This window comes from Diplotaxodon limnothrissa, linkage group LG7 (assembly GCF_057381915.1).
Source record: "Diplotaxodon limnothrissa isolate DT_005_m linkage group LG7, D_limnothrissa_male_GT1.1, whole genome shotgun sequence".
Lineage (NCBI taxonomy): Eukaryota > Metazoa > Chordata > Actinopteri > Cichliformes > Cichlidae > Diplotaxodon > Diplotaxodon limnothrissa.
The window spans coordinates 12,231,969-12,304,057 of record NC_140602.1 but is presented as its reverse complement, the minus strand read 5'-3'; the positions used below and the strand labels follow the sequence as shown (position 1 = coordinate 12,304,057).

General features: G+C 39.7%; 2 protein-coding genes across 2 annotated transcripts; one reads left to right on the top strand and one right to left on the bottom strand.

Moving 5' to 3' along the window:
• Positions 1-6,432: 6,432 nt before the first annotated feature.
• Positions 6,433-7,655, bottom strand: LOC146627851 (ras-related and estrogen-regulated growth inhibitor-like protein A). Its single transcript, XM_085357401.1, has 4 exons — positions 7,607-7,655; positions 7,461-7,514; positions 7,292-7,368; positions 6,433-6,858 (listed from the first exon to the last, which is right to left on the bottom strand). The coding sequence occupies exons 1-4, from the start codon at positions 7,653-7,655 to the stop codon at positions 6,433-6,435; spliced, it is 606 nt and encodes a 201-aa protein (XP_085213527.1).
• Positions 7,656-23,240: 15,585 nt separating this feature from the next.
• On the top strand, positions 23,241-63,368 carry slco3a1a (solute carrier organic anion transporter family member 3A1a). Its single transcript, XM_085359210.1, has 12 exons — positions 23,241-23,288; positions 23,950-24,058; positions 26,955-27,138; positions 33,653-34,109; positions 53,913-54,011; positions 54,103-54,375; positions 55,758-55,922; positions 56,025-56,223; positions 60,460-60,622; positions 61,062-61,234; positions 61,329-61,393; positions 61,784-63,368. The coding sequence occupies exons 3-12, from the start codon at positions 26,980-26,982 to the stop codon at positions 62,134-62,136; spliced, it is 2,106 nt and encodes a 701-aa protein (XP_085215336.1). The 5' UTR covers positions 23,241-23,288; positions 23,950-24,058; positions 26,955-26,979; the 3' UTR covers positions 62,137-63,368.
• The last annotated feature ends 8,721 nt before the right edge of the window (positions 63,369-72,089 follow it).

The following is a 72,089-nucleotide window of genomic DNA, read 5'->3' as shown; positions in this document are numbered from 1 at the left end:
CTGCTTTCACTGCTCTCTCTGCTTTCACTGCTGGGGGTAAATTATGGTTGGTGTGTGTAAACTTCCAGGCCTTATTTGGAAAGGTGCCGAGCAGCGCAGCACTGCAGGAGGTCCTTAAACCTTTGTGGGAGAGCTTGGCAAATCCAAAAGGGCACAAGTAAAGGGATAGCTGGCATTTTTTGAACAGTTAACACTTAAAAAAAAAAATTAATATTTAACAACAACAAAAAAAAAAAGCTCATTGAGCACTTCAGTCTTACAGTCCATACATGCCAGACCCCCCGGAGCAAACATTTTATTAGGAATTTAAAAGTTATTCTCACATTTACAAAGCCTTTAACACCACAAGAGTCCAGGTGAAACCCTTTCTAAGCTAAACGGGGGGCGTTAAGCTTGTGGTGCTTTATATGCTTTATTTTCCTCATAGATAGATAGATAGATAGATAGATAGATAGATAGATAGATAGATAGATAGATAGATAGATAGATAGATAGATAGATAGATAGATAGATAAAATGGCCAAGAATTGTCTCATTTCATACACTTGCCTATACTGGTATACACTTTTTTAGGTACTATGAGAGGAGAATTAATCCTGGGCTAGCATTAGCTGAATTAATAAGTTTCAGTTCACATAAATAGAGTAGCGGCTCAATCAGATTATAAAGGAAACTTCTGCTATAAAACTAACCGTTTACTTCTGCTTCTCGTGGCTCCAGCCACCTTTAAATCAGGCTTTTAAATTGCTGCCTATTTTTTCCCATCTCCATTTCAATATGAATATTGCTAGAATAAACCGATATAAATACCAAGCCCTCCAAGCACTGTAGACTAAACGTGATCAAAATGCAGTTTAAGCCTCTCTAAACCCTTCTCTGTCTCTGTGAAAGCAGTCAGCCAGATACTGTTTGCTCCTTTCCAATGAATCCAAATGGTTCCATGCATTACTGTCTCACAGAATTCATGTGTGGGTTTGTAACATTTACAACTGGGTCCACCTTCTCCTTACATTTTATTTCTTTGTTTACCAGATCATTGAACTTGCTGGCCTCCTAGTCCATGTCGATTTCCCAGTAATGAAATAAGACCTGCTTGCCTTTAATAAGGCAAAAGAAAATTACATTGTGTTACTGCATTGATCAGGTATGTCTCTTCAAAATGTGCCTCCAGCTAACCTGGAAAAAAAATAAAAACACTTGTTGGATTTCTGAGGGTGACTAGGAGTTAAAAATAAAAATGTATGGATTAGATGCTCAATTTATTTATTTTATTTTGTTGTTTCTTTTTCTTTGTTGTCACAGTGACAGAGACACACTGATTATCTGCGAACACAGCTAATCCTGTCCACTTAATTTTATTTTGTGGGGGGTCTGCAATTTTTGCAAAGGAATTTTAAACCATGCTCTACATACTTTTGAGGTATGCTCACTTCCAGAGGTAGCTGTGTGACTTTGACTTCAAGCAGTCAGTCAGGGTTCAGTGCTTTAGCTACTATTTGACCAAATGCTAGAAGGCAGGAGTCCAAGCAGTTTTTGAGATTTCTGAGACCATTAGCTGCCAAACTTATGGGCAGCTGGACAAACCTTTTTCTACAATAATATAAAGAATCACAGCTGGAGTCTTCTAGATAAAAATATGATTAACATATGTGATTTGTGCAATCCACGTTTATATAAGTAGACACGACACCGGTACGCAGTCATCAGCTCAGCATCACTGATGTGTAGAAAAAGTACATCCCAGAGTACATCTCCTCAAACTCTAAAGTAGTTTCTCCACAGTAGCTTGATCTCCAGCAGTGATCACTGAACCTGAAAGACAGAGGGGTAAACACGAGCCTCCTTATGAGGTGAATCACAATTTCTAATACAACATGGCGAAGGCGGTCGTATCAGTTCAAGGTCAGTGGCTGGTTTTGGGTTCCAGAGCCTGTTTTTAATGCAGGCTGTAAACACTGCTTTAGACCACCTTCTATTTTAACAGTAAATAAAGGAGGGTAATGAAGGATTCAGTTTTAGGAACATTAAACATTAAATATTAAATATTGAATTAAGGGCAGTCATTTAACTAAACCTGCAGCATCTGTCACAAACTACTCCACCCCTATTCTCCAAGCTGAAACCTTCTTGTGATCTAATGCATCCCTCTGAACACTATGGGGGGATTGTGTTTTTCAAACCTTGGCACCAAAGTTTTGGAACAATTTACCGCTCACTCTTTGTGCCCTTGACTCTGTGGCATCCTTAAAAAATAGCTTCAAACTCATCTATTCAGACAGTCTCTGCACAGAAATATTTACAAAACGCAATTCAGCATAAGTGAAATAGCATATAATCAGGCTACTTATGTTCAGAAAATGGCCTGCATTTGTATAGCGCTTTACTCAGTCACTTCACACTACATTCAGTCATTCACACACACATTCACACACTGGTGATGGCAAGCTACATCGTAGCCACAGCTGCCCTGGGGCGCACTGACAGAGGCGAGGCTGCCGGACACTGGCGCCACCGGGCCCTCTGACCACCACCAGTAGGCAAACATGGGGTTAGTATCTTGCCCAAGGATATTTGGCATGCAGCTAGGAGGCAACCACCGACCTTCTGATTAGTAGCTGACCTGCTCTGCCACCTGAGCTACAGCCACCGCCAATGGTCACAATAGTCAAAAGTATAATAGCATAATCTTTAATAAGTCAAAAATAAACTATATATACTGGATAAAATGCTAAAACCCCACAGGTGAACATGTGCATTCAGTTAGCAAAATGAGTTACTAGAAGTATGGTGTACTTTTTTCTATATTTATATATCTGCTAAAGAACACAAATTTTGGACATATATTAACGTGGACAATTGCATTGTAAATGCACACACAGTGCACTGGTAGCCTCATGTTGTCCTGTTGCATGGGCTCAGATAATATTAGTGTTTTCTGCAGCTGATGTGATAGCATCAAGTGAAGCTGTGAAACACTTTCAGCACCTTCACATGTTTGTGCCTTGAAGTTTTCGGGTTGATGTAAAGGCAGAAAAAGATCTGATGAGCAGCTGCAAAATATCTAACATCTAAAGACTACAACGACCCTGAACAACAACAAAAAATCACTTTATTCATAAGAACAGTTTATGATTTTACTGTTGTTGAAACTCTACTGCTTCAAGTGGCATGAGCTGCATGCTGGTCGAATTTTAATCCAAAAACATGTAAGACATTATAGGTAGCACTTAGTAAGAATCCGATACCCAAAGTGCATATTCATGATGTATGGTCAGCTCTTTGTAATGTGCATGAAATGCACTAAAAGGCTCTTCAAAACCCCTTTGGTGGCTTTTTTGGAACAAAAAACACTTGGATGCAAAATGTTTGCCACATATCCAAAGAACTTGTTGCTGTTTAAACATTCCAAAGCTGTTTCCTCAGTCAATGGCATGACAAGTGGTTACACAGTGCATGCTTTTTAGCTACACTTTTCTCCTTTTTGTAAAAGTTTCACTTCCCTCTAAGTGTCATTGCTCAAGAGACACATCATTTCAGCCCGAGTAAAGCTGCAAGCTGCTCTCACAGGTGAAACATTTTGTCAGGCTTCTGTTCTGTCTAAGCCCTGCTGTAAAGACCTTGAGGGGTCAGAGACTGTGACAAGGTCCTGCAGGGCCTAGACTGCTCCAGTCTTGGTTTGTTAACCTCTGCCTTGTTTCTGTCAAATTCTTCATACACAAGAACAGAAAGTAGGGAGAGCAGCACCAGCTATCTGCCATTTGCCCTCCTCTGCTGCTCCCTTAATAGCCTCAAAGATGGACATCTTCCCAGCACCTGACAGATGAGGCTAAAGGCGAGCGCAGGAGAATGCATATGTCTGCTACCTAATCTCTAGGGTCAGACCAAGTTCACTGGAGCAGGCTAGAAACAAATTAGAGTATTTCTTCAGGGGAAGTGGTCTGCTGGTTGCAGAGTGGAATCTGCAGATTATCATGGAAAAAACGAATGGGTGTGAATTGAAGAAGGGTGTTTCTACAACAACATAATCTGAGTAGATTAGATCTGCACACTTTTCACGATACTCTATTAAACACCCGGTTAAGAAATGCGCCTAAAGAAATGCACCTGATGGACATTTTAATCTGATTGAAGCCAAGAGTTTTCTTCTCTGTGTCAGAGACAAAGAATCCACATACTTGCACAAATGAGGATGTTATTCTGGACAAGCTTTTGTCAGACACGTTGCCGGGTGTGTGATAGCCCCCAGGCTTTCTCACTTACTTCCTGATTATTTTTGTGTCTGCTTCGATCGGGGCAGTGGTTCAGTGAGTAAACAACTGGCTGAACTTAGTTGAAGGTGCGCACGCTTGTTTCCAGGCAAACTGATTTAATAGAACATGGTGTTGATATAGGTGATGCTGAGCCTATCACGCTGGGTTTCTGTAGGGAGTCTCCATAGAAGTGCAAAGTACTAGACGCAGACAGGGTATTAGTATAAATTCTTCATCTATTTGGGCTTCTCCCTGCTTTTTATGAAGTAAGAAATATTCCTTTTCTCTCCCAATGATGACAGACTCTGTGGGGCCAGCTGAACGTATCTGTAAGCTCGATCTTCTTAAGGGTTACTGGCAGGTTCCTTGTTCTAAGAGTCAGAGAAGCATGTGATTTGTAACATCAGGGCTATTTTCAAAGGATTTTTCACATCATGTAATATTTTCAAAGACCTATCTTGAGAAGACATCTGTAAAGATTGTGGCTTATAGGAATGGGTCAAAGTAAAACTTGAATGTGTTTTATAAGCTCGAAGTTAATGGCATTGGATGTACTGTGTCCTAAATAGATTTGCAAAGGATGTTTTGCCAGTATTCTTTCAAGGGGACATGAAATGAGTCAGCTATGTTTAAGTTAAATAATAGAGGTGAATCATTTCTAGGCTTCAACCCTGTCACTGCTGGTGATTTTACTTGCACTACATCACAGACTTTAATATACAACAAAAGGTTTTGAAAAGTATATGCATCCATTCATTGCACGAATTGTCCAGCTATCATACTTTTGTGCCTGTATTGGCATAAAGCATCAAGATATCCACAGTCTATTTCTTAAGACATGGATAGGAAACCCATGCCCTCTTTCTCACCCTGTCTGGGATGAATCCAGGCTTCCAGGATGATATTATTAAGTTCAAGTTGTAGTATTTCCCATTAGTGTTTGCATTATATTGCTTTCACAAATTTGTCAATTTAATACATTTGCAAATAAATACAAATATTTTTGGATAACAGTCCATTTCATATATGAGAGACCTCAGAAATTATGAAAAACCTTCTTTTCCTTTGTTCTACTTGTAGCAGTGGTTTAAGTGGTCTAATAATGGTCCAAGAATAAATATATCAAGCAGCCTATATCTTCTTAGGCCATCATTAGACCATAATTTTGACTGTGATTGTGACTCGTTGAGCCTATGCTTTGATACACACTTTTGGCCAATTATTTGGTATAGCTAGTGCAGTGTGAGAAAAGTGAACTGGTGGGATTAAGCAAAAATTAAAAGTCGATGTGTTCATGTGGATGTGGAAGCTGTACAAAAAACTGCAAATCTATTCTTGAATAACTGCAACAATCCAGGTCTCAAACAATCATAACACGAAGTGTGATGTGCTGTTAAGTTGTGAGACAGTTTTGAGACATGGGTGTGAATGTTTTAGCCGAGTATCCACCAGAATAGACTTTGCTGATCTCAAGTACACACAGGATCCTCACTCATTTTGGGGTGAGCAGGAATCAATAACTGTAAAACAAACAAGCGCAATAGAAAATCTTTCTGCACATGGTTTATTTAAAATTCTTATAACTTCATACAAACAGTATATTTCAGGGACTGACTTACAGTCAAACAACCAAACATAAAGATATAAAACACTTTGACAAAAAACCACTTTATTCAGTTGTTCGTTTACAGTGTTTAGACTTGAATAAATAGAAATATTACGCGTCACTTCCAAGAATTAATTAACGGATTTAGCACTTTTCAGCCACTTTTTTCAGGAGAAGAAACTTTCACTCTAATCATGAGAAATGATCTTTGGCATATACATAATAAGTAAAGGCACATTTAGTTTGTGCATAGAATTTCTTTGGATCTGAAGCCACATCTGAAAAAATCTTGTAAAACACACATACACTGCAAACACAATTCATACATCGCTGCACACTTTTGGATTTTAAATGGCAAGAGGCTGGATGAAGAATGACACTATGTTAACTTAAGTGCAGTTAAAGTGCAGAAAGCATCTGTAACCTCTGTGAAATTGTTTTGTGCCCATGTTCTCTGAAGCATAACAGCTTTTACCTTTTTATAGAGTTTTTTTTTAACACACATGCGACACGCGGTAATGTTTCACTGACAGATATCCACCTGATGGAGTCTCCTCTTCTTTTGTCACATTTCCACTAAAACGACTCAGTCCGTCTCCTGGCAAACACTGCAGACATGCTTTTCACTATGCCCTTCAACCTTAGAGGCTTCTTCGTGGTTAGCTTGGCATCCTTCAATCTGTCCACCAGGCCGTGAAAGACCATGAGGACACTGTGGTAGTTCTCGGCGGCTGACACCTCATAGAACTGGCAGTCTGTGTTGAGAGCCAGCAGCCGGCCCTCTTCGCTCGTCACTGTCCGTCTGTGGTGCAGGTCCCTTTTGTTACCCACAATCACTATGGGTACTTTGTCTGCACTCAGGCAGTCCTTGGTGGATTTGATAGTCTGAATGAGCCTGCTAACTGTGTTGAAACTGGCCCTGTCGCAGATGCTGTAGACCAGAACAAAGCCATCGGCCCATCGCACCTTCTTCTCAAAGAGTGACGAGTCTGCAGAGAAATCCTGCAAAACCACACACTGAAGTTCATATTAAGCAACAGTTGGAGGCAGAAAGCAACAAAGTACATTTGTCCTAGCATTTTATATTTTTGTACAAAAACAAGACAGTCAGTCATTTTAAATTTTTATTTTGTGATACTCCATTTCTAGGACTTACAGACACGAGCTTATAGATATTTAGTTTTTTATTTATTGCTATCATGACCAGCTCACACATTCAAAATGTTCTTCGAACTTTAAGATAATTTTAAAAATAATATTAGAATAAAAGGAACAGCCTACTTTTACTTTTAATATATTTACCTTATACCAGCACTAATACCTTTGCTTTTACTTAGACTGGGATTTCTTTTAAATTTTTAAACACTATATATCAAGAAACGGGAGTTTTTAAATAGAAAAATTAGAATTAGTAACAACATATTGAAGTTCTTACCTGAGAATAATGTGAATCCCAAATATTGAGAGTGACCGCCCTCCCATCTACTATGAAGCTGTGGCTGTAGATTGATTCTGCAAGACACAAAAGATAGTTTAGGAGATGTTTAAGGCATCAATGCATCAAAGTTAGCAATAAATAAATAAAATAAAGAGTGGGCACTTACCAATATCTCCATACTCTCCAATGAATCTCCGAGTTAACAGGCGGACAGTCAGCGCTAAAAAGACACAAACTTTAGTTCACTGTGTGGAAAAGAGACGTAAGTGTAACCTCTCATCTCCACTGAAAATGTGTTTGTTTGTTTTTTACCTGATTTCCCAACGCTCTCCATCCCCATAACAACAATGTTGGCATCCATATTCAATGAAACAGCTGTATTGTGCCTCTCTGAGGAGGCTGCTGCTGTGCCACTGCTGCCGTCTGACAGCAGTTATTATACGGCAGACAGGTGGGCGGGGTAAACAAACCCCAACCACTTCCACCCCCCACACCACCACCATCAACAACAACAGCAGTAACTTAATGATGTCTCCCTCACGTGGTTCCTCGCTTGCGTCTCTCCTGTGGAGTGCGCTGAAGCAGAGGGAGTAAAGTCCAAAATGGTTCTGTCATTACGTCAGATAACCTCATTTCCACTGTATGCCACATGAGCTTAATTCTATTATATCATCTGAGAGGAAACTAAGCTTTAAACAGGCAAATACAGCTTTTCCTAAATAATCTACACAACTGCTGCAGTTTTAAAAGCTATGAAGGATAGAAAAAATAATTCTGTAATCTATTAATTAGTAAAGTTTTAATGCTGGATTTTTGTTTATGATTGAAGATTGATGTGGACAACACTCTAATACTCTAAAATATAGATCACAATAATTATTTTAACCTCAGAAAGGGTTTACTTGAGTTCATTGAGCTACAACTAATGCATCGTAATGAAGTATAATAAATCCTGAGAACCTGAGAAACTAAACAACGTGGTATAAGCAGGATCTGTTGCGTGTCCACTCTTTAAGAAGAAGAACATCTTTGTTTTTGGGGGGATATTTAAAACAGCCACAAGGTGGAACAAGAGTTCATGTTTTCTTCTGCTGCACACAATTTTGCTTCCTGAAACCAGAAAAAACAGAGCGGATGCTGCTGCTGATCACCGATTGGTTGACCAGAAAAAGACTCTCAGATAATTGGCTGTTTGCACAGACACGCTGTAACGCATGCCTTCTTGTGTGTGTGAGGTGGGATGTGTACTTGTATAGCTGCGTTTGTGAGGACCAGCCTGAGTTTTAAATCTTGGGAGTGAGTACATATATGAGGTCACTGCACTTTGAAGTGTTGATCAGGGGGTTAATAGTTGGTCTTAGGCATGTCCCACCGGGAGGAGGCCCCGGGGCAGACCCAGGACACGCTGGAGAGATTATATCTCTCGGCTGGCCTGGGAACGCCTTGGTATTCCCCCGGATAAGCTGGAGGAGGTGGCTGGGGAGAGGGAGGTCTGGGCCTCTTTGCTTAGGCTGCTGCCCCCGCGACCCGGCCCCGGACAAAGCGGATGAAGATGGATGGATGGATGGATGGATGGTTTATTTTGAAAGAAATGCATTGCCTTACAGTGCTTAGAGGACCTCTAGATTAATATTATCATACATTGCTGACCTTAATTGCCTGTTAAATTGTACATAACCAACAAAACATTAAATACGTGTAAGTAAAAGTAAGTCAAAGTCAAAACTAATGTGTTGTGCTTTTGTTTGCTGTAATAGGCGCAACAACACAAAAATCTTTAGCTTTATAGCTAATCTATAGCTAATTGTTAAACTACAAACTTTTTTTTTTTTGTTGCCTGTCCCGTTTGGATCTTTAGCCATCAGAGTTGTTGTCTTAAGGTCAAGAAAGATGCCAAGCGGATTTACTTTACCAACTGGATCATCATGGCCTTGCCATATTGGTCCATTTGATTGACCTTTATTATAATTATGTATTTATTTGATTTAATTTTTGGTTGTTACAGATGGGACAGACATGACTGGGGGATAGGACAGGGAGAAAGAATGAACGAAAGAGAGGGAGAGAAAGAAAAATAGAGGGGAGAAGAGATGGTGAGAAAGGGGGGAAGAAAAAAAACAACTACAAACCTTTGTGATAGAAAATTTATTTCAGCCACTGTACAGACTAAATCATAAACAAATGTGTCTCTGTGCTAATGTGCTAAGAGTTTATTCACACATCTTTCATGGTGTGCAAGTGACAGCAACACAGACTCAGCTTTAATTTCATCAATGTGCCAGACTGACGCGCATGTTTCACTCTTTCTCATGTGACGCATATTGCTAAATGTTCGTGCAGTTAACCATGCAGCCGTCCACAACTAAGAAAGGAGGTTTTTAAGGACTTACTGACGCTAGACATTGTTTTAATCTTATGTGTGCACATTGCTCAGAGTTTTAATGCCCAAGATGAAATAAAAGATATAGAAGTTATTTAGGATAATGCTAAAAATTGTACTAATAACATTGAAAAGATGCTGTAAATAAAATAAATTGTATTAAAATATGGAATAATATGGACCTCTGCAACATTCATTGGATAGTTATGTAATATAACCTCAACAACGTCCTCTCATCAAAGGCTGTTTCACAGGAACCTGCTTCATATCTGTATGTGCTTAAGCAAATAAATCTTCTTCCTGACTTAACTCACACTCGCTTTATGTGTGTGATAATTCTACCTTTCCTTCTTCTGCGGATATGATAAGGAAATGTGGTTAAAAATATATATATATATCCTCACAATGAATGGAAAACCAATGGAAACACTGGAAAGCATTCATATATATATATATATATATATATATATATATATATATATATATATATATATATATATAGATCTGGTCACCAGATCTAAATCCAATAGAGCCCCTTAGGGATGTGTTGGAACAGGAGATTTGCATCACTGAATAAAATGTTAACATGTCAGTATGGAAGTGCTTGGAATACCTTGTTGACTGAGTGCTGTGAAGAATTAAGACAGTTGTGATGACCAACCAAGTACTAGCAAGGTGCTACCAATAGAGTGGCCAGTGAGGAAGGCATGCAGATGTAACACAATCAGTCAAAGCGTATAGAGCCCGAGTATATGAAATGTCATCATATTGTAATAGCTGGAATTTCCCAGCTTTTAGTGCATGCATTTGTAGATGTGTGCTCAGGGTCGGCACAGATTTTTGTTTTTAATCTCTGTCTTACTGGTTTATATCTTTCCATGTAGCTTACAGTTACAGTTGCTGCTGTGAAGAAGTCATGTTGCACCATCTTCACCTCCCTAAGAAGGAAAACATTACTGTGGTGACTACCTATTTACATATTCAGGGGAATCATTCTGTGACGCAAGTGCAATGTTCAGCCTCCTTTTAGCATTTGGTTTACAGCAATCCCAAGAGAGAACTATCCAGCTATTTAGCTGTAAATTATTTTGGTACTGGGCAATGGAAGTAAAGTGAATTGCCATTCTTATTCAAGCTTTATTACATACTGATTGAGCAGATGAGAATAATAAAAAAAGAAAATAAAAACTTCAGAACTATAGAGTTGTTAACCATAACAATATATCACTCCAACTATAGCTAATGTCATCTGTGCCCTTCCTAACTCGACATTAACAGTTGCTGAAATATAGGTTCAACCAATGTACCGCTCCATTCATTTAGCTTAAACTGTCAATTGATCGGCTTTGAATACATGTATTACGGTAACAGCAGAAATTTGCAAATCATGAAAAGATGCCTAACAGAACTCATTATCTGGATGTCTGAAGACAAAGACAGATGGATCTTTTCAGGCCAAAGCAAAGGGATAATTTCACCAGGACTACTGAAGCCAGTTGCTTGCAGCTGATAAAACTGAAAGCATCCATCATTAGCAGGCACTTATAGGCTGATGCTCTCATCAGACAGCTGTGATACAGGACTATAGAAGAGGGAAGAGCAGGCCATTAGCATATCATTTCCCATACAGGAAAGAAGCTTTCAGACTTGCACCATTAGAATTACTGAGACAATTAATCCACCTCTATCCTTTCCAGTATTGGCAGGAAAAGACAACCAGAGTGCCTGCTCAAAACAAAGTCCAGCAAAAATGGAGAGTGGCTAGTAAACAACTACAATGCTTTACAGAGTCCTCATTTAAATCCTGTTTTTAGCTTGCATCTGATTTGAAATATAACTTGTTTAAGTTCCCCTATTTGACATATACAAATGTGATTTAACTGCACATCGCTTGACTCGACTTTACCTAAAAGCATATCTTCGAGGCTGCTGTCCCACTGCAAAGCGACCATATGTTCACATGTTGCATTTAGTTTGGTTGCATTTGACTTTCAAGAATGGTTATGTGCTTGCTGGGAAAAGTGCTGCTTGAATATTTCATAGTATAAATATGGTAAGTGGTTTGTAATGGCCCCTGAGAGCTCGTCAGAATTTTACATAAAGTCCTCTCCTATCATTTCCATGTTTGGTCTTAGCTTGTGACACAGGATATTTTCAACACAAAGAAAATTATACAATTACAGGCACACTTTTTTAGTAAATTGTCTACTATTCTAGCCATTATTTTGCAAAAGCACAAAGTAGTATCTAAAACTATTTGGATGGAAACAAGATTTTGTAAATCTTGTATATATATGCCCGATTCTTAGAGAACTCCATTAAATCCAATTTTCGAAACTGTCCAGCACCAAATACACATAGTTAACAATTAGTCAATGAAATCTGGCGCACATATACTAGTTAAGGACAGTGAGGACACACAGTATTTAGGTGACCAGAAACTACTCCAAATGAATGCTCATGAAAACTTTAAAAATAAATAAATAAATCAAGGCTTTACTCATGAAAACCTCATCAATGAAAATTTTTAAATTTTATACTTAGCTGAGGATAAAAACAGACATTTGTTCTTGTTTACTAAAGTTCTATATATGTGTAAAAATGGCTAGGGAGTATATATATTTTTACTTGTCATTAAAAAACGGCTGCCATTTAATATTTATACACATTATATTGCAAATTTGTCATAGAACAGAGGTCGGTCAGATGACTTGCATGTTTGCATACCTTTTGCAGACAGGAAGGTTGGGCGACATGATTCCTCTTTATTTGCATAGATTTACTTGATTGAGCTCAAACTGTCTGCCCCAGCAGTGCCATCAGACTTCATGTCTGTGTTGAGGGTACCAGGAAGTATTGAAATAATGAGAAATTTGAACTAAAACTAAGAATGTGAGGAAAAAACAGCAAAGATCTGCTTTGCGACCAGGATTACTATCGAGGCCAGAGAACTCGCACGCATATCTCGTTCTTTGCCGAGGGAAATTTGCAAGTGAATTATCTCTTCAGTTGCATGAAATCATCTTAACTCTGGCCAGCCTCCAGTGACAGCGAGTCTTTTGGACGTGGTGCCCAATTAGTCAGCTTTCCAATGTGAATTATCAGCCCACCACTTGCCAAACGCTGACAATCAAAATGTCACTGACTAAAATATCTTCCCTGCAAAATGAGCAATGAAATGTGCTGAGTGAAGCCTACAGAACTGTTTCAGTTCTTTCATGCTTAAGGCTGTACTGCAGAGTGCCGTTACTCTGTCTAATAAGGGCAGCTGTCAAATCTAACTTTGTGGATAATGTAGCTGATCTTAAACAATGCTTTGCTTTAACTTCCCCTGTGAGTGCAGAGTGGTGACACTGGATTTATGGATCTATTCCTCCATAATTGCCAGTCGTAACAAAGACTATAAGTCTTTAATTAAAGGGATTACAGGCAATGTGGTAATTCACATGACTAAAAGTTTGCATGACTAAATGTATAGTTCTTCCACTCACAGCACTCCATCCTCATCCAATACACTTCTTCCACTGGAGGAGTGCTCACTGTGTTTCTGATTAAGGGTTTTAGTTCAAATGCATTTATTATTTATCTACACCTATTTTATCTAGATCTTACAATAAAATACACACAGGTTTTAGATATAAAGCAAGATCTTCGGGGTATCTGTGTATATCGGCTACAAACAAGGTCCTAGTGACATTTTACAAGGGCTACACCCAAATGTGTATCTGAAGAAAGCTTATGTGCTGAAAGGAATTTGGTTTTTTCTTGCTGTCTTGTGATATGAAATACTTTATATACATACATTCACTATCTGGAACCACATCCTCATTTTGGGTTCGACAGCATTTCTAGTAGGTAACGGCAGATGGCTTGAACATAAATTGAGGCTGCAGTTTGGGGAAGGCCTCAGAGGGGACTGGCGGTGGCTCCTGGGCCGGGCAAGGGAATTAATTGAAAAAGTGGAGGGAGGGTGAGGCACAAAAGTGAGAATGAACAGGAGTGTCGTATATAAATATAGAACACGAAGGGGCATGTATGGAGGTTTGGTCCCACTCCTGAAATTCAAAGAAATTATCTTCAACAAATACATGTAATTGGGAGTACTGAAGTTCTTTAGTTCAACATTTATATGGTTCAGCACTCTCTGAATGGTTTGTTTGGAGTTGAATGTCTTTTTTTGTTGTTTCTAATAAAAACACCTTTTCCACTTGTTTTTTTTAACATAAATATCTAATCATTCATATTACAGCAGCTCAAGACGTTTAGACCTGTAGGTGTGTTCAAGATGACATGCTTGAGCTGAAAACACAGTAGAGGAGAAAGGTGATGTAAGTAACTCTGTGTGTGACTTGGTTGTTTCTGAGAAAATACCTCATGTCAGAGGTCGGAGAAGAATGGTCAGACTGCTTTAGTCACGTTGAACCTTGAATCAGATGGTCTTCAGCAGCAGAAGTCCAAACCAGGCGCCACGCCATCAACTGTGTGATGCCATTTTGTCAATCTGGACCAAAACCTCTAAGTTCCCAGCACCTTGTTGGATCTGGCAAAAGATGGCTCCATCCTGTACTAACAAGATTTAACTAATGAAGTAACAACTGAGAGGATATAGAATCAGAAAGACTTTATTTATCCTGTTACGTTCTTTGTCTAGACGTGTAATAGATGCAACAAAAAATTGGCCCACTCCCGCTCCAACAAAACAAGAACCCAAACAATAGTATCTTCTAAAATGCTAAGCAGCCATTTATTTGCTTCAGCAGTGAGCAGTGCCAAAAATAACAAACAAAACTCCCTAATGGTCCCTATGCTTTCCTAAATAAACTGGACAATAAACTGGACTGGTCATGCAACACAGAGCACCTGTATAAAAAAGCCCAAAGCCGACTGTACTTCCTCAGGAGGCTGAGGTCTTTTAACATCTGCAGGAAGCTCCTGAGGATGTTTTACCAGTCGGTGGTTGCTGGAGTACTTTTCTATGCTGTGGTGTGCTGGGGGAGCAGCACAGCAAAGAAGGACTCATCCAGGCTGGAGAAACTGATCAGGAGGGCTAGCTCTGTGGTCGGCATGAAGCTGGACACTCTGGTGACAGTGGCAGAGAAAAGGACATTAAAGAAACTGATGGACATTATGGACAATGCCAGGCATCCTCTGCACACGGCCATAAACAATCAGAAGAGTCTGTTCAGTGACAGGTTGCTTCTCCCAAAGACAAGAACTAACAGACTTAAAAACTCCTTTGTCCCACACGCCATCAGACTGTTTAACTCCTCTCTGGAGGGGAGAGGGAGGGGAAACAGGAGGACAAAGGAGGGGGGAACAACTAAGCTGTAGTGCCTCTTCACCTCACTGTGCAATACCTTTTGTGCAATACTTTTGTAAATAGTCAACGGTGCAATAGACTCAATACTTGAAATGTGCAATTCACTTGTATTTTTATTCCTATTTATTCTATTTATCCCCTTCGTATATTTTATTTATATTGTCTCTGTATGTATGTATGTATGTATGTATGTATGTATGTATGTATGTATGTATGTATGTATGTATGTATGTATGTATGTATGTATGTATGTATCTGTAACTTCTGTCGGTGCTGTGCTTTTTTGGAAATCGAATTTCCCAGAGGAACCCACCCGAGGGATTAATAAAGTTCTATCTTATCTTATCTACACAAAATGAAAACCAAACAAAAGACAATTCACTTACCTAACTTTCTACATGAAAAACAGGAGAAAACTTAATCAACAAAAATGGCTTCTCACGCCTACTAGGCTGCTGCAGTGAACAATATATACAAGGTGAACAAAATACTCAGTTGCTACTTTACAAATCTATTTACAGCTATTTACAAAACTAAGATACCAACACATACACACACGTTTATACTTGCAACTCACTGGGCACAGACACTCTATCAAAAAACCGAATCAAAAGCTCATGCTATTTGTTGGGTGGTGGAGGCTAGTAGAGAGGGAGCCAGGTGGCTGTCATCTGGTAGCTAAATACTGGAGGTGATTAGCCAATTATCCAATCCAAGGACAGGAAGAGACTCCACCCAACTACTCGGCAGGCACGCCCAGGTGTCCAACTCCTAAAAGAGAAGGGGGAAAAACCCACAGCCATCCTCTGGTGGGAGGAGTCACGCATAAAACAAAACACTGACAACATTGGATCATAACAATCCCCAAGGGACAATTAAGATACAATAGAGCAGCATGACGTTGAAGATAAGGACAGGGCATAAACAGGCATAGCATAAACTCTCATGTCTAACTGGAATCAAAAAAACATTCTTACTTCTTTTTTTTTTAAACAGCTTTTCTACATCATTTAAATATCATACCCAGATTTGAAATTAGATGTATAATGCATGGTTTTCAAAATATCCAGAACAGTGCCTTGCTGTCGGGTGAGGTGTAATTTAAGGTGATATCAGGCCTGGAAAAGTGATGATGAAGCAACTGTGAAGAAGAAACTCAACAGCACCTGCAATTATATGAACAGATAATATGATTGTCTCCAAACACATAAACCAAGTCCAAACATGCACTTTGCATACAGTGAGTATCTCATGGGGGCAGACTAAATGAGTTTGAGTTCAGCTGCAGCACATTGTGGTAAGATGGTTCAGAGGCCTGTGGCTGCTGGTTGCATAAGGTGTTTTTTCTAAACGTCGTAGCACAAGCTACACAGTATATAAAAATTCTTGCAGTAAGCTCTTTAACTAACTCTGAATTTTAGTGTTCCAATCTGTTTGCCATGACCTTAAGGATGTTTCAGTTTCAAGTGCCACAACACTTAAACAGTACTTTGGGATAATATCCACCTCGATGCAGTTCACCCAGGTCATATGAAGATGAGATCAGAGGGCCTTGACTCTTTCTTGCTGTCGGTGGCTGTAGCTCAGGAGGTGGAGCACGTCATCTACTAGTTAAAAGATTGGTTTGATCTCTGGCTCCTCCAGTCTGAATGCCAAAGTAGCCTTAGACATGATAATAAACCAAAACTTGCTCCGCAATGCATTCGTTGGAGTGTGAATATTAGATAGAAAGCACTTACGTGTATAAAACAGCTTCTATGAAAAAGCTTCTATGAATATTGTTAACTGTGGCATTTTCTTTTGTTTTGTTTTGATTTGAGTGTTCAAGTAGAAAAGCGCTGTATAGGAACCAGTCTATTTACTTGCCGTCTGAGTGAAGCAAACTCATGTTTGCATATATTGTTTTGACAGGCAAATAAAGGGCAACGCAAGAAAAAAAAATAGTCTGACTCAAATGTCCTCTCGGAAGTTTCCATTTGTGATCTCCTCGATCTGTCCTGCCATTGTTTCCATCTTACCTCACTTGTAACTCAAAACTTTCCAGTGCATTTTTCCCATGCTCAGCTGGCTCAAAAGTCATTTTCCTTAGGTGACTTTTTTCATGTGCACCATCCAACTCGCTGGACTGGTTTTAGCAGTTACATTTTGTATGCTTGTGAATTCATTCGAGGTGAGTCGCACATTACCTGGAATTCTCCCTTGAAGAATCCTTAGCTATTGTTCAAAGATATCATCAAATATGAGAATGCAACATTTGGCTGATGTGGATTGCGTTCAGAAACAACAATTTGGCACAAAGTCAGGAAAACAGCAAGCTTATCAAAGGCCATTTTGCGTTTGTAAATAAGCAAATATAGCCACTGGCTTGACTTTACCATGGAAAGGAAACCAGACCATGTTGCTTTATGTGTGTCATGCTTGAAAACCTCTCCCCAGTGACACAGATAATATTACGCTATTTTAAAATCACACGCTGCCCTCTCTTTTGATATTGGTGTAAAAATAGAGATCAGTGCAGCAGCACGAAACAGTTTGAAATATAGAACAGACAGCAGGAAGCTATATTTAGAATGGACACAATCACAATAAGTGCCTGGTGACATTTCATCAACTCCCTACTGAATGCCATTTGGCTTTCCTTACTTTCATGCAGTTTTTATACACCCTTAAGATCTCTGCTAAAGTCTAAAAGGGGGTAAAATTGAGTTAGTGATTAAACTTCATTTGTCCTTGCTCACAGATTATGACATTAGATATTGCTGCACCATTTGGGTCTCACTCTCTTTCTCATCTTATCTGTGTCGTAAGAATTTAGGGATCAATGTTGAGAGAACTATAGTCACATATTTAACAGTTAAGCATACGTCACTGGCTTACATAGCTGCGTTCCAGCAGCTAAAGTTGAGTTTTAAATTTGTGTCTTTGTTATGGTGCTTGGCACACGATTAAACATTAAAAAAAACAAACACTGAAGTCACTGAGTAGTATGAATGCGGGCAGGGTGATTTGACACCACGGGAAACATGTTGGGGGTTCTCCAGCGAAAACATTCCTTCAGCCATGCACGTTTTAAGTGAGCACATCCTCTGCAGAGGCAGCTCCCTCCAAGTGAAATTTAAGCTCAGCAGCATTGATCGGCACCCAGAGTCTCAGGATGTCACGTTGAAAACGTTCCACACTCAAAGAAGAAGAACATGCAATGAACTTCGGCGAGAATATCCACCAATCTAATGTTGTTGAAATAAGAAACCTGTACATGCTACAACAACCAACCGGTTCAAGCTGCAACAATGGTAGCACTAGTAAAGATAGTTACAGCTTTATTCTGAGAAGTCAGCTTAAAAAGATAAGGAATGATAAGTTGATAAGTGTATGATGGGTGTAAAATGCAAATATAAGGGGAAAAAGTTGCCTGTGTCATAATGTTACCTACAGCAGTTCTTCTGGCAAAAGGTTTATGCACACATCATGTCATGGTAATTTTGGACTGTTTTTTTAAAGAATTGGATGAACACGTTTGAATTTGTTTTAGATTTTCTTTATCCCACACAGGGTCAAAAGTATACATACAGGTACTCATACAAGTATAGATACACCCCTGTTAATGTTTGGTTAAATGTCCCTTAGCAAGTTGCACCTCAACCAGAAGCATTTGGTAGTCATCACAAACCTTCTGGTATAATTCTGGTTGGATTTCTGACCACTCTGTAGCAGTACTACTTGAAGCAAAACAGCCCCAGAACATGATGCCACCACCACCACGCTTAACAGTTGATACAGTATTCTTAAGACTTGAAAGCCTCACCTTTACTCTTCCAAACGTACCTCTTGTCATGCCAAATACCTCAATCTTTTTCTCATCTGACCACAAAATTCTTCTCAAGAAGGCATTTTGCTTGTCCATGTGGACAGCTGCAAATTTCAGTCAAGCAAAAAGGTGTCAGTTTTGGAGCAGGCTCCTCGGTCTTAGTCAGCACCCTCTCGATTTACGATGACGTGAAACTCACTTCACTGTGGACAGTGACACTGTGGTGTTCCAGCAGTTTCCAGTTCATGGCAGGCTTGAGCCTGAGTGGTTCCTTGGTTGTTCCTGAATATTCTAAGTAATTTCCTATGAGGTTGGCAATTTGGGTCTTCTTCCAGACCCTGGCAAAGTGGTGATACATCTAAATAACTTGTTCCTATGTAGAATTTTTTGAACTGCTAAACTTGCATTGTCATTCATATATCTTAATTAAATATATCGTATTGTTTAATAATATAAAACATCTAGTGATCACAGAATATCATAAACTACTGCATTTTGTTAAGAAATATTTACAACATGTAACATTGTCTAACACTGGAAAATAACTCAAAATGTTAGAAATATTCCAGTGTTAGAAAATCAGCACTGCTCAGTGTTAGCCATTGTTAATCTTCAAAACTGACTAGGTTACTTTTAAACATATAACACTGTCAAAAGTGTTAATTTAACACTCAACGGTGTTGTATTTAACACTCAGAGGTGTGGACCCATATAGACACTCTCCAGTGTTAATTTAACACTGGAGATTTTGCTGTGTAATTGGATTATAGGTTTCTGTAATTTTACAAACATTCTTACAATCATCGCTCAAATGATGATGAGAAGAATGATTTTTTACATTTACTACAGCAGTAGTTCTTTACCATGTAGAAAAACTGACACATAATGTTTAAATTGCTCTTATTTGTGTCATATTAAGATATCTCAATACATAGTTCAACTTTTTACACTGACAGAAACTGGAGTTTCACTGGTCTGCCCCATGCACAAAGTGACGTTGTAGTGACGTCTTTTTAAGTCATTTTTTGGAGGTGCAATTTTGGTCCGCAACAACTTTTGTTTTGATGTCTTTTTAAAAATTTTTTTACATCTACTATACTGTACTTCTAGTGTTGACATTCATAGGACCTCTGTGTACGGGCTATTTATAGTCCAACTGTGGTTGTTGACAGGCAGTTTGCAAAGTATGTCCAGTTCATACACACACACTTGCACATACTGTCGGTTGCAACTTCTGCTACCGATCACAAACATGTAATAGCCTACTGAATAAAACAATAGGCTAATACATAATAAATTGTGTTTGTTTAAAAATAATCCACATTTATACGTATCATGTTGATAACAATGTTGAAATTTGTAAATAAAAAAAATTACATTTCTTAATCATGTAAGTTTCCTGCGCCTGCCATAGACATCCACATGATGTTCAAGAAAATTACCCAGTCCAAAGTTCAAATGTTGAACATCATACTGACGTCCAGGTTGGGTGATGGTTGGACATCCAAATTGTCGACCAAATTCAGATGTCACACAGATGTCCAGAATTGGTATATATATAAAAACATGATCTGCACATCTGTCTGACGTCCACTGTTTAGTGGGTAAGATCAAAGTGGACCATATGTGGCCTGTGATTTAAAAAGAGTTCGACATCCCTGCATTAGCTGATCTCATTGGTTACCTCCCTGGACATTTTTGGGGGGCAATAATAATGTGCAGTAAACATTCACTCATTCTTTTATTTATTTATTAAGTCAAGTCTTTTTTGCTCATACCTTTTTTGGACTTTAAAAAAAACCCACTTTAACATCTGCTGTGTGTTGTTGTGTTGTGTTTTGTTGTGTTTAGTTGTACTTAGTGCTGACGTGGGACAGTTTTCAATTTCGTTGTACTATTGTACACGGTCATTTCTTATCTTATCTTTTCTTATCTTATTAGACCAACTCCACATCAGTCAGTTAGATGAAAACTGTTTTATACAGTTTACTTAACTAAATATTAAAGCTATAAAAGGATTCTTATGAGACAAAAATATTTATAAAAAATAAATACAGTCTTTATAAAGCCAATTTGGCATTAGCGGGTGCCCAAAATGACCACTGGGTTTTTGCAGCGAGTCACATCACATTTCCAATTAATCTGGTGATAAGTTCACAACATAAAAATAAAGTCCCTCTGCGCGGAGCCTGCTGCCCATATCCTCCAGGAGCTGTTTCCATAGCCACAGTGGCGTAAGAGAAGGATGAAGAGATTTTGTGGACGATTGCTGAGGCCTAATGAAATGAAGACTGTAAAATGATTGGTTCTGTGTTCTGTGCAAACTATTGCATAACTCTAAGATCAGCACTGAGCTGAATATATATATATAGAGAGAGAGAGCTGCAGGTGTTCAAATTGTGGACCCTGCCTAAATTTGTGTTTGATGTTTCAGTTGCAACAAGGACACAAAAACTGACAGCTGCAGGTAGCAGACGGGGAAGGAAAAACTGCCCCGAGCCCTTTACCAGAGGTGAAACCCTCTGCGGGACTCAAAGTGAGGTGAGCCGTGAAAAGTCAGAGACACTGCTGGTGTGTGAGAGTAATGTTTTATAGCTTTCTCCACATTGGCCCTGTGTAAGAAATATAGTTCATAAAGGAAATATTTACACAGAAAAGATTAGATTAGAGTCTCCACTGTAGTAGCTTCTACTACAACCACAGTATTAGTGTTCAAGCCTAACTGGGCCAGTTGTGCTTTTCCTTGTTATTATATATCATATGTAATGTGGATGCTCATATTAAAGTTTTAAGTTTAAAGCCATGGGGCCAATGCAAAAATATTCATTCAGAGCCAAAAATCTCAAAACATTTGATATTCAAATTCTTTTTTCTCTTCATGGCTCTGTATGATGTCAGTAAGAGGGGATCTCCCTAATATGGTCATGTTAGTCTCTGTGAACAGAAAAGCCTCGAAGTTCTGTCTGTGAATAACAGCCAATCACAGGAAAGATATATTAAAGGGAGGGTGCCATTAAAGAGGCATCAGCTAAAAGAGCTTGTGTCAGAAAGCTGCACCAAGGGCCGATATGAGCTGATCAAAAAGGTTCTGAGAACTAAAAAAACACTGTTTTTTCACTGGTTGTTCAATTGATGTTTAAAGTTTCAACATCTAAAGTGTTACTGCTTGTCTAATTGTAATTTTAATTGCGAATCACTATAGTAGAGGCTACTGTAGCTTCTGCTATAGTAACATAGAGATCTAGAAGTGTGCCGTAATTAAATATCCGGGAGTTAAAGTAAGCTTTCTACATGACATAAAGATAATGATGACAGAAAAAGATAGATTTTGACTTTAAATGACTAAAAAAAACACATGTAGCTTTTCTTTGGCCAGCATGCTTTCCTTTGAAATTTAAACAGGAAAAGTTAAAGTACACGACTGTTTGTACTCCCAGTCATTCCTCAGACTCCTTCAGTTTTCCCCACTGTCTCCCAAATGGGCTGGGCTTTTTTCCCGCAATCCACCCTTTTCCAAATCCTATAAATAGCAGCTGTTTCAGAAGGCAGAACAATACTCTGCAGACTTCTCCATTCATACATTCCTGGCACCGGACCAAGCTGTCTCCACCCTCTGCTGGTTACCTGACTCATGTCTCTGCACGTCTACTGTATGTAAACAGTGGTGCACACACACACGCACAGAGCAGGAAAGAACTCAACAGAACCACACACATATCTGCTTTACAAATGGCTCTTGTTAAAACTAATGTGAATCACAAAGTACAGACTGATGTAATGTATTTAAAATACTAAAATAAACTGTATAAACATGTTTTCTCTCTGGCAGATTTGTCCATGGATGTAGCATCTGTTCTTATCTTAATTTCCATCTTATTTGTTTCAAAAGAAACACTGCAAGACTCTCTTATCTCACTAAAATACCTAAAGCTCTATAATCTTCAGTGAAAAACAACATTGAATTTAAGAAGTAGATTTGTTTTCTTTGCCTGCTTTGCTTTTGACCAATGCAGAACATCACCGACGGTTCAGACGACTGAATCCTGATTGTAGTATCATGGTGGTTTGCTGATTTTGGCACGAAATGTAATTTAAGGTCAAAAATCCCCCTCTCCTTCTTCCTGTTTCCTCCTTCACTTTTGCTATTGCTCAGACTGATTCATCAGAATGGTATGAAACATGAGCTTTTTAATATATCTTCTCTTCATATAATACACAAATGGCATGTTTTATAATTGTAACATATCCCTAAAAGGAACTCTAATTTTTCATAAATGCACTGCAGCCCACTGCAGAGCAGTGAAAAAGCAAATGTCTCACAGTGTTTGCTAACTTGTTGGCTCCGTAGAAGGTCAAATTGCGGCTATGTTGAGCCAGTTGGTGATATGTGTCCTGCACTCTCTGTCCTTGGCTAATTTAAACATTTCCAGCACTGAATCAGTTCTGAAGCGGACTACTTCTTCTGTGTTTCAGATGTTGAACCAAGGTAAACAGATTTCATTCTACCAAAATTTTATGGATATTGTGTGAAAATGCTTTAGAGTGTTTAAAGCATTGTGAGGAGGGAGAGGGGGAAATGCAAAATTTTACTGTTTTAATAACTGCTTTTAGTTCAGTGTCTTGATGACATCCTGCAGCATACAGTAGCTACACCCTCCTTCAAAATGACTGGAGATCAAATCAGTCCTGAGTACCTTAAAGCACCTATCAACAAGTGAAAAAGAAAGTCACAGAAATTGTCAGCTATGTATGAACAAATACCAGCACACTTGTTTATAAGCTGATCAGCATCCCCATTGGTGAAAGCAGGCAGACGGCAGCAGGCTAAAGAAGGTGGGAGCCTTCTGGGAAAAGCATCGGTGATGATGGAGTCACTGAATATCATTGATACTCCCCAAGTGTCACAGACACACGTTGTGCTTCAGCTGTGTAGGGTCTGTGAACAATTTGAAACTAGCAAACCACTCTGCTGTACCTTAGATTTCCATTTCTCACTACACTGCTCGTTTCAATATTTACATACATGTCTCGGTTTTGCCACATCGTTGCTCAGTTGGAACTTAAAGGCTATGCCACAGTTTGTATAATTGAACCACGTGACACTAAAACTGTCATCTTCACGCTCTGTGTTTTGCTTTTCCCGACAGGCTGAACGTAGGAAGCAGTGTGGGAAGCATTTTCGTGTGGGAGTGTGCCGGTCAAGAGTGAGGGAACGTCTACTATTCATGATCATCTCGCTTTGGACACCTGCCAAAGGTTTCTGAAAATGAGGGGGCTGGTGGCTGAAACACAGTGATCATTTATTGTTTTCATTGTGCTTTGGCTCCTCGTTTTTCCAAAGGAAGTGAGAAAGAGTCTGTTTCAGGTCTTCTGGGTTTGTCATACCAGTGGAACTGTAGGTGAATGTTGTGAATAATGTGAGATCAACTTCATTTTTATGTTGCTTTTTATTTTTTTACACTGTCACTGGTTTAAAAATATTTATTATTGTTGACATTTCCCCATATTTATGCCATTAAAAAGGACACTGACACATACTGAATGAAAAAAAACCAAACACATCTCACAGTTGATCGATTACCAACTCATCTCCGTGACCTTTACATGTGCTGCTTTTCCATCTCTTGCTGCTGTATCTAAAACTGTGCGTAGACCCGTGCAGAAAATCCTGACAGCCTTTACGCGATATTTTGTTTATCGTCCTGTTTATTTCCACACCATCATTATCACATTATGTGGTTACATTACATCATAGCCACTCCATTACCTCGTGCCAGAAATGTTGAGCATGGTAATCCAGTGATAAAGGTTGGAAAAGGTTGTGCAAACATCACAACTCCTGCTATATGTTTTAGCAAGGCAGTGTTAAAGTGATGCAACTGCAAGGTTTAGCTGATTATTACCACATGCGACACCGTGAAGGTGAAGGTTATGAGTTTAAATCCAATCTGGGTCTTTCTGTGTGGAGTTTATATATATATATGTGACCTGTCCAGGATGTACCATCACCTCTCACTCCTTTGACAGCTTGTTCCAGCCAACCCACAACCCTGAGTTGGTTACGCAGAAGAAGATGGATCACAGAACTTTAGAATAAAGTCAAATTTGAAAATGTAAGCTCAGGGTTGGTAGCAGAGCATATGCTAATTGATTCCGATTCACAAGATATAAATTTGACTTTGCTATTTTAAACCATATATGCATACATTTATAGCCTGTCCATAGCACTGATGCTGTATAGGCTATACACGCATGTCCAGCAATTTTCTTAATTTATAATGTATTTGTGAATTCTCAATAAGTTGTATCTTTGTCTTTCATTTTAGAAATGGATTTAGTGTCACACTTGCTGTGATGTCATTACAAGATGATTTTTAGTTTTATTATTCATGCAACTTCTTACAACTATTTTAATGATTGGATAACTATTTAAATGGCAATTCTTGAGGCTGCTGTCACTTTGAGTTAGATAAAAAAGCAAACAGATGAACGCTAGCTTCCCATAAGCACTACAAACATGTAGGAAGTGTGTCATAAAACTACAGTTCCTCACATGGCCACTAGAGGAAGGCTCTTAAAGTATATTAATCCCCAAATTTAAAATGGAACAGCTATTCCCAAACTCACCAGTGCTGTGGCACACTTAAAAACCAGAAAATCTCAATCTTACATTTTCACTCTAATTAAAATACAAGAGAAATTGGTATATTTCCTTGAATTTTTTGTGTTAAGTTATAAGCCCAATATGTGAGCCACCTGCAAATTAGACACAAAAGTCAATACATGTGTTGTACATTTAGGTCAGAGTATTGATTAATAGCACAAGCTAACCCCCTTATATTGCCAGTTTTATCTTTTTTTATATGAATAAATGTATTTATATAAATATGTAACTGTACATTATTATTACTTTGGACCACCTGCAGTACCTTTGTGGCCCACTATGGAGCCCCTGCTAGCACTTTGGTAATCCCTTCTTACTGTCTGCTCACTTTAGCTAATTATTTGTTTGTGGCAACTGTAAGGATATTTGTTTTAAAATAACTGACCTATTACAAGTGTAGGTTAGAGACAGGTGGGTTTCATTTCTGTCTTCTCTTATACTAAAAGACAGTCTAAGAAGTTGGCTGCCAGGTTTGTCCAACATGTATATAATTTGTAGCCTGTTTTACATGATCGAAAGTTAGAACTGTATTACTGAAGTAAATTAGCGATTCTTGCTACTCAGTTTAGCTAGCCAGCTAAGTTAGCTTACAGCTTCTACAACTGCTGGTTTAGAAAAAGGGCACGAGATGGCGGTAGCTAAAATGCTTAACTCTGAAGCCTGTTAAAGTCCTGGTCCGTTTTTTGTCTTTATATTCTATTTCTATATTTTAATAGTACTAGTATAAAGTATGGCGTGTCAACCATATTGTATTCTTCACTTCATTTGCATTTTTCTTAGGTAAATTACTTAAAACTGTAGTTGACAAACGAATCGGTTTAGCAGCTAGCCTCAAACCAGCAAAAACCACATAAGAGTTTATGGTGTGAGAAGATGGCAATTTGTTATAGTTAAGTGTTTCTTAAACACCTGTGGACAGTACAAGCACGAGGCCCTACAGGACTACTGTAGTAGATGTAAATTGAGCGGAGTCGACGCTTCTCTGCAGCGCCTCTAGGGCCGCACTTGTGCTCGCAGAGGAGGAGAGTAGTACAGGGAGGTGGGAGCGCGGAGGCAGGGCAAGCTCTGTGTGAGTTAGGGATAATGACAGACCGGCACGGCCGGAGTTTAGCAGAAAAATAAGAACCTGGTGAGCAAAATCCAGAGCCGCCGCGAAAAACCACTGAAGTCCGCGGCGGAAACATGCGATCTGACAGGAATCTACGTGTCCGCGTCTCACTTGTGCCTTTGCTAACACCTTCAGGGAGTTCACATGTTTCTGCGCGTCGACAAGGAGGCAATGTTTAGACGCAGACGAGCGACGGAGCCCCGCGGAGTTTGGATGTGTGTTTGGTAGCTTGTCAGATGAAAGAGTACAGTTTGTTGAATCGAGAGGAACGGCGCCAAGGAGCACCCCGAATGTAGCCTCCAGGGGAAGCGAAAAGCGAAACACTGTACCTGCCAGTGTGTGCCTTTGGTCACCCTGCTGTGTGTTTCGATTTCTCGTAGTTCTGTGAGGCTAACGTAGGAGAGGATGCAGGTGAAGAAGCAAAGGGACCCGGACCGGAGCGGCGGGGACATGCTGGAAGCAGACGGTCCCCGCAAAAACTCCTCGTGCTTCTCAAATATCAAGATATTCTTAATATCGGAATGCGCCCTGATGTTGGCACAGGGCACCGTCGGAGCATACCTGGTGAGTACAACACAACCCGAGCTCACGCAGGACTCGGAGTGCCTGCAGTGTGAACTGAGACCCCACTGCAGTGGGGGCTGCTCAGATCTGTGTTTACTGGGACTAGGCTATTGCATTTGGGGCTTTTCCTGCTCTGCATGCTTTTGACTAATGCAGCAGAACAGTGTCAGGACAGAAACCTGCCTTCTTCTCAGTAAAGTCTGCCCTTTAGGATAGTATGCCCTTTACCACTCTTTTGCTTGTGTTTTTATTGTGAGGAAAACCTCTATAGCTACTTTTCACTCATGTCTAATTTATCTCTAATGTGTCACAACTCAAACTAAATCATCATTTACCATCCATTTACCAGAGGGTGACTTTAAAACTCTGGTTAGCTTTAGTAATAATAGCCTAAACATATTTAGGATGTCAGAATTTGGCTGCTTTGACCCCAAATGACATTCAAGGTCAAAAATTTCCCCTCCATTACTTAAGCTTTCACATTTACTATTACTCATACAAATAAACTGTTAGTATGAGAAATAACATAATTAACACCTGCTTTCTTCTGATGAATCTTTGAAATGTGTCTTGGTGATGATGATGATGATGATGATGATGGAGTGTTACAGTAAAATTTGAACACAGGAATGCCTAATATAGATTTTGTTAAACAAAGCTCCCTGAAGTGCTTCAAATTTTTCCTCAAAGGGTCCCAGAGGATCTTTCACAACCTCGGGCGAACCACTCTGAACATTTAGTTTCAATATTAGCAGTGTTTATTCTCCAAGAATCACACTGATTTCTCAGCTTGCTTGTTCAATTATTAGAGTAAAACCCTAAATATCTTGTCCATATTTGGAGTGGAACATCTTATCTTAACTCTTACTGAACCTGCTGAGCATCAAGCATCCTGTGGCCCAGCAACAACAGAGCACAGTGGTGCCACTCGGGAGTCGCTTACGGGGAGGAGGGGGGTCTTTTTCTTCACTGTTTATTTCAGATTAAACAGGCATTTGCAGTTTTTTTGTAGTTTATTGGCACTGGACACCTGTTTAAACAGGAAAGGAAAGATAGACCTGCAGGTGAGGTTTGGAATCATTCACTTAGTGCCAAGCTTTTGGGCCTGTTTTTGTTTGTAAAACCCACCGAGCTGATTTACATGGAATATCATTTACTCAGCCAGGACTGAGGTACCTGGCTTAGTGACAGTCTAATGAGCTGGTGTCGACCTGTATGAGCTAATGCGGTGTCTGATTGGATGAAGGTGCTTAGGAGTGTTTACTGGCAGCAAAGGGGCAAAATTTAACTATCACGACCCCCTCTGATTTCTGTGAGCTGCTTACAGCACAAGACACTTACAGTAACAGCACGCTGTGCCTCCTGATTTAGCAGCTTGACTACAGGGGAACGGTTAACCTGCACAAACACATGAGAGCACACATGTACGTCTGCAGTCCGTGATTTATTAGGCCTGTTCTTTTTAGTTGTGCAAGTGAACAGAGGGAATTAACGGCTTTGAGTCTGAAGCAAATAATGAAAGATTGTTCTAGGCAGTCGAGTTCAATGGTCTAATGCACATTAGGGCTATAACTTTTTTTCTTTTCTTTTCCTGTCATTACTAGGTATGTTACAATACTAGACTAATAGTACAGACCCAAAGATATTCAGTTTATGATGAGATATTATAAAGACATATAAAAGGCTAAAACCAGAATATTTCCATTCCTTCTGCTTGGTAAAATGACAGAACTGATTTATTAATTGCTAAAATAGCTGAAAAATGAATTAAATTTTTTGATTCACTGGATTAATTGACTAATCATTTCAGTTTGGTGGACATAGAGTTTGAATCACAGTATTACAGGAAACTAAAGTCCTGGCTTACAATCATGCCAAAGCTTTTTAACATAATGTATGTGCACTCAGGATATGGGCTTTCAATAGGTAAACAAACAGCAACTCATCTGAAGTATGGCCATTTAAGCTGCTCTATTTTGCCGTGGTTAAAAAGGTATTTTGTTGCTGCCTTTTGATATCAATAGATCACATGCATGATGAATATATTCAAACATCCATTAAATAGTGATGCCTGATTAAAATTTTAAATTTAGGGTGTGGTGTTATATGTAAATCTATAAATAGAAAGCATTGGTCAGTTTTTGTATGCAGGGCCCAAGAGTTCAAAATCTATTGCTTATGTTATCACTTCTCACAAAACCACCAAATCTGACACTTGAAAGCTTTGAGCTACAAAGTAGGGCTGGGCCATATTATACCGTTCACGGTAATACCGGTATAATGTTAGGCAACGATAGGAAAATGAAATATCGCGATAGAATGGGAGTAAAACGCGCATGCGCAGTGCCTTTGTTTTCATACGCACATGGCCGATTGTTGAGTGAAACAGATGAACCAGAATTGGTTTGTAAAAATGGTGCAACTTCCGTGATGTGGAACTGGTTTGGTGTTTGTCCATCAGATACACAACAAAGCACATTTTTTTGCAGAACATGCAAGCGGCCGTTGTTATTGTCATATTTGTCGGACTAAGATGCTCTTAAATCTGGGAGTAATCTGGGTCCTAAACTCCGTATGCTTCAGGTCAAACAACACTGCAGCATCACTTAGAGTTAAAAACTTTCTAAATTCTTTCATCTTTAATAAAACGATCAGCATTGCTGCTTTACCAGGTGTAACTATAAAGTTTAACTTCCAGGCATCCATGAAAACAAAAGTTATTACATTTAACGGAGTTAGAAGTTAGCAGGAAGCTAGCGGAAGTTAGCTCGCTAGTTTCGCTAGTTACCTAAGCATGATATTGCATGTTCTGACTGAGAGATTTCTGAAAAAAATCAAACGTACAGCTCTGCTATCACTTCCAACATAAATGAAGACAGGAAACTAAACAGCAGTGACGTTTGTAGGGTTACTGAAGTTGGGCTAGCTGGTATATAATGATGTGCTACGTGATCGCTAGCGACACAGCTATGTTAGCATAACATAAACAGTGAAGCTGGAGGACGAACACTAACACTTTTCCACTTATAAAAGTTAACGTGAAGGTTCTTCATGGTTAGAGACAAATGCAATCGCATGGCAGGATGCTGTAAACGGACCAAACTTCAGTCAGGAGAACAACTGAGATAATCCATCCACAATACGAGGTTAGTCATTAATATACTGCAACAACATGGGAATAGAGCAGCTGCAGAGAATTCAACATTAATGAATCAATGGTACAGAAGTGGAGGAAGCAAGAAGAATGAGTTTAATAAAGTTTGATTTATCTGACTGCTTTGTTTCGCTTAATGTGCCTTATAATCCCGTGCACCTTATGGTCCGAAAAATGCGTACTGCACACTGCAGTTTAATGTTGCAAAGCACCTCTTTTTAACCATATAACCATATTATACGTGGTTATGCTCAGGATATGTCAGCCCATTTCTACTGGAAATGCCTTTTGGTTAAACTTTCAGCAAGGAATTTGCATTTGCACTGTTACATTTTTATAAAGCTTTAATGTACATAAAAACCAGCTTCTTGTTTAAGTGAAAATAAATGGAAGGTTGTCTTTTTGCGCTAGTAATGTTGTGGAGTTGTATTTTGTCTCGCATCAATTATATCGTCGGTTATATCGTTATCGCAAATTTTCAAATATATATCGTGATAAATATTTTTGGCCATATCACCCTGCTCTACTACAAAGTGCAACAACTGAACCTCAACAGTGTTTGTCTTGGCGCTGCAGGCCTGTCACACCAAGTGTGTTCAAACACGGAGGAAGCCCAAACATGGCTGTCCTTTTGAAATCTCAGTACTTATATAATGTATTATATAATACCTATAATGTTTTAACATAAGGTTTTAGGTGGGATCTGATTTGTTTAGTAACTTACCAGACATTTTTTGGTTTACTTCAGCCATTTTTGTTGATTGGAACACGAGTATAACCATTAACACACCTGTCAGATATCAGATTCTGTGAAAGTGTAAAATGTTGTTTTGAAAACTGCAGTACATTTCTAAAGAAGTGTTCAAACTATGCTATACAAGTTATTTAAAAAGAGAAAGTACTAACTAAAAGTTCATCTCTTTGCCCATGTCCTAAACTGTGGAGGCAGCTTCTTTTGGATGCCACTAACAGAGCTCTTTAAAAATAACCTATGCAGCCCTGTTCAAATACCTTTAGATAACCTTCAACCTGCTGTAAGCCACACCTCATAAAACAGATTGGATTCCATTCTAATAGCAGAAGCTTAGTTATAAACAGTTGCTCTCCCATCACAAATAGCACCATTTCTGCACATTTACATCAATGCTGAACCTCAATGTGCAGAAGTGACTGTCAGCAGTGAGCAGCTTTCTTCTGCATGTTGATAATTAAATGCCTGGTCAGTACATCCTGAGAAAAATTGTCTCCTCATGCTCACATAAGGTTTGCTCTTCTCATATTTGATGGGTTGTCAGCATGACGAGGTTTGTTTTGTTGCTGTGAGACAGATTAAACATTTCCACAGTCTGAGTTGTGATGCGGAGAAAATGTGGCTTTGACCACTGACCATTAAGCATTCCTCTCAGTTTTTCCTGTGTATTTTATGCTTGTAAGTGAAAAAACCGTGATGGAAAGCTGGTTGTTGAAGTCAGAAACGTGTTGAACCTGCAGACCAGAGTATGACTCATCCAGAGGGTTTCCACTGCTCAAACTGTCAGTCACAGGTGCTGACTGCAGGCTCTCGATAATGGGATGAGATGATGTGGTGGCTTTATTCCCTCTGTTTCAATGTTAATGTCTGCGTAGAGCTGCAGCTGTTATGTTAACAGGTTGTTGGGGCTCACTATTGTTTCTAACAGCTGGGTAAAACAGGATTGAGCTTAGATCCCAGCTGGGCAGAGCCAGCCAGGCATAAATGCAGCCCATCTAGTGAGTTTGCATTCCCGAGAAAGAGCCACCCAAGGGGCAGAAACGTCATGACTCATTCTGAAGTTTTCAATCCAACAAACTTCACTGAAGGACTCCGGCATGAGCCGCTCCCAACAATCATCTTCTCCGCACTTTGATAAGTAGTGAAAGAGTCACTGCAGTTGTGTTCAGAGAAGTGCAAAAATGACCTGCTGTCACATCTAACTTCTAAAAGTCACAGAAGACAGCTTATTTTAAACCCAAATGGCAAAACAGATAGACTGTATAGCATTGTTTTTTTTTGTTGGAAGTGACAGTCTACGCACCTGTTGTGTAGTAAGTATTGTGCACAGGTAAATAAAGTAAAGATAATGCACCCAGTAAACCCACAGATACAGATTGCAGTTCAATTTCAGGAGAACACAGTGTGTTGAGCTGTCACTGAAAGGACAGCTGTGGAGGAAGTGAAGGTACTAAATACAAGAAAAGCTGAAAATATATTCTATGTTCTACTGTTTAAAAATATAAAGCTGATGCTTCACTGTGATTCCTCCTGCAAACCAAACACTTAAAATGTACAGCATCAAGGTAAGGAAACATTCAAGTGTGTTTGCATGACGGACGAAAAGAGCAGTTTTCCACATTTAAGCCTTAAGCACAGAGCCTCTTGGAGCCACAAAGATTTTGTCTGCATTAAAACTGCTTATAAACCTAAATCAACTGTGTACATTAAATCACCATAATTGGAAAAGAAATGTGTAAAATGCTCCAGCAGCAGAAACCACAAGTTGACTGGTGGGGCCCTCTTTTCAGGGGATGTTTGTGTTAGTAGGATCTTTTCTTTCTTTTTTTTAGTAGCTCAATCAAAACTCCTTCATAGTGGCAGTTGGGAAAAGGGAAGTAGTTGTGCCCTTTAAAGGACAGTTTGAGCCAAATATATAAATAGCATTTTATACTCTCTAAAATGTGCCACTGTGGTTCACATTGCTCAGAGAGACTCTTCCCACAGATCCGTCTTTACTGAGAAATCATGGCATGCACATGTCTAACTAAATTTAAAGTGTTAATTGTCCGTCTCTGTATATCCTGACTATAAATGTGGCCTCACAGTATTTATTCCCTGACCTCTGAATCGTATCTGACAAACAGGTTTGCCAAAAAACTATCCTATACAACCTTTCTGTTGTGTTTGCTTTGTTTAGAAGTTACTGGTAAGCTCTAACTCTTGCTCTGGATGACAGCTGGTGAACAAGAGAAGCAATGAAAGTAAATGTTGCTGTGCCCAGCTAATCAGAAACAGAGGCCTGTTGCCTGGGAGGAGCCACGGCGTGGAACATCTGAACAGCTCGTTATTCAGGATGTTCCAGTAGAAAGGCACACTTTAAAGCAATGTGACTGATGATGATGGAAACACGTGATTTATAGCAGTGCTTGAAAGAATCAAGCACAGGCCCTATTTAGATCCACTAATAGTTAATGTGTGTTTTTATGTTTGAATAATCATGCTTCCTCAATGGCTCTTGTTTTAAAATCCAGATATGTATTCGACATTTTTTTTTTCTTCATTCCACATTATTCGCATGGCCCCACATTTTACTTATTTGTTCCTTTTTTTTGTCCTCTTGTTTTTAGGTGAGTGTGCTGACCACCCTGGAGCGGCGGTTCAACCTACAGAGTGCTGACGTCGGAGTGATAGCCAGCAGCTTTGAGATAGGCAACCTGGCACTTATCCTGTTTGTCAGCTATTTTGGGGCTAAAGCACACCGGCCCCGTCTGATCGGCTGCGGTGGCATCGTCATGGCACTCGGCGCTCTGCTCTCAGCTTTACCCGAGTTTCTAACAAATCAGTATGAGATAGGGGAAGTGTGGAGGACTAATGAGGGTCGGGATTTTTGCTCCAGTAGTAACAGTTCAGAGGCTCAGCAAGCGGAGAAAAATGTATGTGACAACAAGGCCAACACCAACATGATGTACCTGCTGCTGATCGGAGCCCAGGTCCTGCTGGGGATTGGAGCCACGCCAGTGCAGCCCCTGGGGGTCTCCTACATCGATGATCACGTAAAGAAGAAAGACTCCTCACTCTATATAGGTGAGCCATATTAAAAATTCTTAGGGTGTCATCAAAGGAAGAAACGTTTTGCTCTTTTTGAGCAACACATTGATTTCCCGAGGAAATGAAACCTTGTGTGTTTGTTCATCGCCATCAGGTCTAATGTTTACATAGCTTAAGTCAACATATTATGCATGTGCACTTCTGCTGCACACCATCTCCCTTTGTTCCCAGCGCAGGCCTGTTCATGTGAGTGCCAGGTGAGCACATCTTGGAGCTGTTTAATCTCCATTGCAGTGGTTTAAGTGGTAAAGAGGCCAGAAATGGGTGAAATGTGTCGGTCTGCTGTGTTTGCGCTCCTCTCTCAAATCCAGGATGCTGCTGATGTGGCTAGGTTTAAGGTGAATTCAGAGTGCTTTCTGTGCAAAAGTGTGAATTCACAGTAGCTGTTTAGAGATTAGAGAGCAACTAAATCTGAGGCCTTACAATTTGTAAATTTGACTAGTAAGGTTCTTGATAGATATATATAGATATAGATATACATACACACACACACCATACAGAATTGAAAATAAGTTTTTCAGTGTATTCATTTAAAAAAAAGGTTTCATTGACTTACAGTTATGCATGATTAATCTTTCCCTTTACATGTAAACCACAGGCAAAAATCCCAATCAGTCTGTCTCTATGTTTTGACTGGGCCTGTAATTTGTTATCCAGATTGAAACATCAACCTTTGATAGAGTGCATGAGATGTGTCTGAATAGCAGGCAATGTTTGTTACCAGTGTGCAGCAGAGACAATGAGAGCCTGAATGTAGGATGAGTTCAGGCTGGTACACACCCTTCCTGATACATTTGCACAGCAGCGTGCTGTGTGTCACTCCAATACAGATGTGACCTGTGGACAAAGCCAGCAGTGTGCTTTGTAATCTCATGGCCAAAGCTGATGTTCTTGATTGCCAGTCATTGTGTTTATTTCAACGTGTTTTTTTTGTTGTTGTTTTTTTTAAAAAGCACATTGTCAGGAGCTCTATGATTTCAAACAGAGCTCAGAGTATCACAAAAGGCTTTAACATTTTCGCACCACAGTGTCGATGCTTGTAATCGGTTTATAGTGGGAAGTGGACTGTGAGTGATTGAAGTTTGGTAGGCACAGGGGGGGAGAGATTTGGTCCTGCCTTCCTCTGATAAGCTGCTAGGAGAGCTGGAGGAAAAACAAGCGGTGAGCAGCGAGGAACAATGTGTTATTGAGTCGTGCTCAGCTGATTGTCCTAATCCTTCTGCTGCAGGCTTGTCATGTGCCCCCAGCTCCATGAATGGTGTATATTGTCTGAATTTCCTTTCATATTTTGTTACATTTTTGGATTATTCATTCAGTTTACTTCAGCAATAACAATGTTGAGAAACACACCAAGTTGTGTTTCATAAGTCTTTGTTGTTCTTCCACTGTGTTTGGTTATTTACTGCACATTAATTAATTTTAAACAGGTTCTGTGGCCAATGTCTTGAGCTTCAGTTTCATAGTTCACTTTAGCTCCCTACACACCAGTAAAGATCATCTGTGTAGAAAATGAATAAAAGCAGAATACACACTATACCTTAAATTGGCAATAATAGAAACAAGAGATTCTTTAGTTTCTTTTATTGACACATATACATACATAATAATCAAAACACTTGGTTTAATAGATCAAAACTAATGACACAAGTAATTTACAACAAGCAAAAACAAAGTAGAGAAGTAAAGATGGCAAGGATCCATCACTTTGTGAAATAATTAATGAAAAAATGGTTCAGCAGTTCAGCTTCCAGCTTCTTCTAAGCTGGATCATATGGATCATAGACCATCAAGTGAACATAGCAAGATTATTTAATTTAAAAAAAGTGCTTTATTTAATACTTTAACACCTTTCCAATTCTAATCTTTTTCAGGCTATTTAACCTCTGCAGAAAGGTTTGCAGAGAGTGTTTTGATGGGGAGTTTAGGCTTGGTTTTTAGGAAATGTTCATAACATAAAGAGCACGCCTTTTAATTCTTTAACAATAAAACCTTACTTTTAACACATAGTTCTCACAGCAGTCGCAGGCAGATGTGTTAGCACACACAGTAAAGCTTCCTCTGCAACCACTGCTGTCTCATTTTCAGCAGAATGATGATACATTAAGACTTGGACACGTTCACACTTGCAAGTGTTAACAAATAGTCAGGATTTAAAGCAGAAGAAATATGTTTTTACGTATTGTTTAATTCACTATCATATCATTTTAAGCTCAGCCCCAGTTTGAAAAATATCGGCACAATTAATGATCCTAATCTGTAAGTGATGGTGTTTTTATCTCAGCACAGCTGTTACCCGTCACTGTTGTCAAAGCATATTTCCACCCAGTGATGAGTTATTGTTAAGGTCTGAACTAAATGGCGAGGTGACGAGCACATACCTTTGAAGAGGGCAGGTCTCGCGCCATGTTCAGTACAGTGGTTCAGGGAGAGTGTAGCATAGAGGCCTGGAGAGGAGTCATAATTACAGAGTTAGGCAGGAATGCCAACCAGCCAGCAATGAGGTGGGTCTGACTGGGCCGGGACGCTCACGCATACCACACAGGCCTATGAAAAACAACTCCTCGAGAGGCTCTGCCTTCCTACTTTTACTGTGTACACTGCAGCAGACATGTGTCTCTACTCTTTTAACAACAACTGTAAAACACACTAAAGGCTGGTCTGTTGTGACTCTTCAGAGAGCTTTTTGGTCTCTTTCTGATTATAATATGTTTTCTGTCATTGTTAATAGATTTATTTTTTTTTTGCTAAGCCTCCATTGGTAAGTGGTAGGCTACATGTTCTACTTAAAAGAAAGTACCTTAGTGTTCTGAAGAAGTCAGTTTGAATCACGTTGCCACCGCGGAGTCGAGCATCATCAATCGAATTTCCCAGAGGAACCCACCCGAGGGATTAATAAAGTTCTATCTTATCTTATCTTATCTTATCATCAGGTATTTTATTGGATGCTGTTGTCTTGGTTTGTTTTCCAGTCTAGATGTAGCCACTGGTCGCTGGCCAAAGGAAATAAATATGATTGGACAGATTGCGTCAACAGGATCTCTATTCCCACTGCTCCATGACCTTTCATTATTCACTTCTAATTTTGGCTCTTCCCACAGGACCCCCAACTGCATAAATACAGTGTCCAGGACAGTCACACAGAAGCCTCTAGAGCTGATGTTGTGTGTCTTACTGACTTCACACAGCTGTCTGTTTAGGTGTCAGACGTTTTAAACAGCCTCTGATTACGTCATCGTAATGTAAAGCATGCGTTGCCTGCAGTATAGTACACACAAGGGTTGAGTGGAAGTATGAAATGGATAAAAAAAAATGATGTAGTTATTTTAGGATAATGAATCAAACTTCCACTTCAATCATTTCTGGAGCTAGACAACTAATATGGCACATTCAGGAATAAATTTGTAGGTTAAAATTATTTATATCATTCACAGTGCTCATTATCTTTGCAGTTCAAATGTCTTTGTCTGTCTGAATAGTGAGAGAACATTTGTATATGCCCTATTGGCCACAGTCATCACTGAAAACATAATGAAAACACTATTAGGAAAAGCAGTTTGTTAACTAGCAATCTGTGGTCTCCGTGATTTAATCTGCTAACAAACATCACAGTCTGTGATTCATACAGTTATAAGCACAAATTTGTTCTCAGTCTAAGCTTTGGGTAGGGAAGTTCCTGGTGACTAATTTCCTAATTGGGTAAATGGGAGGGAAAAAAGTCGGAACAAATCTACAAGTCTAAAAGTTACAAATAGTCAAAATGGAGTTCAGTTGAACATATATGGTTAAATATTGCATGTATAATCACAGACACAGTAATAGATTAGTTTGCTGAGTGTGGTTAATTGGCAGTGCTAGCACCACAGATTATATGGCTGCAACCAACGTCCTTCTTTCCCTGCAGGAAAGCTTCCTTGCACCTGTATAGAAAGTGTTTACGCATTACTGTAGTGATTATAAGTTTTGGGGTGGGGGTTTCTTACGGCCTACATACAAACTTTCCTTTACAAGATCAATTCTATCTTATTCTATGCCGCTAAACTGTGGTGGTCTGTGTGGCTGTCACCTGTCTTACTTTCCACTTGTTGTTTGTGTACAACTTCCTTTCACACAGAGAGGTGTTTCTGTCTCCTTTTGACAAAGAGCTGTGGTAAACTTTCACAGCCACATCATACCAAAGAGACTTCTACCTGGAAAGTCTTTAAAAATGTGTTTCCTGTCTTTGTACTTTTCTTCCAATCACTTTTTTGTATTTTATCTTCAGCCCTCATTATTATCTAGGGCAAAATGTAGTGCTAATTTATTCAAACCTACATATTTTACCATTTTTGTTTACTTTAGCCCCTCAGAGATAAATTTAGCTTCAGGTTTGTTAAGAAAATTGTTGAGTGGTTGCAGTGACAACGGTCTCGGAGGGATCCTCGAGAAGCTTGTCAACATTCCTCCTAAAATGCTTTGAATCCAAACCACTGCTGTGGTATGGCGTTTATATAAGCTACTTAAAGTCGGCGCATGGTAATGTCATCTTGAAGGATTAGATCCTAAATGGGTTTTTCCATCCATGGTATAAGCTGCATGCAAAGTTTGCCTAGCAACAGAAGTTTGGTTTATCTCAAGATGATAAATAGGGTTGCATTAACCTTTCATCAATGAGCCGCTGCTTCCCTGCATCACTGTAATGAACACTATCTGTCCGCCATATGTGACAGCATGCAACCGTCTGCTGCTCTACAGGCTGATTGGCATAGAGGAGTTTACAGTGCATTGAGTTGCAGGCCCTGATACAGTGTACTCCCTGCTCAGTTACTTCTACTCTGGTTCTAGAGGCTATAGAGGGCAATGAACACGAGATTATCTTGTATCCAACCGGTCAACAACATGCGGTCCTAGAGCTAATCACTAATTATCCCTGAATACTCTGAGTAGCACGTCAAGTAAGAGTCAGAGAGGAAGCAAGGAGACATAGTGCAGAGCAGTGGGAGTCTGCACCCTTAACAGTGCTCCAGTTTTGGTAAATGGGGAAATCACTATAATTGATTAGCAACTTGCCCTGAGTGAAAGGTTCATTAAATTTGTGTAAAAGGAGTTGTTTGATGCAAGTCTTCCGCCATTCCTGCCTCTAATGAGGTAATTTCTCAGTCCCGTGCAGCGATAAGACAAGACATACTGATCAGTTTATAGTTAGATTTTGCACAAGCTGCTGTTTGCAGACAATGAGAGCCAATTAAAGAGTTTGTTTATCTAGAGGAATCAAATGAGGCCAGTTTGAAAAATTATCTCATAATGTTTCATTAACCTCACACTGGTGTGAATTTAGCACAAGGGGTGATTTGTAAAATTCCAGATTTCTGCTGTGTAGTAGGAGCACTCGTCATCTAAAGTGAATCACCTCCCTGTCAATTTGTTGTTTTTGGATTTAATATTGCACTCATGCTGTGATTATTCCACTTTATATCTGGCTGGGCCGATTAGATGTAAAGATAAACAGTTTCACTTGTTAACAACTAAATTGTTGTAATTTAATTACATTTACAAAGTTTAAAAGGAATCAAATAAAAAAAACAAAAACAAAGGATAAACACCTTAAAATGTGTGAAAAATAGTGTGAGAATAGTGAGAGAAGAAACAATTAGCCAGTTAATGAGCATTCAATAGACAGTTACTATATTGACAAGGCTCTTTTACAGTCCTGTGCACCTTCAGAGCAACTCTACCATGCTAACATGAGTCCCATCCTTAACCTTTAAGATTAAGGTTTCAAGTCAGATTGTCATACAAAACTGAACAAACGGTTGAGACAATAGGTTCGTCCTTCTAGCTGCTTGTTCCCGACACTATCAGTCATGCAATACACATCTGCAGAGTTTGACCAATTTGTGACTGTTTTTTTTTTTATAGTTCCGCTGATGGTGAAAGACTTTTTACAGTCTGCAATTGCACCATCAAGGAGTGAAAAAAAGTGTACATTTGGCCTTTAAAAAATAGGTCAGATGATATGGATCATCACAGGATGGCATGATATGAAAGCCTTAACCTCTGTCACTGAAACCTACACAGTCGTACACTGAAGCTCCTGGCTGCAACCCATCTGATCTTATTATTAATTTTTTCATTATTATCTCTATTGTATTTTTGGCACCCTGCTGTATTCACAGCCACTGTTTTGGTCTGAACATGCTTGTGACACCTTTTCCTCTTCATCACGAATTCCTGCCGACTCTGCAGCCAGGCAGTCTTCTAGAGGCAATCTGGGTCAGGCACCGTCACTGCTGATTAAAAAGGGGATTTTTTTTGTCATCCATTGAGGGAGGAGCACTGGGATAAGAGGTGGGATGAGACAGATCATAAACACAGCGGCATCAACAGACTGTTGCCACAGAAACGTCCGGTTGTTAGGCTTCTGTGTTTCTTTTTTTTTTGGGGGGGGGGTGGAATTTTTCCTATCCTGATGCAGTGATGGATACAGCCACTAGTCTGATCTTAAAAACAAAAATCACACACAGATACACCTTTGACTTTCCATACCTGTACCTGTCCTTTTTAAGAACTTTATAGCAAGCCCTCTCCTTGGACAAGGTCTTACATGGATTCACATGGCTTTACCACAAATCCCAAACCTCATTGATTGAGTGGTGCGTAAGTGGTTGCTCTGTGGGCTCCTAGGATTACACAGAAGCATGTTCAGCACTTAATCCCCATATCAGTGATGGCAGAGACTGAAGGATAACAGTGCCTAATTAAATGGACTCTGATCAATAAGTAGGCAGTAATCATAAGTGACTGTTGGACTCAGTCAGCCTTTATTTATTTCTCCAGTCCCACTGTGTTATGCTCCTTTCAATAGGTGTTGAATCAGAAGGCTTTCTGTGACACTGCAGTTTGATTGACATTAATCTGTATTAATATCTGCATAGAAGGATAATCTGAAAGGGACAAGATTTTGATTTAGCTTCGGTGTCTGTTTCTGATCATGTTTGAACAGGCTTTGGTTTCCTGTTGCTCTCCCTTGGAGCAAAATAGGGATTGTATAATTTTAACCTGAACAAGTTGCACTCCTTTAACCATTTGCTATTAGCAATTTAGCTTCTCCATTCATTAACAATGACCATGAACACTTCTTGGCCCAGATATCTGCTGGCTAAGGTGAAATTTTGGCCGTTGTCCTCAGAGGCTGAGTCAGCAAAATGGCTGATGGATTGATCATATCCTTCTCCAAAGTAAGAGTCCAGAGTGTATTGTATGATTGATTTCTGTGTTAAGTACTTAAAATTAATTTAAAAAGAAAGTTAAAAAAAAAGACTTTTTGTCATTATAAGTTGAATGTCTTTTGGTTTTTGGACTTGGTTTTAAAAACAAGAAACACAAGTTAGAGGCTTTGAAAAAATGTCGTTAGTGTTATGTAACACTTATGTAATATTTCACACACCAAATGACTAAACAGTTATTAATAATACACAACAGATTAATCAGTACTAGCAGAAAGATTAAAAGTTTGAGTAGACTTTGTTTGTTAATGCTGTTTCTTAGTTGCACATGTCTAAGATGACCTCGCCCATCTAAGGTTTCATTTTGACTCAGACTGTAATTACACTGATCTGAGACATTAGTATAAGACCTAAAAGAGTAGTTTGTTCAGTCAGTCTCTTATCACTTACAGTAAATTCCTTCAGTAAGTAGTGAAATCCCACCTAAACATGAGGTCACAGATGAGTTCCTCACAGTGCGTTGTACTAACTCTAAAATTAAGAATGAGAGAGCTGTGACAGAGTTTAGGGTCTGGATAGAAATATGATTTTAGACATTGCCCAAATGCTTTCTGCCTTTTATTTGTCCTCAAAACACTTCACTCATCATATCTTCCACATCAGTTCTCCTTTTCCGCAGGATGCAGCACAATTAGTGCTCCATTTTATTTGGTGGCGGACATGATGTTGTACACTTGGCTGTGTTTTTATGTGCCTGCTTCTCCCATCTTTCCGAGGAAAAAAGGAGAGATGGGCTGCTGGCATCTTTATTCTAATAATTAAGCCAAACCACCTGCTGAAGAAGCTGTTACCAGCTGCTGTCAGAGAGTCCAGAACCTCTCTGTGCTCCTCGTCTTCAATAGAGCAGCTGCAGCTCTCCAGCACAGACCATATATGCGCTGGTCTTTTTGCCCCTTGCCTTGATCCAAGCAGCCCACTGCTCAACAGTGGAGACTGTGTCTTGCACCGTCTCAGCTCCAGCGTCTAAAAGCTGATTACAAACGGATCACTGTATGACCAGGCTTCACTCTGTTACATTAACTCCTACACACCATCTACCCGTCATTCTCTCCCTCTGTCTCTTTGTGTCTGTCCTCCTCTGCTGACCCTGCGTTCACAGACTTTGCAGTCTGGCCGAGTCCTCTGAGCTTCTAGCGTCACATCAGTAGTATGTTTGAAAGCATGCCCAGTCTGCTTATGTAATCGTACAGCACAAAAAGACCATCATTATTGTTGTAATAGCATTCAAAGCATCCATTACCCAAATATTTGGAAATTGCTATCCTGCAATTTCCAGAAAAGGCCTTACTGATCATTATACTGATAATGGCATGGTTAACTAATTGGGAGTGTGGATTTAAATCCATAGGACATGAAACAAAAACAAATGCACCTCGGTCAGATCCAGCTAATACTGGTGCCATTTAGGTTAATGAGGGCTTTCACTGCTTCCTGGAACAGTTTAATGACATAAGGTTAATTGGACTCAAAGATTAAGTTACTGCATTTCAGGCTAAAGTAGCATACTGTCATTGACCTGGGAGGTGAAAGAAAAGACAGATTATAGACACACTTAGAACAAGCCTCCTGGATTATGAAGTACAACTGTATGTGGGAGGACCTCTCATCAGTGTTGGCTGTAGGTTTGGAAATTTGCCCTCTGATGCATTAATTTTTTGATTCTAAATCTTCAAAATGGGGCTACATGTTAAGACATTAGTCTGTGAACTCTTAGGGCGACCGTGGTTCAGGGGTTTGGGAAGCTCATCTTGTAACCGGAAGGTTGCCGGTTCAGTCCCCAGCTCTGTCTGTCCTGGTCATTGTGTGCTTGGGCAAGACACTTCACCCTACCGCCTACTGGTGTTGACCAGAGGGGCCGATGGTGCGATATGGCAGCCTCGCTTCTATCAGTCTGCCCCAGGGCAGCTGTGGCTACAACTGTGGTTTGCCTCCACCAGTGTGTGAATGTGAGAGTAAATGAATTGTAAAGCGCTATATAAATGCAATCCATTATTATTATTATTATTATTATTATTATTATTATTATTATTATTACTACCAATGTACTCTTGCCTCAGTGGTGAAAAGAAATACAACTTTTAAAAACAATCATTTTTAGCTTCTTTCACCTCTGGCTAGGCCTTTTTAAAAATGTATTTTCCATAGTCCAGCATGTATCTGTAAGGAGACACACAGGGTATGAACACACTTTTTTTTTCTCTCCCAAAAGGTTTAATATGATGGCCTCACTCTGTTTTATATAATGTATGAGGTCCAGATGGGGATTGTTTTGTTTTTGTTTTTTAGATTAAAAACGCATTTATTTCCATGACAGGACTACAATGTTCCAGCTCTGTCTTGTATCTCACTCGATAAAAGGCTTTTTCTTTTACCATCCCGCCGCACAGTGTTTTACTTAAATGATTTTTCTCTGTATTGTCATCCAAAGGGAAGTGGCAGCTCAGCTGTGCCAGCCTCTGAATTATAAAAGAGGATAAAGATTGTCTGACACAGATGATATATCATATAGTATATAGTTTTTATACGTCTTAGACATGTAATGGTTTGTATGAAAATAGTAAAACAATATATAATATAAGCAGGACAACTATATGTGGTGATTAATTTTTTAGTTTACAATATATCAGCAAGTGTATCTGACCAGCAACCTCAAACTCAGTGATATCCAGTTTTAGTTTATACAAGAGAAAATAAGCACATTTGAGATGCCTGAATATTTGAGGGTTTTGGTTTATGGTACAGTTAGTTGGGGGGGGGTTTGTTTTGTTTTGTTTTTTGGTGGTTCTCCTATATTATATAAAGAGTATTTTACTCATATACATTGATTAGTGTGTAAATACATCTAACAAACTTATAATTCATCCATTAATAATATGCAAGAGTGGGCGCTGGTTTGTGGAAGCTGCCAGAAGTTGCCTTGCCAACTTGAATACAGTGGCCGAGATGGACATCAGTATTTTGCCTAATTATGTTTTATATATGTAGCTCACGGTGTGGAGGAGAAGTGTTCCTGTGGCATGGAGGGAAATTTTTAGACTCGTATCAGGAGACAGTAGGGTGATAACGTGAGGATGTGTAGCCTTTCGCGAGGCCCTATTTAGGCCACGACCTGTCTGGGCTTAAATTGAGCCAGAGTCCAGATTAACGTGATGGGGTGTTGAGGGGGAAAAGTCCTGCTGGAAAGCTGGTGTGTCAGCCGTGTGGAGGTCTGGCCGTGTTCTGCAGTAACCTCCCCACTCATCCTCAGGGTCAGAATGCTAATAGTATTAAACGTGTCCTCAAGCTGCAGTTTCTGTGTAGCAACCATATGTCAGTCAGTGAAACCATTTCCACACACAAGCAGCTGTTTTTATATCAGATCCCGGCTGAGTGTGCGCGAAGGGTTGGTTTCAAATTTGACATGATTTGACGTAAGCGGAAGTTAAAGTAGGATGATCCTGATGTAATGGCATTTGAATGCGAGTTGAGAGCCTACTTTGAGCTGAGGCTTTTTATTTAGGTCATGGCTGTGTAGAGTTAACAGGTTATTATTGGGTACAGCTGACTAACAAACTGACTCTTTTTCTCTCCTCCAGCTTCAATGGAAAGTTGAAGTCAGTTGATCAGAAAATTGATTAAGTTCTTTGACTTTAGTGATTTTTTTTTTTTTTTTTTAATTCTCCTTCCTCTTGAATAAACCATCTAAACATCCTCTGGGATAACTAGAAAATAATTAATAGGCATTTGAAAGTTTGCAACTGTCTGGATTTTGGAAAGTTAGTGAGACTTCCTGCTTATCGCAAATGCTTTGACAAGTGATGGTGACGTTGATACTAAAAGCTGGGTGGGTAGAAGCTTTGCTTCCTGTGGGGAAGGCTGTCTTCTAATTCTGTTAGTACTTGCTTACGGATAGCTAAAGATTTGGTGACCATTAATCGCCTTTGTACCTCATCAAAATAGGTTTCACCTCAGAGGCGACTATGGCATGACTTACCTGTTAGCAGTAATCCTGTTGGCATGAGGGAGGCTGGGTTTACATAACAAAGATCAGTATAAGGTGGTGTCCCTCTCTTTGCATCTTTGTAACATGTGTCATACTTAATGTTTAAACCTTAACTTGTGTCATAACACAATTTAAGAACATGGACGGAAAAAAATTCTGGTCAAACAGATAAGACACTGCAAGCTCCTTTGTGTTTAAAGTTTTCCTTATCTTTTAATTATTTATTTATATTTTCAGAAAATTGGTACCGGTAATGAGTCATTATGGTAAAAAAAAAAACATCCTGCAGGTACAGCATGGCTGTCTGTGTTATTGGCAGAGATATGATGCAGTAAAACAAGACCCAGAAATGTTGTTACATGAAAGCGCTTGAGTAACTTTTTACTCCTAAATGATTCAGGACCTGATTTCTGGATATGCTTGCTTTCAAAGTGTTACAGGAAGATTGCAACGTCTTGTGAATTGCGTAAAATGTCTGTTTTTATTACAGCTCATGTCTAGATGGTGGTTGAAAAAGTCTGTATTTAGTGATGACAAATTGAAGCCACACACCAACCAGAGACATGATTCTGCTCTGAGGTCAAAGTTGGAACAACACACTGATGCACAGCCCACACATTTATCTAGAGATACACAATACGTGTATTTCACAGCAGCCATGGTATGAAAGGTGAACTCAGGTGTTACTAATGACATTAATTAGGCTCTGTTCAGCTTGGGCACAGAGCCTTCGTTGATATGATTAGTAACACCTGTGTTTAGGGCAGGTGACAGCATTGAGTCCTCGTTGTTGCTATCATCATTCTTAAATTGAGCCTGTTGAGGTTGTAACTCTTGGCTTTTCCAAAGTTTGGTTAAATGTCAGTTGAAATCTTCCAATGTACCAGATAAAAGATTCTGAGATCTTTATGAGGACTCAGGAAAAGACACAAAGCAGGCTGTGTGCAGTAGCTGCCCCTAACTTACTTCTAGCTTGTAGTCAGCTGTCTGACCAGGCAAGAAGAAGGGCCATCAATTTGTGAATGAGGTGGGACAAAAGGGCAAAGGATTATTAAGACTCTTGGTGAAGTGTGCTGAAAGTTTCTTAAATTTATCTATCACAGCCCTTTAAAGCGAACTGTATTTTATGATTTTGCCTGTTAGAACAATAACAGCTAACCTCAGCCAGCTAGCAATGATTAACTAGCATGTATCCCAGGCCAAACAATCCTCCACCACAAAATGGACTGGTACTCAGCAGTCAAGTCATTACTCACATCTTGCTCGTAGCAGGTTGGACCCCCCTTTTTCCTTTCAGAAATGCCTCCGTTCTTCATATGATAGATTCAGCTAGGTGCTAACCACAGTTTCCTGTTCTCAGCTCTTAGGCGTGGCACCCAGTGTGGTCTTCTGCTGCTGTGTCCTATCTGCTGCAAAGGTTCAAGTGTTACATTCAGAGATGCTCTTCTGCAGACCCTGGTTGTAATGAATGGTTATTTATGTTACTGTGGACTTATTGTCAGCTGAAGGTAGTCCGATCATTCTGCCATCTCACCTCTGGCATCATAAAGGCATTTTCCTGCTAGAAACTGCTGCAGGATTTATATTTACATTTCAATATAAATCCAGCCATTCTACTGTAAACCCAGTAGATCAGCAGTTTCTGAAGTACCGAGACCTGTCCGTTTGGTACCAATAACTATGCAGCATTCAGAGCCACTTAACTCATCTTTCTTCCACATTCTAATGTGTGGTTTTAAGTATGGCAGGTTAGAGCAGGGCGATATGGCCAAAAATATTTATCACGATATATATTTGAAAATTTGCGATAACGATATAACTGACGATATAATTTCTGCGAGACAAAATTCAACTCCACAACTTTACTAGCGCAAAAAAAACCCATCAATTTATTTTCACTTAAACAAGCAGCTGTTTTTTATGTGCATTAAAGCTATATAAACATTTAACAGTGCAAATGCAAATCCCTTGCTGAAAGTTTAACCAAAAGGCATTTCCAGTAGAAATGGGCTGACATATCCTGAGCATATGTATAATATCTACTGAAGTTAAAAAGAGCAGCTTTGCAACAACGTCATTGCTTTTTAGTTTCCTGTCTTCATTTATGTTGGAAGTGATAGCAGAGCTGTACGTTTGAATTTTTTCAGAAATCTCTCAGTCAGAACATGCTTTATCATGCTTAGGTAACTAGTGAAACTAGCGAGCTAACTTCCTGCTAACTTCTACAAAAAAATGTGCTTTGTTGTGTATCTGACAGACAAACACCAAACCAGTGAAGTTGCACCATTTTTAAAAACCAATTCTGGTTCATCCGTTTCACTCAACAATCCTCTTTCCCCCTTCTCATTCTCCGTTGCCGCCGTGCTTTTTCGGCCATGTGCGTATGAAAACAAAGGCACTGCGCATGCGCATTTCACCCATATTCTATCGCGATATTTCATTTTCTTATCGTTGCCTAACATTGTACCGGTATTACCGTAAACGGTATAATATGGCCCAGCCCTATGGCAGGTCAAGTCTACATATCTAAATGCACTGAAGATCTGTCATGTAATTGGCTGATTAGATAATTGCATTAAGTCAGTTGTACCTAATAAAGTGTCCAATGAGTGTATATATCTACTAAAGCCACATGCAGCCATTCAAACAGCACTTTGCTCTATGCCTTTAAGTGCTTTCTAACTATCTCACACACTCGAACTCAGACGGATGCATCGGAAGCAATTTGAGATTCACTATCTTTTCCGAGGTTGCTTGGGATCAAACCACTAACCCACTGATTAGTAGACTATTCGATCTACCTCCACTGCTTCTTGGTTAGATGATTTTAAAATGGAATTCATATACGGGAACTTTGTACCACACAACTATACAACTGTTATCTCATTAATAGTTTACTTCAGCCCTGGACTGTCACAACACTTAGCACTCTGTGTACACCAAGTCACTTTATTACACTGTCCACTGCTCTCTGTTATACTCAACCACTTTAATTCCATCTGACATTAGCTCTGCTTGTTTTTCATGCAGCCATTTTTATTGTGTTATCTTGCTTTATTGAATCTATTAAGGCATTTTTTGTCTTCGTAGAGCCTCTTTGTTCTACATATTCAATTTCTTACATAGTGTTTTGTTGTGTTTCTTTTATTATTATTTTTTTACTTATTTATCATTGTACTTTATTTAGAATTTTATTGACTGAACTCTTTTATTTTACTTTTAGAAGGTCAGTAAGTAGAAAAAATATTTGGTGTAATTTCTATCTTATTGGGCTATTTTATTTTTTTGCTTTTTTTAAAAAAAAATTCTAGTTTATTTTTTATTTTTTTGCTCATTTCCCCTTTTGCTTTTTGTTATTTTTACAGTGTTTGGTTTCAGTTTAGTTGTAGTCTTAATCTTTCAAATATGAATGGTATTTTTCAGGGGCAAATGAGGACAAATTACAAAATTCAAAATGGGTATTACAATGCTTTTAGTTGACTCTGTCACATAGATGTCCCAGTCTACGCATGCATCAGTGCATACTTAGGCTAGTTGTGTTCACACTTAAACTAAAACTAGGGGTCATTTTCACTTTAGGTTAAAACAGCTACAGTTGGTCAGCAAACGTTCTACTGGTGACAGCTGAAAACTAAAGTTAAATTAGATAATGCTGCACAAACTAAGCCCTTAGATGCATTTCATGAAGACTTGCTCCTAGAAGTACTTCGGTCCATTGCACAGTAGGAAATTTCTTTTCAAAACTGTTAAAAAAATTCAGTTTTGACAAGTTTTGTGCTGTAGCTGAAGCACAGGACTTTTCTTGGGTGTAGTGTGTGACTTTTCTTAGTTAAAATGTCGTATTTGTCTGAATCTCTGTCAGAGTGACTGATGCCATCTCAGTTCTGTGGAGCAAATTGTCCATGCTCCTCTGACACGTCTGGCCTATTTGAGCATTTCTCAATGTTCTTTAATCTTAAAAATGTCTTTACCCTCCTACCCAGAGGATTTGATGACCTGATAGAGCAGAAGAGGAGGAGAGATTTTGGTGTGAAAGCTCTTTAATCTTCTAGCGTGTAAATGTTGCAGTCACTTTGATGTGACCTTGGAATCTTGTGCCTTTTCCTTTCCCCTTCTCGACCAAACCTTGGGGTTGAACGCGTATTTAGGTTTCAGATGTGACGAGTTGGGATGCTGGTTTTATCTTTACTGGTCATTCAGCTCATTCAGGTTCAGTCTGGTCTCTTGTGAAAGTGTCACAAGCTGTTGTTTGGCTTCCCACACTACATTGTCCCTCTGCTGTTATTTAGCTCATGAGATTACTGAGCCTACTTGAGCAGGATTAATGGAGGAGTCGAATGAACTCTTTGTACAGTGAGAGGAGGAAATGAACCAAGGGTGGTGCACTTGTCATGGATCTGACATTTCGATTACTCTGTGTGTGTGTTTAACCTCACAGTGTGCTGGTTTATAATTTCAATACCCAGATTAAACTGAATTTTGCAGCTAAGGGCTTTTATAGGGTCTTTGGGCTATGTGAACGCATGCATTATATCTATTTCTCTGGGTTTCATCTGGCATTAACCTGAGTGATTGTTATGAAGAGCCTGTCACTACCTTCATCATTTGTGTTATGGTTTAATCTGTGCATGGTGTTTTAAATACATCATTATAAACATCTGTAAGACAGACGCACTAATGCATTGTTGTTTGAGCGGAAACACTATCAAAGTTAGTTTAGCACAAGAGTTGCATATGAAATGGAGATTCTGATCTACAGTTTGAATGATGCCTCTTGTTTTTGCGGGAGTATTTTTATATTCATTTATTTAATTAATATGGACGTGGCTTTTCTGGCTTTTTCCATTGGTCTCTAAGTCAATTACAGGGAGACAAAAACACTAGACCCAAGCTTTGTTATTAAATTACATCAAACATGCTCCCCAGAGAGTATAATTCACAGGGTACTAAAAGGCTTGAGTGAAGTACAACATGAACAAATTAGTTTGTTTTGTACTTATCTTGTAACGGGACAGCTAGAAGGGAAAAGAGAGATTACGCTGCGGTTGTGTATTGTCCTTCATGCAGGTTTAATGTGCTTAACTTGGGTTTTAGTTTTTACTCCTGCTGAATCATATTATGGAAAAAATATAATAATTTATAGTCAGTGTAGCTACACTTGTTTGTTTTTGTTTTACCAAAGAGTCAGGGTCTCAATTCAGATGTAAAAGTAACCAAGTTGTTCTCTTAATGCATCATTTTGTCCATTTAGTCTGCTACTTTTTGTGCACAGAAGAACTGAAGAAAACGGATGGATTTTTCTGGATTTGGGGGGGTTGAGGAGGCGAGAAGAGACTCTTTGATTCGGAAAAAGTCCTCTGACCATTGATCTCTGGTGACCAAAGACAAAAAGAGTGGATTAGGAATTTAGGTTCCTATTCTTTCCACACATCCAATAATTCAGTAATGTTTATTATTATTATTATTATTATTATTATTATCATCACACAATAAAATCTGACTGGACTGACTAGACTACTGAAAACACACAAACCAGAGTAATGGAAGCAAAACTGGAAAAAATGTAACTTGTGAGAGATGAACGCATGCAAGGATGCATCAAAACATCAGAGCCATGCACAAACTCATGAGATGAACCTTTTTTGGATCGTTTTGTTGCAATTCACCCAGTGCTCAATGCAGTGAATACTGTGATACTCCATAGTCTGACACAGTTTGTGAGTTTAACTTTCTTTTTGAGCCATGTTACACACCGTGACATTTAAAATGGTTGCATTGTCATCGTTTGTGGTGCAGCTCTGAAGAATCTTTAGATAAGAGCATAAAAGCGGTACACACAACAGATATTTGCTGACTTAGTGGTGACGCTCATTATGGCGAGAAACGGCTAGATTTTGTAGATATACAGACGACTGTGTATCTAATAGCAGCTCCAATGTGGGAACAGTTAGTCGCCATGTCAAGAAATAACCTGGCACACAAAGCACTACAAATTTTGTTGGTAACTGTAATTTAGCTTTTTTTGTAATGCTATTATGCAGGCCAACTCATGACATGCCTGCCTCTGTTGTTATTGACCCATAACATATAAAAAATGTAAAACCCTATCATTTCAAGTGGGGATTATCTCTGACTTTCAAATTGCACTGCCCTTGTTTCTCCTCCAGAAGCAGCATATTGATAAGGGGCCACACTAGATTACTAACCTTTTTTTTTTTTTCCATGTGAGCCATGTGGCTTAAATGTTATCATCAAGATACAGCGTTTCTGAGAGCAACCAGGGGTAGGCAGAGACATTTATCCTCTCAGTGGTTGCTGATTCGTGGACTACTGAGCTATCATCTCCTGGAAGGTGATTTCACTAACTGAATTTCCTCTCTGGGGTTTCCTGTGGTGAAAGCAATTGTGATGTTGCTATGTGAAAGCAACACTTAGTTTCTAAGGAAACGCGAAAGAAATAGTGCATAGGCCTCATTTGCAACACCACAGGCAAATTTTGTAGTCACGTAGTGGTGGCTGCAGTCCGCTTCTTTTTTTTTTTTTTTTTTTTTTTAAGTGCTTTAAGCAAAACTCTTTGTTAGGTATATAGTAAACACTTCCTAATGAAATACAACAACTTCCTCTGTGTGTGTGTGTGTGTGTGTGTGTGTGTGTGTGTGTGTGTGTGTGTGTGTGTGTGTGTGTGTGTGTGTGTGTGTGTGTGTGTGTGTGTGAGTTGACAATTTATTAAAAAAAAAAAAAAACAACTTCTCACATTTGGAAGTCTTGCATTCAGACAGCAACGGAAATTTGTCAGCCACTTGCCAAAATCTCAGAAAATAGCAGAAGGAATAGGTGAAAACCTGTCATGATCCAGTGCCTCATGACTACATCTGGGTCTTTGTTCATTTCCGTGCTGGTCTGACTGTCAACCACAAAGATGTTTCACTTGTATTCTTCAGAACAACAGCCAAATGTTCCCATCACGACTTGAAAGGCTCTTTCTGTTTTGTTTCACTCCTTGTCTAGCTTAAATGAGCCTGTTTATATCGCATTAAAATGGAGAAGAGGGTATAGGTAGTAAACGCCACCTAGCAAATCTGTGAGCCATTTCCTTTATGCGAAGAATAAACTGTGATGTGAATGAGGCTCATGTGTTGACTCCCTTCCTATGTGGGTGGTCAAGGCAGGAAGCAGGCCTGATGCATTTGCTCTCAGCACAAGCAAAGACATACACAGCTTAGTCACAGTTTCCATGTTTTTTTGTTGTTTTTTTTGTTTTGTTTTGTTTTTGTTAAGTGGCTGCTTTTGGCATGCAAACAACATCGTCCTGGTAGCAGAAATATTTTTAATGCCCCAAGAGAAGGAAGCAGAATTAGCAGGGATGTTTTCATTTCATTTTGATGGTAATTCGAAACTGCATTTCTTGTGCGCAGCAGTAGTTAAACTTAAACTCTGATCTGGTTTGTCGCAGTACAGCTCTCCACACTCAGGTCTAATAATACCGCAGATCACAGGACAGACTGTCGGGGGGATATTTGTCTCCTAAATTGAGCTTTGAAGTCTTCATTATCTCCCTGCAGTCTGAGTCATAGTGCCAGACTTCCACCCCGCTGACAATGCTCTAATGAGGATTTTTAGATCAAGCTTCAAGCTGCCCACTATAAGACTGGGACAGAACCACTGTTTTCCATTGTCAGGTGTGTATGTTATGCTGTGAGTTTGATAGGGCTGAGCCATGTGAGCATAACGAACACAGTCGCTGTGTGCTGCCACCAATAGCATTGTGGTTTTTAACTGACTTGATCTTTCATGACAGCTGAATTGCTTCTGTGTTTGCCGTCATGCTCCACAGTGTACCTACTGGATAGGACCGCTGAAAACGAAGAGAATACTGTGGAAGATTTGCTGTCGTTCTATTTTGATACGTTTTGAAATTGAATATCTTCGAGTAGCTGCCCAGAAAAGTAGGACAATTGAAGGTTTCACTTTTAGGCTCTTAGAACTTGAGCCTTTTGTACTATATTCAGACCTTTTATGAGCTAAATATTAAACCAGTTTCCATCCATCTGTTTTCTTAACTGCTTCTCCAAGTAGGCTGGAGTTCATCCCAGCTATCATAGGGTGAGTGGTGGGGCCACTACTCATTTGATAAACAAACAAGTAGAGTACAGGGAATCAAGTGCCCTCGTTAGGTGTTGTTTGTACTGTATTCTGATTTTCCTAAATCTTGCTCCTCTGTAAGAACACCCTCCATCTTACAAAGACTAAAACTAACTGTGTAGCTACTTAAAAATAAGTTAAATCTAAAGATTTTTAATGAATACAAACTCAGATGAGCAAATTAAATTAATTAAAACTGCTTGATGCTTTCTCATGCTATATGTCTGTTTACCATAAATGTTTAACACTACCCAGAACATATTAACAAGACTTTGAGGAAAAACAATAAAGCATTTAGGTTACTTTAGATATTTTTTCCCAGTATAAAAATATATCCTAGAGTACTGGATGTGTAGAAATCAAACATTAAACTTTATCAATGTTTCTTTGCAGGAATCCTCTTCTCTACACTGGTGTTCGGACCTGCCTGCGGCTTCATCCTTGGATCGCTGTGCACTAAATTCTATGTGGACGCCATCTTCATTGACACCAGTGAGTTGAATGTGTCCCTACTCTGTGATCCTCTCGTGTGTTCTTTTTTTGGCATGTGCAGTTTATTGACCGACACCATGCCTCCCCGCAGGTAAACTGAACATCACTCCAGAAGACCCGCGGTGGATCGGGGCCTGGTGGGCAGGCTTCCTCCTGTGTGGTGCCTTACTCTTCTGCTCTGCTGTCTTGATGTTTGGCTTCCCTCAGTCGCTGCCAGCAAGGGAGCGGGAGGAGGGAGCAGATAGCGAGCAGGTTATGCTTCCTCCCTCTCTGAGCTCAGACTGTGAGACTCCTAAGCCCAGCAACGGAGTCGTAGTTAACCATGAGCCTGCCAATAGCCCCACCTGCTGTCAGCAACTCAGGGGTGAGCATGCAGCATCCAGTGTGGTACTGCAGTTTTTTTTTTTTGGTTGTTGGTGTTGTTTTTTTAATGCAAGCATGTATGGAACAAAAACACACAACATTTTGTATTTTTATTTGTTGTATTTGCCAAATGCTATGAAGTACTGACAAAACAGAAGTGCTACAGTCCTTTTTAAATAAAACCTGTTAGTGTAAATGGTACTAGATTAGTTATAATATCATCCTTTGTAGTATTATGTGTTGTTAAAGATAACCTATGATATTTTTTTCTTATTTTTTACTGTTATAGTGACAAGTGCTCATGTTAAACATGGTCAGATGGTGAGGTCAACATATACGTATATAATCCCAGTAAACCAAAAGCTCAGTTTCAGACTGTGCTAAATGCTCTGGTTCAGACATCTATCATTAGTATGGTCATCTCAGCTTATGTTCAAACTTGCTGTTTTCAAGGGCCAGCCGATCAGAATAAAGCTGACTCAAAGAAAAGGAGGCTTGTATGAGACAAAGGATAAACTTAGGAGCTGCTTCAAGGCCCACTATATAACACATAAGAATTGAACTGTAAATCTACTCTAGCTACTGGAGTCTAGACTAGGTCCCCACATCGCACCATTGCAAGTTGTACTTGTATATATATTTTAATTAACAACAAGTTTGTAAAATATCTGTCTCATTAAGGGGAAATACATTGAAAGAGTATGCAACTTTTAAAAGTAAAATGAACTACTAGAAGAACTTGAACACTAGTTTTGGATTAGTAGAGTTTTTTCAGCGTTTTGATGGTCACTGTAGTGGCTATATTAATTTCTTAAAGTTCTCTCTTATATTTAATATAACCACACTACGGACGGACAACCGCCTGTTGTTATGCGGTGTCGTTAGCAACAACGACGGTAAAACCATTGCGTGTCTGCTTGTTTATTTTCCACATAAACCTTTCACAATAAAGCTCAAGACCCTGTTGAGACTTTTCAAAATAAACTGAATCACGTGAAAGAGCAGATTATTTACGGATGAGAAGTCAAAAAGAGCCGCCAGGTGCTAAAAAATAAACCTTAAACTCAAACGTTAGAACAGGCTTTTTCCCGCAGCACACCGTGTAATAAATACAAACAAAGCAAACGGCGGCCGTTACAACTTATGTCTAAAAATGTATAGTTTCATGCATCGGTTAAAACACTCAACTGCAGGTACACGACGCCCAGCTGGAAACACTTCATGCAAGCTGCCCGAGATTCACAGAACTTTCAGAAAATGTAAATTTTTGTGATTTATATCGTTATCGGGACGATAGATGTCTTATATCGGGATATGAGATTTTGGTCATATCGCACAGCCCTACCCTCAATGCTTATCTTTCCTCTTTCCTTTTATGTCCAGTGATCCCCACGGTTACCAAGCAACTCCTGTCGAACCCTGTGTTCACCTGTATCGTCCTGGCAGCCTGTATGGAGATCGCCGTCGTAGCCGGCTTTGCAGCCTTTCTGGGGAAATATCTTGAGCAGCAGTTCAACCTCACCACCACCTCTGCAAATCAGTTGTTAGGTTTGTATTCTGTGCAAAAAGTCACACGTATGCACACTTCTTTTTTTTTTTTCTTCTGCAGAGGAGCATAATAAACAGATTTGGGCCTATCTTGTGTTTAAGGTATGACAGCTATTCCATGTGCGTGTCTGGGGATCTTCATGGGTGGTCTGCTGGTGAAGAAGCTGAATCTATCAGCGCTGGGAGCAATCCGAATGGCCATGCTGGTCAACCTGCTGTCCACCGCCTGCTACGTCTCCTTTCTGTTCCTTGGCTGTGATACGGGTCCCGTCGCAGGAGTGACCATCCCGTATGGCAACATGTAAGAAAAAATATTTAATATTATCACTTGTTACATCCTCTGCTTAAAAGCATCAACGAAAAGTGGAAACTGACACCGGAGTTTGTAGAAGACACTGGTTTTAAATTACTTAATAACCACAACTAAAAGGCTAAAAGTGGCATATTCCTCACGCCAACCTCAGCCGTGCCTTGATCCAAGGCGAGTAGGGGCTGCAGACTAATGTAACACAATAAATAAAGCAGTTGAAGTAGCTGTCAGCCAAGATCATGTGAAGAGGTGCAAGTTGAGATTATCTTTTATGTGTGAAAGAGGGACGAGTTAGAGCGCTGTTGCTCAGTGTGGCATTCTGATCTTCAGGCTTCTGGCCTATGTTTACTTCCTGGATAACCCCTTTTTAAAACTACCTGTAGTTACATAAAGTTTGGGAAGCCATCCTTTTTGATATCCAATTCAGTAAGCAGAGACTATTTGAAAGAATTGAACTCAATGTGTTGAAGCGCAAAGTTTGGGTAATAAACTATTTGATGATTAGACTCAGATGAAGCTACATAGCAGAGCACTCCCACCAGTGGTGGGAAATAGGACAGGACCACCCTGGAGTCTAGACGCTGCTGGTGGTGATGGAGATAAAGCAGATGGACTCGGACGAGGGTATCTGAGCGAACAAAATGAAATGGAGATGTAGTGGAGGCGGGCCACAGTGAGCACCAAGATTTAAAGCACAGGGAACAGAGGCTGATTGACTCGCTGAATAAGGAAATAAAGTTACTGGACCAGAGATAATGATGAAAGAAGTGATCTAACAACAGACTAGCAGCCCAACCATGCAGGAATGCAGGGAAACGAGTTAATACTAGGTCTTCCTCGTTGAACTTGCATAGAAGCTTCATTCACACGTCGCCAGAAACTGTGTCCTTAATGTAAGATGAGATGAACTCATCAGTGGAGGAACGGCAGATATCTAATGATATATTTCTGTTGTCCTCACTTCAGCGTGTTTTCATGTCATAGGTTGAGGAGGAACGAAATGCACTGTTAGCATTTCAAACCCAGTTTATCAAACAAGAATACAAGCAGTTAACAAACTCTAGCAGTGAAAAGCGGTGCTGCTGCTAAGGCTGGAGGACTTTTTTGCAGATGAACTGTAGGGACTATAAATGTGTAAATAAAAATTCTTATCACTGCTGGACATTGGGGCAAAGATGGGACAGAAGGCTTTTTATTCAAACAACTTTGTGTCATTTTGTCGAGTCTATAAAAAGATTTTCTGTTTGGAAAGTGGCCTCGAGGGCTGCATGAACTGAATATGAATGTGACAGACTTCACTGAATCAGACACCAATAAAAAGAGGTTTAAAGCAAAGCTATTATGCAGCAGGACACGTTATTCACTTTCATATTGATAAACCTTTCAAGTGAAGCTCTGTTGTTAGAAGGGACTTTGTATTTATTATGTCGTTTGTCATAAATTAGCATGAATCACTGTCTCATGCGCACACTTTTTAACTTAAATTCTTTACTTCAAAGGTAAAAAGACAGTTTGTTTTTATAAAACCTAAAGAAGTACATGAGGATAAACTCGTAATTTTACTCCACAAAGCAAATTATATGATAATATAACAAATATGGTGTTTGGCTTCTTCCTTCTAATAGAAACAAACATCTCAAATCAGAACAGACACATTGCATTCCTCTTCACCTTATGCATGTATCTTGAATCCAAGGATATCAGCCCGTGGATTAATTCGTGATATCAAGATTGCTCCCTTTTCTCATCTCATGTTTTGTAACTATTTGTGACGGCATGAAGTAAAATGCCCCCATTTTGACCTGTATCTGAATAGTACTGTCAAAAAATCAGTGAGTGAGGCAGAGCTACACCTAGGCATACACCCCACAGATCATCTGACGTGGGCACACACAGTATGTGGAATTGTAGGTGGTTATTGCTCTGTTAACCCCCCAGCAGGGCTGGGTCTAACACCTTTTTTTTTCTCTCTGGTAGAAATCTAGCTTTACTGCCAGTGCTCCTTTGTTTTGTTTTTCACAATCCAAAGTCTCCTTTTTCTTTTTGTATTGGATTTGAATTTAGAGGGAATAATCAATGATAGCCTCTCAGAATGATAAGGAGTCCTTTAAAAAAAAAAAATGCCTGTATTCAGATCTAGATAGCCTCCATATGTAATCGCTTCGATCTTGCACCAAGCCTGACAGTTTTCATGCAGATCTACCCTTAACTTCTTAGTAATCCTGCCAGTGGCATCTTCAATTGTACTACCTGCCACAGAACAAAGACCTTATTTATCATCTTAGTAACTCTGTCACTTCTTACTGGGGTGCATCACCATAGTAAGGTTAGAGATCAACCTACTGACCAATCACAGTGTCACCACAGCTGGGAAAAGCCTCTGACTTCTGCACAGATAGTAGAAGGGTTTTACTTTTTAATGTCTAATTTCTGATGCAATACACAGATGACCATTAAGAATTATAAATTCTTAGATGCAAGTTTATTCCTTCATTTTTTCTTCCCTATTACATTAAATTTGCACATAGTCTAAACCTAAATTTGAATTCTGTTTTTAATGTGTTCCTTACTTGCTCTCAGATTCTCCTGTGTCCTAATACACAGGATACAGCTGTGATATTGATGATTCTGTTTACTGTCAGTGCAGTCAGCGTTTTGCTGGTTTTCTTTCCTGGCTTCAAATAAGCTAAATTTTATTATTATAGCAGCTCTTTTCCAGTCTTATTGACCAAAGCACTTAAAGTGCCCCTGCATTCATTCAGGCCTTTTAATACTAAACTGCTGTGCAACGCTTCTCCTCACACACCGCTGCTTAGTCAGCAGCAGAAATGACGCTTTCAGTCTGTATTGTGTGTTTAACCTCTTTATATTTTCCCCATACTTTCCTCATAATTTTATCTTCCTTGGCAAAGTCACCTGCTCTGCTGCCAGTATACTTATCTAAACTTTTAATTTTGATTGTTGCGCCAACATCAAACCTTTCAGGTGAATGTGCGATTGAGAAACCCTGGGTAACCTTGGTGAGTTGGTTAGCAGCTTCTTGTGGCTGCTTATCGTGATTTTTGATGTTTGGGTAAATGAATTCAGAAATGAACAGATATCAGAAGTATGCTGAACTCGCTTCATAGTGCAAAGCCCAGGTAAAAAAAAAATCTTCTGCCAGCTTTCACTGCTCCTCTGTTTTCAATGCTTTAATCTTGTTATGGCCTGGCCTGTATTTATATAGTGCTTTTCTAGTCCCTAAAGACCCCAAAGCGCTTTACATATCCAGTCATCCACCCAGTCACGCACACATTCACACACTGGTGATGGCAAGCTACATTGTAGCCACAGCCACCCTGGGGCGCACTGACAGAGGCGAGGCTGCCACAGCTGTTATTGTACCACAGCTAAACCTGCAACAGCAGCAAATATTTGTATAATCAGTCAATCATCATATTTTAGTTAAAAATTGTTACTTTTGGTTGCTGTGTCTCATTTAAGTATTTAAGCCTGTTTAAGTCAGGTAATCAATACATTACATTTAGCCCTAGTGAAGCTAATTATTAGTTACAAATGATGATGATGTTTATTGAACGGATGTTAATGTAAGTGTGCGATATAAACAGGGGGCAGGAAGTAGATTAAGAGGAGGATAATTGATCTGTCACACAGGGGCTGTTTTTGAGGAGGGGGAGATTTTACACTCATGCACACACATATGCAGAAATCCAGCTGTGTTTTGCACACAGATGTGTCGAGGTTCCTCAAGAACAGCGTACCTGTTTGGATCACTTTGAGACCGATAGCACTGTATTCTGCGGGGGTTTTGGCATTGAGCTCTTTCTCTATCTTTTTATCATTGTGCTAGTAAAAGATATTCATGTGTTCAGATGAATATTAAACACCTCCTTTTATTTGCAGCGCACTTTGAGACCTCTGAGTCCAAGGTTGCTTCTTTTTCAGTTAAAATAAAAGCATTCAGGCTCAGTCTTCAGCCTCGGTGTTGCTTTTATCTCTTTAATAAAGTGTGAACTCAGTGATTTAGTCTGTGTGCTCATCCTGTAGAAATACTGAATGTTTGAGCCGCTTTTGAAATTGGTGGCCTAAAACCAACTTGTTCCAGAGCGGGTTAGGAGAGCTGCGTCGTTTCCATGGAGATGTTAAAAGTGAAACAGTGTCCATAATATCTGATAAAGGGCTCCTTAGTTTTACAGATGTAACTTACAGCTGTTTCTCTCTGTTTAGGACCCTGCAGGCGAGCAGGAAACCAGAAGCTCAGTGCAACAGTCAATGCAGCTGCTTCACCTCCTCCATCAGCCCTGTGTGCGGCTCCAACGGCATCACCTACCTGTCCGCCTGCCTCGCCGGCTGCAGCCGAACTGGGATCCCCGCATCCAACATTTCTCAGGTTTTCATTTTGCTTTTGCCCTCTGATTATGATGAGTACCAGCAATGTTGATGAGGACTGTAGCACAGAAAAGCCACCAGAAACCTTTATAGTGTTCACAGATATGAAGTCCCAGTATTTCACAGCTCTGTCATCAGCATGCACATGCTGGGCAGTCAGGTGGTAACGTGCTTGTTTCAAGATCAGATGCTGACTGCAGATAATGTCTTCTATATTCAAATCACATCAGCTCAGCAGCACAAAATATCACCACTTCACTGCTGCTGAATTTTTTTTTGCTTTTCTTTTTTCAGTTTTTAAGTGCTCCTAAAACAAACACACATTGCTCATTTCTACTGAGGATTTTGATCCAGACGTGAGGAGCAGGTGTAGCATGTGTGTTCCTGCAGGATGAATGGCTTGTTGTTGTACAAACGTCTCTCTCTCTTTCTGTTGACAGAATCTGACCGGCTGCTCCTGTATATCCAACGACAGCGAAAGTGCCACGGCGGTTCCCGGGAAATGCCCAATGCCGGGATGCCAGCAGTCTTTCCTCATTTTCCTGTGCGTGATTTGTGTCTGCAGCCTGGTCGGAGCCATGGCCCAGACTCCCTCTGTCATCATCCTAATCAGGTATCGTTGTGGTTTTATTTTATTTTGTGAAGAGACTCTCAATGCTTTAATTTGAAAAATAAAACTTTTTTTGTTCTGTCTGTTTCTCTTGAAGGACTGTGAGCCCTGAGCTGAAATCATACGCGCTCGGTGTGCTGTTCCTTCTGCTGCGACTCCTCGGTAGGAACCGTTTCCAGATAACACATCACTTTCACATGCAATCGCTCAGTCTCATTTCTCTCACTCGCAGCACAAATCCTGTTGAGGCTGCAAGCGTGTGGCGTTTTACCAATGCCTCCAGTGACGCACTCTGTTAATGACGGCAACCCGTCAATCGCTGATGCGCGGCTGCATCGACTTTACGTGTTTTCAGATGGAAAGCAAGTAAATCAGATCACGAGAGTGTAAAAACAACCTCACGTTCAGGAGGCAAGAGAAGAAATGGAACATAAGAGAGACAAAATGTGATTTTTAAATCATTTCAGTGCGTACGGAGTGATAGTTTGAAGATTTATGATTCTCCTCTTACAGCCAGCAAACCTTAGCTCAGTGCATGTTTCTCTCTTGCAGGATTCATTCCCCCTCCTCTGATTTTTGGTGCTGGGATCGACTCCACTTGCCTTTTCTGGAGTTCGGACTGCGACAAGAAGGGTGCCTGCCTGTTGTACGACAACGCGAAATACAGGCATCTCTACGTGAGCCTGGCCATCGTTCTCAAGGGTGTCGCCTTCCTCCTTTACACCACCACGTGGTATTGCTTGCGGCGGAACTACAGGAAGTACATCAAAAGTCACGAGGGCCACTTGACGCCAACTGAGTTTTACCCGTCCCTCACCGACGGCCCCAAAGTCGTCGACAGGACGAAGTTTATATACAACCTCGAGGACCACGAGTTTTGTGAAAATATGGAGTCTGTTTTATAATTTGTAAAGCAAAAAAAGGACAATATGGACATTTAAATGACTATTTTAGGAATGTAGTTTTTTCTTCTTTGTTAAATTCAAGAGGTTTTGATAAAGGCGATCTATTTTACGGCCCATTGAGGTCCTCGTGGCTCTCGACTGCGCTACACGTCCTCGATAAAATCAAAAGGGTCCACTGTAGTTGTTTACGTCTGAGCGAGGTGTTGTCAGGTGTTGCCAGTGAGTTCCCGTGTTGACTCTGTGGTAGAAGACGAGCGCAGTACCGTCCCACTCAGTCCTAGTCTGTTATTAGTGAGTGGACATGATGCTACTACAAACTATAGTTGCCATATTGTTTTAGGTCCGTCACGATTCCAGTGACAGTTTCCTTTCAGTCAGCACTGTGTGTTTTTGTTCCGTCACTCTTCAAAATGACATTTTTATGGTTAAAAAAAGAAAAGTTTGGTTTGTTTTTCAGTTATTCATATTTATAAAAGTTGCCAAGTGTTTACAAACTACTAGTTGATGCGTTTTAATTTCACTGCAGGAAATTTTCCTATTGAAAAATTAAAAAAAGAGAGAACAGAAACACCCTCACTGGGTTATTTTAGTGGCCTGTTGGATCTTTTAACTGCTCAGTTTCCTGTTCTCTTGCTGGATCATAGACACTGTTTTTTGATACTTCTTAGACTAGACGTTGAGGTCTTGTCTTATAGGTTGAAATGTGCAATGTTTCTTCATGATAGCATTTCCATGTTGTTTTTACTTCTTTTCAGCCTAATATGTCTTAATAAGGGATAGTTTGAATAAGAACTTTCTATATGTTTTCTTTTGGCTTTTGCACCCAGTGTCAAAGCGAAGGAAATCAAAAGTAGTATTTTTATGTTGTTCATCCTTCAAGTGGAAGGTTTGTTTTCATTTGGCCCAGAATGTTTTTATTAGATTGTTTTCGAGTATAAATTATATGTAATCTAATTGTCTGGGATGTGTGTGTGTCTGATGTTACAAAAGATCTGGGACAATTCATATCTATGGTGTGTTGCCTGTGTCTTCAAACTAGGCCTGTAATAAGATACAGAGGTTACAGATGTGTTAAAGGAGACTGTGTGTACAAGGTTAAATAAAGTTAAAGGGCACTGAATTCATATCCAGGTGTGACTCACTGCACATGTGACCTGTTACTCAGCTGAGCTCTCTGCAGTTACAGTTTGTCCCTTTTCTTACACTTTTTGTATGGCAGCATATTGTTTATTTTACTCTGGAAATAAATTATTTTTCAGAAAATTCATACAATTTTGAGTTCTTTTCTTTTCTTTTGAGTTCTGTTTGTGTGTAAGTGGCTCCATAGTGTAGTCGTTTACACATTCGCCTAACAAGTCAAAGCTTGCCAGTTTGGTCCCAGGAGGAGGCACGAGTCCCTTGGGGTTTGCATCAGGAGGGGCATCAGGTGTGAAAATCTGCCAAATCAAATATGCAGAGCCATCCTGTGGTGGCCCCTTGTGAATAAGGGAGCAGGCAAAATGTGTGTAGAGCTGAGTTGTTCAATGTTTTTATAAACAACCACTGTTTCTGCTGGCTAGCAGGGGGCGACTTAAGGGGCAAAATGTCACAAAGTATGGAGGAGTGTCTACAGCCATCTGTAAAATATGGTGGAGGCTGGGTCATGGTTTGGGGCTGCATTTCAGCCAGTGGTGTTGCGGTCAAAGTTGATAGAATTATATTGGTCATATTTTCATCCACAATGCAATACAACCTGTAAAGTGTTGTGGTCTTAACTCAAAAGAAGTAATGTATTATAGCGATGTGGAGTACTCCAGATTTTGGTATCGATCTGATACAGAGTAAATACAACACCGATGCCTTTAATGATACTTTTAACCTTTAAAGGCAGCTTAGGTCAGAGAGAGCAGTGTGTCGTGATCCATGAGATGAATCAATTTGCTAAACCTGGATACATTTTAATGGCCACTAAATCACTGTTTTTATGCAATAATTAGCTAACATAACGAAATGCATCTTTTAACTTTTCATGTATTTTAAAACTGGATTTTCTGGAGACCTGGAATGCCCACCCTCCAACAGGTCTCGTCAGATGTCTGCCCCTCCCTGCACCAGGTCCTGCCAGAGGTTTCTTCCTGTTAAAAGGGAGTTTTTCCTTTCCACTGTCGCCAAAGTGCTTGCTCATAGGGGGTCGTCTGATTGTTGGGGTTTCTCTGTATTATTGTAGGGGTATTTACCTTACAATATTAAGCGCCCATATGGGTGGCTGTTGTGTAAGTAAAATTAAAATCAATTTAGTTTAATTTAAACATGTCTGTCTCTAAGGCACTTTGGATCAACTTCTGTTGTTCAAATGTGCTATAAGTAAAACTGACATGAGAGTTGATACAAAACGATTCAACATTTGTCATAGTCTGTTTAATGCAATTTTTCATTTCTGAAAAACATAATTTATTTAACATGATTATATTACGTTAAATAATATAATGCATATTTACAGGATAGAGCAAAGTATCTATCCGATAACAATACCAGCATCGGTATCAATGCTATCAATATTTGGATTCATCTGCCCACCTCTGATATATTACACATTACTCATTACTTTTTTTTCAAGTAATGCTGTATTTTACTTAATTACTAAGTGGATGAAGTAATTTGTTACACTACTCGGTACTTAACTTTGTTCAAATGGCCAACAATATAAACTTGAGGCAGTTCCACACACCAACACATAACTTATTCTATTTAGAACACAGATGCAATATTTTAGTATTTATTTATGAACAGAAAATTGACAACTTGAAGCAAAGCTGAAAACGAGCACAGAGAGACTTCAAAGCGATTGCCACAGTCAACTTTAGAAACATGAACAAGTACAAACGGAAGCTACAAGGCTGACTGCTCATCACTGCCTTTGTTGTCTGCTGAAGTTCAGGCTCTGGCTGCTAGCATGCATTCAGCTTTAATGTCACTTTGGGGTTTTGGCTAGCTTTGTGTTAGCATGCTGTCTGTGCAGATACTTGGAAAGAGCTGAAGTTGTGTTATCAGCAGAATGCAATTGATTCTATCCTGGATGTAGTTTCAGCTTTACCATCGTACTCTTGTCCTTTCATAAAATAAACAGTAATGTCCATATCTGGACTGCAGGCTGCTCCACCGCGGTCCTCCTCCCACAAGTAACGACACAATTGCAACGGTAATTTATTAATGAATTTAGTGCAGTAACTGCACCACTGAAAAATATAATGTGACTCAATGCTGTTGGCCACAACTTCATTTTTCAGCATGACAATGATCCCAAACAAAGTGCCAATGCAGTAATAGCATAGCTGGACAGAAAAACATGCAGGAGTCGCAAGAGTTCAGGCTGTGCTGGTCAAACAAAATATTGATTTTCAAACTTTTTAGAATTGTACAAACTCTGTTTTTGCCCTGTATACTGTATTTCTATTCATGTTTGCACATATTTCAATAAATTGCTGCACTTATTTACCACACCGGCTCAGATGTCACCTGGCTTAATGAGGTCTGGAAGTAGGCTACTGGAACAAGATATGCAAGGACCGAGAACATGGAATTGTTGGAGTGTGTGTGTGTGTGTGTAATCACGGTTCTATTTTTCAGATAGGCTTTTTAAAGATTCTAATATAAGTGTTGAGGCACTGTTAAAATAAAAGCTCCAGCTCAGCTACCAGTTTGTATTCACGGCTCAGCACATATTCCCAATATTGTACCAAGTCCTCGCCCAGCGAGATGCTTTATATAGACACGAGAAATTAATGGTACCACATGAGGACAGAGACTTTCCATATTTTGATTTGCACAGTGGATTGGAGGCTTAGTTTAGCCGTTAGACTTTAGCTCTCACAGTTTGAGTACCACAGAACCACTGAGAGTTTGTAAAATATGCTTCTAGATATTATGTAAATCAATACATGTTTCTGCAAAAATAATTTTAACAAGTGCTACTTAATATTTTTACTGTATAAAAACAATAAATAAATCAAAGAACAATTTTACCTTTTGAAGTCAAATAAGCATGAATGTTACATGAGGATGTATATAAGGCTCTCTAACAGCAAATGCTGCTGAGGGAAGGACAAAGTGTGCAATGAGAATTTTCTTTTTCTTTTGTATAATAAAGGCTTTCAAAAGCAGCACAATTCAAAGTTCTTCACTTCATCACATTAATAGACGTGAGAGTTCAATCAGACCTCACGTTTTCTAAGACTTTCATTCCTGATATATGACCAGTGTTGGGTAAGTTACTTTAAAATAGTAACTTAGTTACATTACTAGTTACTTCTCTCAAAAGTAACTCAGTTACTTCAAGTTACTCGTTACTTTCAAAGTAACTAGTTACTAGGGAAAGTAACTTTGGTTTTACTCAGAATTCTCTTGTTAATGTGTTGCTTCCATAACTTTGCCAGTCTTCTAGCTTGCTTACTTGCCACAAGTGCACTGTGCCACCTACCAATAGAAAGAAAAAGATAATGTGCATATTTCCACGAGAGAAATCCCACGCCTGGACCGTCATTGACTGCTGCCATGATTCTAGCCTACGTCACAGTGTCATCTGCGCCTTTTACATCCAACACAAAAACTGCAGTCGTGGTGCTTTCAATTGTACTCAGAACTCGGAAATTCTGCCTTCCGAATAGGAAGATGTAGGCAACACCAGACTGCAGATGAGTTGCATACAGGGCTGGACTGGGACAAAAAAATCATCCCGGGCATTTTGACTAGAGACTGGCCCACCATTATAGGAAAAATCATAAAGCCTTTGGATGAAAACAAACACTGTTGTGACAATGATGTACACTGTTCTGATGGTATATATGCATCAATCTATCAATCGTTTGTTGTAAGATTCAGATAATTATTTTTTAAAAGCTAGACATTTTAAATGAGAATAAGAAAGAAAAGTATTTCTTTGTGCCCCCCTTTCCCTGTTAATGCCCTACCTGCCCCCCTGGCAACACTTTGCTAGACCCGCCCCTGCACAGTTACCAGCTGTCAGCTACCTAAAAAAGGATCCTGGTGTTATTTGTCTCTCAGAAACAGTTCATAACTTCCCTTCAACTCATTCATGTCACCTAAAAGGTAAACCTGTTTCTCCATCACCTGTTCAGCTCTGATGATCCAGTAAGGACATCTCCTGGTTTCATCTTCATGTTTCCCTCTCACCACATATCCAAACCATATCATGACCAGCAGCTTTTTTGCAGCTGTGGCTCCAGCAAACATCAGCTGATACTAGAAATTAATATTAAATAAATTCTAACAACAGCTGATCAAGCTTAAACGTGCTGCTGTTGTTTAGCGCGACATCCGCTGGTTTCCTCTTTCTGCGCAAAGTGGGCGATAAACACACAAGAGAGAAAAGACGATCAGCTGATCACTGATCAGTTTTCATGATTGAAGTAGAAACGGGAGAGGGAGGGGGGAGAATGAGAGAAGAGGCAGCTGTGCAGCAAAGACAGAATAACTCCAGCTTTGTGCCTTTTTCATTGTAGCTGAATTACGGGACAAACTGTTCCTTTTCACCTCAATAAGAAACGCGTAATATTTTCTCTGAATACCAGACAGGACGGTTGGCAACTCTAATAACTTATGAACAAAATAAAGTTCAACATCATTAACTTCATAGCACCCACCCAGCTGTATAGAAACTCCGTCATGCTAGCTAGCACGCAGTACGGAAAAAGTCAGAATAACGAAAATAAACTCCACCTAAACTTGGTTTATATCTGACCCAGATAGACTGCAGGTCATAACTTCTTACCTGAAGTTCAGTTCACACTTGGACCGGCGGCCGCCTCGGGTCTCTTTTCCTTCTGCGTCCCTTTTCCTTCAACCACCTGCTGGCCTCCACCACTTGCTAATGTTACTGAATCTGTGGAAGCTCCGCGATAGCCACCACACGAAGTAACGAGTAACGACCCTATCTAAATCCCAGTAACGAGTAACGCGTTCCTGATTTTGGCATAATAACTAGTTACCGTGCTCGTTACCACAATAATAACGTAGTTACTGTAACGCGTTACTTAATAACGCGTTAGTCCCAACACTGTATATGACATATGAAAAGTGAAGTAGATTCAGAATCAGAATCAGAATCAGAATGGGTTTATTGCCAGATGTTGAGGTTTACAACATTAGGAAATTGCTGCGGTGCTTCAGTGCAGACAATAAGAATTAAAGTGCTATGTAGAAAGAAAGATATGTGCATGAGATATACATGAGATATATACATGAGAATAAGAATTATGAGTGCTACGTAGAAAGATATATACATGAGTGCAGGTGGTGATCAGTGCCAAACATGAAATGATGCAGTGACACAGCGTAGGGTCATGTGTTAGTGGCGGGGACAATCATGTGGTTATTGTTCATGTGTCCAACAGCAGAGGGGAAGAAACTGTTCTTGTGGCGAGAGGTTCTGGTGCGAATGGACCGGAGCCTCCTGCCTGAGGGGAGCAGGTCAAACAGACTGTGTCCAGGGTGAGAAGGGTCAGCTGAGATCCGGGCTGCACGCCGCAGTGTCCTGGAGGTGTACAGGTCCTGCAGAGATGGGAGTCTGCAGCCAATCACCTTCTCAGCAGAGCGCACAACACGCTGCAGTCTCTGTTTGTCCCTGATAGTGGCTCCAGCGTACCACACGGTGATGGAGGAGGTGAGGATGGACTCGATGATTGCAGTGTAGAACTGCATCATCGTCCGTGTTGGCAGGTTGAATTTCTTCAGCTGCCTCAGGAAGTACATCCTCTGCTGGGCTTTCTTGATGACGGAGGTGATGGTGGGCTCCCACTTCAGGTCCTGGGTGATGGTGGTACCCAGGAAGCGGAATGAGTCCACAGAGGTGATGGGGGTGTCAGTCAGGATGATGGGGGGGAGTGGGGCTGTGTGCTTCCTGAAGTCCACAATAATCTCCACTGTCTTCTGGGCATTCAGCACCAGGTTGTTGTGGCTGCACCAAGACACCAGACGTTCAACCTCCCTCCTGTAGGCAGACTCGTCCCCGTCCGAGATGAGCCCGAGATTCAGTCCCTTATAAACCAACAAAAGAATATAAAAGTCACTTTATTGACACACAGGGAGCTGGTACAAGATGACTGATGTGGTCCTCTCTCCTGGGTTTTTTAAGAAACACTTGAATAATAGCTTTCCTGGATTTCTGGACGTAGCACACGAGTCCTTGTGTTCTTGACATCATGTAACTCTCAAATGTCCAACCTTGAGCTAAAATGACTGAGCAGAGCTATATATATATATTCACTTTCATCGGTACAGCTGTTTAACTCAAATATTAAATCGTCCAATCATCTGACAGTAATCCATGGAATTTCAGCAAGCAGACATGATCAAGTTAACTTTCGGAAGTTCAAACCGAGAGAAGAAAAATTATTTAAGTGACTTTGAATGTGGCATGGTTGTTGTGGCAAGGTTTGCAGAAAATGGTCTGAAAAAGAGAAAATATTCAGTGAGGATCAGTTGTCTGGGTGAAAATGCCTGGTTGATGTCAGGGGAGAGTGGCAAGACTGCTTCGAGCTAATAGGAAGGCAACAGAAAATCAACCAAGCTATGCAGAAAAGCAGCAGATGGGCTACAACAGCATCAGAAGACCACACCGGCTGAAGAACAGAAGAGCATCTCTGATCAATAACCTGTCAATCTCGCTAAAATCAGCCTCGGTGAATCTATGTCACAAATTAAGACATTTCTCGTCCTTGTCATACCGCTGTGCTGATTTCTGTAAATAACTAAGGTAGAAAATACGGTAGTGAAATCCCATATGACAAACGTTGTAGCAACTTTATATTAACCCATATATGAAAACAGCATCCTAATGATTATGCCAGTTATCCTTTCTGGGCAAAAACAAACACACTGGAATTAATTCCTGTTTTCAGCCTTAACAAATATTTAAGGTGCAAGATTTAGTCCTACAGTTTGAGTGTCATTAAAATGTAACCAAATGAGAGATAAGAAGGAAATTTTGAAAAAGTGTCAATAATATACTTTACAGGTATCGACAAAAAAAACCCTAACCCTGTCAGTCAGAAGCTGACCTGTAACAGGTGGGCATTACACTAAAAACAGTGTTGCAGAGCTGAAGCCTGTCTGCTAGTACTGTGGGATACTTATACTTTTGATATAGTTTAGATACCAAGTATCACCAATACCAGTACTAATACCGATACTTTTGACCTATAAAGGCTTATGTGTCATGGTTTGAGATGAACCATCATCAGTTTGCAACTCTGAATACATTTCACTAATTCACAGATTTGTATTTTTCACAATAATTAGTTGTATTAACCTAAATTTCAAAGTGTGCTTTGTTGTATTAACAAAAAACACTAAAAATTTTCACATATTTTAAAACTAATTTTTCTTTTTTAGTAAAATAATAGTAATTTTAAAAAAGGTTCAACACAATACTGAAGTAAGAGGCAACAAAGTATCGATGCTATTGCATTAGTATGTATCCAATATCTATACCAATACCAGCATTCTTATCGATATTATCTTTGGATCGAGCCCACCTCTGCTTTCTTCGGTTCAAAAAAGCCAAACATGATCTTATGGCAGCACGGTGGCATAATTATCTCTGTTGCCTCACACCAAGAAGGTCCTGAGTTTGCGTGTTCTCCACGTGTTTGCGTGGGTTCGGTTAATTGAGGTTAGGTTAATTGGTGATTCTAAATTACCCATAGGTGTGTATGTGACTGTGATGTCTGTGTTAGCCCTGCGTCAGCGTGCCTGGAGCCTCTCGCCCTGTGGTAGCTGGGATAGGCTCCAGTGCGCCACACGACCCTGCCAAGGATAAGCAGAAGAAAATAGATGAATGGATCTTATGACACATGTAAAGCATGTATAGAGGCATCAAGGTACTATTCCCTCATCTCCTTAGTCTTATCAAATTTAAGGAAATACAGTCTGCTGGAGCAGTTATCTTATGATATGTTACACAGATCTCACTGATCTTACATGCAAAATTAATGGCCTCCTCATATTTGTTGCTTCTGAAAACGACATCTCATAATTACAATGACACCTCAGCACTTGCAAATGTGGCTATAATGCGCTTTAAAAAATGAGGGCGCAGTGTATTTCTGCCTGTCTTTGAGCGAGTGTCGTTGTCAGGTGGTTGTAAAGTCTAATAATAGCTCAATGACACTCCTGAACAAGACACACACACACAGAAAGAAAGAAAGAGAAAAAGCTTGTGCATGACAGCAGCAGTATCAGTATCACTGCATCTGTCTCAACAGCCTCTGATATTCACCTCACTCCTGATACTCCTCACAACAAAGATGCACAAAATACAACAACTGCGATTCCCCGGGAAGGTGTCCTTCTTGAAAGGCAGAGCAAAAACAAAACAAAACAAAACAAAAAAAGCCAACGACAACAACAAGAATCCACCAGCAGGAAACAGACGCTGCTGCAGGCAAGAGTTTTCTCTCTTAGTCAAGAAGTGTCAATTAGCCTAATGGCTGCTTTAGTAAGACAAAGCGTTACACAACAGCTCGAGTGGAGAAAATAAAGCAGTAAATCCTCTCTGGGGTGCCTCGACTTGCATCCTTCTCAAATTGCTGATACACGTTCAGTGACTGTTAATCTGATAGAGTGACTGAATTCATCCTGCTCTCATTTGGATTTTCATCCCAGAGTGGAAATGCGACGTACATGTTCCACTAAACACACTGAGAGTGAACTGTGAATTAGCACTGGATGTAAAACCAGACATCATATGTGTAAATATCATTATGAGTCATTATGCACAATCTCAGGGCTCCAGCTGCACTTTTCAATTTATGTAAATTAGACCTTTATTCATGTCTGTGAATCGCAATCGTGTAGAAAATGTATGCCTGGAATATGAAAACAGATAGCACTTTCCCTTTAGATTTGTTTTGACTGCATAATCCCTAATTTACTTTCATTATATATCAACTGACTAA

Bases quoted from the DNA above. Each gene is read 5' to 3' on its own strand.
- LOC146627851 (XM_085357401.1), bottom strand. From the start codon at position 7,655: ATGGATGCCAACATTGTTGTTATGGGGATGGAGAGCGTTGGGAAATCA. The intron at 7,515-7,606 runs GTAAAAAACAAA...GTGTCTTTTTAG, and splicing joins GGAGAGCGTTGGGAAATCAG to CGCTGACTGTCCGCCTGTTA. The intron at 7,369-7,460 runs GTAAGTGCCCAC...TGTGTCTTGCAG, and splicing joins TGGAGAGTATGGAGATATTG to AATCAATCTACAGCCACAGC.
- slco3a1a (XM_085359210.1), top strand. From the start codon at position 26,980: ATGCAGGTGAAGAAGCAAAGGGACCCGGACCGGAGCGGCGGGGACATG. The intron at 54,376-55,757 runs GTGAGCATGCAG...TTTTATGTCCAG, and splicing joins CTGCTGTCAGCAACTCAGGG to TGATCCCCACGGTTACCAAG. The intron at 60,623-61,061 runs GTTTTCATTTTG...TTCTGTTGACAG, and splicing joins CCGCATCCAACATTTCTCAG to AATCTGACCGGCTGCTCCTG.